This window comes from Hordeum vulgare, chromosome 6H (genome assembly GCF_904849725.1).
Source record: "Hordeum vulgare subsp. vulgare chromosome 6H, MorexV3_pseudomolecules_assembly, whole genome shotgun sequence".
Classification (NCBI taxonomy): Eukaryota; Viridiplantae; Streptophyta; class Magnoliopsida; order Poales; family Poaceae; genus Hordeum; species Hordeum vulgare.
The window spans coordinates 558625812-558696896 of NC_058523.1; the positions used below are offsets into that span (position 1 = coordinate 558625812).

At 46.7% G+C, this 71085-nt stretch overlaps 5 protein-coding genes across 5 annotated transcripts; 2 read left to right on the forward strand and 3 right to left on the reverse strand.

Annotated features, from left to right (window-relative positions):
- Positions 1-2844: 2844 nt before the first annotated feature.
- On the forward strand, positions 2845-14870 carry LOC123406246 (disease resistance protein Pik-2-like). The gene is made up of 3 exons (XM_045099733.1): positions 2845-3992; positions 11115-11861; positions 12853-14870. Exons 1-3 carry the CDS (start codon positions 2958-2960, stop codon positions 14710-14712), a joined length of 3642 nt encoding a protein of 1213 aa, XP_044955668.1. The 5' UTR covers positions 2845-2957; the 3' UTR covers positions 14713-14870.
- Positions 14871-15993: 1123 nt separating this feature from the next.
- Positions 15994-16683, reverse strand: LOC123406248 (GATA transcription factor 17-like). Its single transcript, XM_045099734.1, has one exon. The coding sequence runs from the start codon at positions 16629-16631 to the stop codon at positions 16227-16229; it is 405 nt and encodes a 134-aa protein (XP_044955669.1). The 5' UTR covers positions 16632-16683; the 3' UTR covers positions 15994-16226.
- An 859-nt stretch (positions 16684-17542) lies between these two features.
- On the forward strand, positions 17543-32390 carry LOC123406249 (disease resistance protein Pik-2-like). The gene is made up of 3 exons (XM_045099735.1): positions 17543-18141; positions 22595-23278; positions 29855-32390. The coding sequence occupies exons 1-3, from the start codon at positions 17659-17661 to the stop codon at positions 31691-31693; spliced, it is 3006 nt and encodes a 1001-aa protein (XP_044955670.1). The 5' UTR covers positions 17543-17658; the 3' UTR covers positions 31694-32390.
- Positions 32214-37897, reverse strand: LOC123406250 (testis-expressed protein 2-like). The gene is made up of 7 exons (XM_045099736.1): positions 37611-37897; positions 36174-36418; positions 34975-35653; positions 34540-34894; positions 33817-33908; positions 33231-33425; positions 32214-33147 (listed from the first exon to the last, which is right to left on the reverse strand). The coding sequence occupies exons 1-7, from the start codon at positions 37785-37787 to the stop codon at positions 32449-32451; spliced, it is 2442 nt and encodes an 813-aa protein (XP_044955671.1). The 5' UTR covers positions 37788-37897; the 3' UTR covers positions 32214-32448.
- A 20355-nt stretch (positions 37898-58252) lies between these two features.
- LOC123404737 lies at positions 58253-60663 on the reverse strand. Its single transcript, XM_045098683.1, has 6 exons — positions 60015-60663; positions 59640-59893; positions 59343-59568; positions 59176-59261; positions 58921-59012; positions 58253-58793 (listed from the first exon to the last, which is right to left on the reverse strand). The coding sequence occupies exons 1-6, from the start codon at positions 60087-60089 to the stop codon at positions 58573-58575; spliced, it is 954 nt and encodes a 317-aa protein (XP_044954618.1). The 5' UTR covers positions 60090-60663; the 3' UTR covers positions 58253-58572.
- Between the last annotated feature and the right edge of the window lie 10422 nt (positions 60664-71085).

A 71085-nucleotide genomic window follows, 5' to 3' on the forward strand; every position in this document is an offset into this window, starting at 1 on the left:
GTAACATATTCACGGTTGAATTTCCAACTCATGATGATGCAGGGGAGGATGTCCAGGTGGTTGGTAAGACGCCCAACCAAGGTGACCACAATGGTAGTGATCATCATGGTGCCGACACCGACGACGACGTGCATAGGTCGCAAGGAGATAGCGACAACGAAGCGCACGATACGGGTGGAGACCTCGATGACAACATCAACAATGAGGCGCATAGTGACGACGACAATCAAGATGATGGTCATGATCACGACGACTACGCCGATGATGCGGATGTCGATGACACGCTCGGGTGTCAGCCATCTTCCTCAAGTGCATCAACACTGACACAATTTGTGTCGCCTCCTTCGCAAGCCACAATGGACTCCTCAGGGCCTCGTCGCTACAAGACCCTCAAGAAAGTCTACAAATATACAAAGCCAGTTACACTCGAATACTCCGGACTATGTCTTTTCGGTGTTGAGAAGCCGACGAACTTCATAGAGGCGAGCAAAAGTCCTAGCTGGACGCACGCCATGGATGAGGAGATGAGTTTGGTAACCCGACCTCCAAACCAAAAGGTGATAGGTTTGAAGTGGGTTTACAAGCTCAAGAAGGACACGGAGGGTGCCATTGTGAAGTACAAGGCAAGACTCGTTGCAAAGGGCTACATACAACGACAAGGAGTTGACTATGATGAGGTGTTTGCACCGGTTGCTTGAATCGAGACGGTGAGAGTGCTCCTAGCTTTGGAAGGTTCATCATATGGATGTTAAATCCACTTTCCTCAACGGCGATCTCACAGAAGAAGTGTACGTGGAACAACCCCTCGGCTATGAGAAGAAAGGTGAAGAAGGGAAAGTTTACAAGCTCAAGAAGGCACTTTACGGGTTGAAGCAAGCGCCAAGAGCTTGGAACTCAAAGTTAGACCGAAGTTTGGTCTCGCTCGGGTTCATGAGATGTCCCCTCGAGCACGCGGTCTATACAAAGAACTCCAAAGGCTCAAACCTGCTAGTTGGAGTTTATGTCGACGATCTGATTATCACCGGAGATAGCGTACAAGAAATTGTACGTTTCAAGGCGCAAATGAAAAACAAGTTTAGCATGAGCGATCTGGGATTACTCAGCTATTACTTGGGCATCGAAGTGAAGCAAAGCTCGGAGAGATTTCCCTATGTCAATCGGCTTATGCGGTCAAGTTATTGGAAAAGTGTGGCATGTTAGATTGCTACGAGACACAAGTTCCAATGGACCAACGTCACAAGTTGAGCAAGCGTAGCTCAAATCCGCTGGTGGACACCATAATGTATCGAAGTGTTGTGGGCAGACTAAGATATTTGGTGCATACCCGACCTGACTTGGCTTATTCAGTCGGGATCGTGAGTTGTTTCATGGAGAATCCAACAACCGAGCACATGAGCGCGGTCAATCAAATCTTGCGCTATGTGAAAGGCACCATTAATCTTGGTTGCACGTACAGAAAGGGAAAAGGAAGGATTGATCCTTTGTGGATATTCAGATAGTGACATGGCAGGTGATGTTGATGACCGAAAGAGCACAACGGGCATGGTTTTCTACCTTGGCCCGAATCCGATTAGCTGGAATTCTCAGAAGCAAAAGGTGGTGGCACTGTCTTCATGCGAGGCAGAATACATAGCGGCAAGCACGACGGCTTGTCAAGCAGTGTGGCTGAGAAGACTCCTAGCTATTCTTGCAAAGCGGGAGGTGCAGAAGGTGTCACTGAAGATCGATAACCAAGCTGCAATTTCGTTATGCAAAAATTCGGTTCATCACGAAAGGAGCAAGCACATAGATACCCGGTTCCATCATATCCGGGAGTGCACTGAAGAAGGGTTGATCGAGGTTCAACATGTGAACACGAAAGACCAACTTGCCGATATTTTCACCAAGTCCCTCGGTCGACAGAAGTTCATCGAGATGAGGAGGAAAGTCAGAGTGCAAGAAGTAAAGTCAAGCAACAAGATTAAGGAGGTGAATATAGAAGTTAATCATGTTGTTTTTGTAGGATTAGGAAAGAAAGCCAAACCGAGTCCTAATAGTATTAGGATTCCTAGTCCTAGTCTATTTCCATAGTCCCTCGTGGACGTGTATAAAAGACACCCTAGGGGTGTTGATTGTAACACCAAGAAAAACGAAAAGCAATACAAAGCAAAGGCTCGACACGGGCCTTTAGCCATCAAATCCATCGATCAGTTTTATTCGTATCGCTAGTTACGCAAGTTCCGTCAAGTAGACGGCCGAAGCAAGCATCGCGTAGGCACGCCTATACGACTGCATACGCACGTTCAAAAGCCAACATGCCTAACTAATGACAAAGTTTCTTGATTAGAAAGCGTCAATGATGAGTGTCACACTGTTAAACTAATATGCAATTCCATGGAGACGGGGCAAGTCTCGATTGGAAAAGAGTATGTAACTTTGCATCTCAAATCTATCTCAACTTATCCTTATAAATGATTAACTTTGTGCATGTTAGCATGTAGGAGTATACTTTGTTCAGTATTGCAAACGGCTTCGACAACCATTAACATCAAAGCCGTAAGCATTTTCATTAAATTTTAAGCCGTGATGTGGGTTGTTAATGTTGGAGGGAGGACAAGTCACATGCATGCAGGCTTGGTTCAGTAGGCGGCTTGATTAGGCGAGTGAGTGCATCTAACTTCTGTAGAAATAGAAATTAACAATATGAGAGTGTGTTGAGGCATCGCTGTCTATCCTTGTAATGAGAGCCGGCCGGTGCAAAGTTAACTAATGAGTCTGCTGTCATAAACTAATGTGCAAGGAATTAAGGGCAGAAAGGTCCTGATTAAAAGATAGTTGTGAGTGAGTGGGCTGCTAATTGCCATCAATCAGCCAGGTGATTACCTAACCATGACCTGAGAGCCTGAAGCCTGCATTCAGATCTATCCACACGCAAACACTCACGGGAGAGCGAGAGAGGGAAGCTTTGATCGGTACCGATGGAGGCGACCGCGTTGAGCATCGGCAAGTCTGCGCTGAGCGGGGCGCTTGGCTACGCTAAATCTGCCGTCGCTGAGGAAGTGGCCCTGCAGCTGGGAGTCCAGCGCGACAAGGCCTTCGTCACCGACGAGCTGGAGATGATGCAGTCTTTCCTGATGGTAGCGCACAATGAGCAGGACGACCACAGCAAGGTGATCAAGACCTGGGTGAAGCAAGTTCACGACGTCGCCTACGACGTCGAGGATGGCCTCCAGGACTTCTTTGTCCGCGTTCATCAGAAATCCTGGTGGCGCATCCCTCGCACTTTGCTTGACCGTCACCATGTCGCCAAGCAGATGAAGGAGCTGCGTGCCAAGGTGGAGGACGTGAGCCAGAGGAACGTGCGCTACCGCCTCATCGAACGCGGCTCTAAACCCGCAAATGCATCTGACCTCACAACCACCGCTACTGCCATGTTCGGCGTTGATGAAGCAAGAAGGCATGCTACAAATCAGCACCAATCAGGATCAAGGTTGGATCTTGCCCAGCTGATCCTCAGCGACAAGAAAGGCTTGGGCTCAGACCAAATTGGAGTTATCGGAGTGTGGGGAACAAGTGGCACCGTTGGGCATACTTCCATCATCTTGGATGCATACGAGGATCCAAATATTCAACTCAGCTTTCCATGCAGAGCGTGGGTCAGGGTGACGCGCCCTTTCCACCGAAAAGAATTTGTCCATGGTATATTGGAACAGTTTCGAGAAACCGTCGATTTTCTGCTGGAGCCGGAGGGGGAGAAGGCGGGGCATGAGTTGGCACAAGAGTACAATGGATACGTCAACGAGAAGAGGTACCTAATAGTCCTTACCGAATTATCGACCATTGAAGAATGGCGCCAGATCAAAACTTGCTTCCCAAAGAACAAACTGGGGAGCCAGATCGTAGTATCCACGGAGCATCTTGAAGTTGCAAGCCTATGCCCAGGACAGAAAAGTACTGTATTGGAGCTCATGCAATTGTCTGCTGAACAGACCATATATGCTTTCTACCAGCAGGTATTACTTCAATTTCATACACAAGTTTTTTGTTTCATATAAGTTGGAAATCTCGAGTTTCTTACTTATTTATTTATTCTAATAAAGAAGATCATCCGAGATGTGGACCATTAAATCAGCTACAGAGCATGTCCAGAGCGGGATCAATGAATTTATGCGTTTGAACCAGTTTTGAACAAAGTTAGGAACTAGGAATTTCCTGATCCAGTTCCTTGCATGCCGACGTGAAGAGAATGGTCCCTGGGCATCGAACGATCCACCTCTCTCAATTAACCAGAGCTTGCGGATTTCTGTCCCCTCTCATATGCAAAACCTCAAATTCATACAAAGCCATGCACATAGATCATTCGATCAATATAGCACACCACCAATTCAACATAATAGATCAATTCATACATAGGCGATACACAAATGAATATGATCAATGTTGTTGCGCTCGTTGATCTCCTTCTTTTTGTTGATTAACCACTTCTTGCTTTCGTCATCCATGAGGCTAGTGTCGGTCAACATGATCCCCGACTTCTAAGTTATCATCGCTAGCCTCACCTTCTGTTTCTCAAGCTCAAGTTTCATATGTCTTCGCCTTCACAAACTATGTTTTGTGCCATTTCTCCATCTTTTCCCTTTCAATGGTCATTATGTCCTATTCGAGTCCATCCTCTCCCTTTGCATAGTCAAGAAGATCATGTACTTCTCCTCCTTCTCCCTTTTCTTCAACCCCCCCCCCCTATTGCAGAAGATGCTTGTCCATGTTTCAGCCATTTTTGCTAGCGCACCCCCACACGTGATCCTATCCTTCTCCCACGTCTTCCTCTTGAAGTGTTTAGTAATCTATGCCTATGTCCCATATCCATTCGTCCTCCCACCTTGCTCCCATAGGCATGTCAGAGCTTCCCAATTTTGTTTGCGTCTGCTGGAGTTTGTGGCGATTTGTACAACGTGTCTGCGAAGGCGTCCGGCAACTTTGAGAAAGAATTTGGTAGGTCGGCCCATTGTAAAAGAGGAACGCCATAGGATGACGGTGTGGCCAAGGTCGCTGTTAGGAAAGCAACTTGTATTCCCATGAGGCCATAGACCGATATATATACATGTACAAGTGATGAACTATATGCAGGAAACCCCTTATATATTGAGATAAACACAAAAGGGTACATAGCTATATTATATATACTCTAACACCCCCCTCAAACTCATGATGGATGAACAACATTGAGCTTGGAGAGATAGAAGCCATGCTGCGCTCTAGTATGGGCTTTCGTCAGAAAATCCGCCAACTGTAACTCAGAAGGCACATACTAAAGAGCAATAATCTGATCCTGCACACCAGCGCGCACATAGAAAGCATCAACACCAATATGTTTGGTGAGCTCATACTTCACAGGATCGCGCGCAATGCTAATAGCACATGTACTGTCAGATAAGAGCAGAGTTGGTGTAGTGACAGAAACACCAAAATCCTAAAGTAACCACCGTAACCAAGTCACCTCTACCGTCAAAAGAGCATCGCTCACAACTCAGCCTCTGCACTCGAACGGGAAACTGCAATCCGTTTCTTCGTCTTCCAAGCAATGAGAGAACCACCAAGAAAAACACAGTAAGCAGAAAGTGAACGGCGATCTGAAGGATCACTAGCCCACGTAGCATCCGAATAGGCCTGAAGATGTAAAGAACTGGAGCGAGGAAAGAATAGATGGTGAGAGATTGTGCCCCAAAGATATCGGAGAACACGAAGGAGATGACTATAGTGAATCGAGGTGGGAGCAGAGACGAACTGACTCAGAATATGAACCGGATAAGATATATTAGGACGAGTGACAGCTAGATAGACAAGACTGCAAACAAGATAATGATAACGCGTCGGGTCAGGCAGGGGATCACTATCAGTAGCACGAAGGTGAACATTGAGCTCCATGGGAGTCTCAACAATGAGCTCGTTAGTAAGAGCAGCACGAGCAAGAAGATCCTGAATATACTTTTCCTGGGATATAAAAAAGGCATCAAAGGTAGAAGAGACTTCAATCCCAAGAAAGTAGCGAAGAGGTCCAAGACTAGACATAAGAAACTGCTCACTAAGACGGGCCTTTACAAAGGCAATATACTCAGGGTCATCCCTAGTGATGATCATGTCATCAACACAGAGAAGAAGAAGAGTCCGACCACGATGAGAAAGATGAACAAACAATGTTGGATCATGAGTACTTGCTAAAAAACCAGCAGCAATCACCACAGAGGCAAAACGCTCAAACCAGGCGCAGGGGGCTTTCTTAAGGCCATAGAGAGAGCGACGAAGATGACATACCATGCCATCTGGAACAGAATACCCAGGTAGTGGCTGCATGTACACCTCCTCACGCAGCTCACCATTAAGAAAGGCATTCTTAACATCAAGCTGAGATATAGACCAGTGTTGTGCAGAGGCCACGACAAGAAGTGTACGAACAGTGGTCATATGGGCCACAGGAGCAAAAGTCTCATCGTAATCACGACCATGCTCCTGCTGAAAACCACGAGCCACAAGACGAGCTTTGTAACGCTCAAGAGAACCATCGGAGCGAGTCTTAACCTTGTAGACCCACTTACAAGTGATGGGGCGGACACCGGGAGGAAGGGAAACAAGATCCCATGTACGAGTGTGTTCAAGAACAGCAATCTCCTTTGCCATCGCAAACTGCAATTCAGGATGAACAACAGCCTGACGAGAAGAAGTTGGCTCAAGAACGGCAGCACCAGCGGTGGGAAATCCAAGGTGATCAACAGGCGGACGAGGACGAGAACGCAAGCCATAGGTAGGCTAAGACGAGGATGACGACACATCCGCAGAGACATCCACAGGACGTGAACGATGAGTGTAACACTGAGGAAAAGATGGAACAATGCAAGGAGGAATCACCAATGTAGAATCGGGGGGTGGCGACAAAGAAGTCACCGGAGATGAAGGTGCAGAATCCGGTGGCATGCTAGGCGAGGCGACCGTGGAAGATGGTGGCGGCAAATCGACAAGAGGTGGAGAAGCAAAGGGAGCAGAACAAATAGGCAAAGGCTCGATGGGGGTGACAGGTGAGTCAGGAAAAGTGAGAAAAGATATATTCTCCACTGAAAAGGTCGAGGAAGATGGGCGTGTGTAGAAGGGACGAGACTCATCAAAAGTCACATTTCGAGAGATACGCATCCGACGACCAATAGGATCCCAACAACGATAGCCCTTATGTTCATCACTGTAGCCTAAGAAGACACACTCAACACACTGAGCGGTCAGTTTGGTTCATTCGTGAGGGGCAAGAAGAACATAGCAAACACAACCAAACAAACGAAGCATCGAATAATCAGAAGAACGTTCAAAAAGATGCTCGAAAGGAACACCACCCTGTAGAGCAACGGAAGGTTGTAGATTGATGAGATAGATGGAGGTGGAGATGGCCTCAACCCAAAAATGAGGCGGGAGAGAGGCAGCAATCATCAATGCACGAGCCGTCTCAAGAAGATGACGATGCTTGCGCTCAGGCACATCATTCTGAGTGTGAGCACCAGGACAAGAGAACTGAGAAAGAGTCCCTTGCTCAGCAAGAACACCCCGCAACATCTTAGAAATATACTCGCTAGCGGAGTCACCACGAAACACATGAATGGGCGAAGAGAACTGAGTGTGAACCATGGCAGCAAAACGCTTATAAATAGACAACACCTCACCATACGAGAAGTCATGAAATAAAGTGGTGTGTATCGAGAGAAATCATCTATGAAAATAATATAGTATTTACGACCCCCTTTCGAAGCGAAGGGAGTCGGACCCCATACATCAGAATGGACTAAATCAAAAGTACGCGTGACGCTGACTCACTATGCGAATATGGTAACTAAATCTGCTTGCCAAGACGACAACCCTGACATTCTAAAGAGACATCTCCTGAGACAGATCCTAGAAGACCTCGACGAACTAAAGACGACAAACGAGAACCACAAAGATGACCTAGTCGATGATGCCACTGCTGGAAGGAACCGGTAGCAGAGGCGACCGAAGCGGAGGAACTAACGATAATAGTGGTGGCAGCGGAAGGAACATGAAGCCAGTCTAACTCCCAAAGACCCTGAGAATCACGGCGGCGAGGGCCAGCCCCAACCAAAGTGTGCGTGCGACGGTCCTGGACAGAACAAGAGTCAACGTCAAGGATGACGCGACAACCAGAATCAGTAAGTTGGCCAGCAGAAAACAGATTCATGGTAAGTCGAGGAACATGAGCAACATCAGGGACAGAATAAGAAGGAGTGGTAAGATGGCCTCTACTAACAACAAAAAGAGGAGTACCATCAGCAGTGAGGACATGAACAGGAGAATCAAGCGATCGAAGAGAGGACAGAGTGGAAGAATGAGAAGACAAATGAAAATAAGCTCAAGAGTCCAGAACCCATGGGGATGTACCTGATTGTGTAGAAGGTGGTTTCTCAGTGTAAGAAGCATCAGTCACAGAACCAGCAGTACCCGTCGAGGAAGAACCTGAAGCAGCGAGCAGACGCTTAAGTCTCAGAATATTCTGCTCAGTCAAAGTGGTGGCTGAAGATGTCGAGGTAGTAGACAAAGTCCCTGGAGATGATGGTCGCGCCTGATGCAGGTGTTTCATTTTCCGGTAGCATCGATACTCAACATGACCATCCAGGTTGCAGTAGCCGCAATGTGGAGGGGGCGGCCTGAGCCGCAAGGAGGAGTGGACAAGAGCGGCGGAACACTCGAGCGAGACGAAGTCGGTGCAGCATGTGGCGTAGCAGGTGCTCGAGCAGCGAGCACAGAGGGACTCTCTACTAAACCAGCACCACGCAAGCGAGTCTCCTCATCACGAATCTCAGAAAGTGCCTCTATGAGAGAAATACGGCCACGAGCAAACAACTGAGCACGCTGGGGCTCAAACTCCTTACGGAGCCGAGACAAAAACTCGTAGACATGATGAAACTCCAAATTGGCCTGTACAGCCTAGAAACATGGGCAAGTACGACAACCAGCACTGCGGAGAGAATCAAGCTGGCGCCAGATAGCAGAACTTTGTGTATAGAAATCATCAACAGTGGAGTCACCCTGCTGAAGAGCATGCTCCTAACGAACCAGAGAGAGGTATAAGGCATCACCAGAGAGCTCATAACGCTGACGAAGACGGGTCCACATCTCAAATACAGTAGGAAGGCCCAGAAACTCAGATGCAAACTGAGGCAGAACACTAGCAGTGAGAACAGCTGCAGCACGAGCATCATCATCAAGCCACTGAGTGTAAATAGACAAAGCACCATGATACGTCTTCATAAGCCAAAAACTGCTCATCATAAGCACGATCAGCAGCCTCATCAGCAAGCTTAGCCGCATCCTTGGCGGTCTAATTAGCATCCGCAGGAAGAACCGATGGAGTCGGCGAAGTAGGGGCCACTGGAGGAACCGAACGTGGCAGACAGCAGACCACGCCGGAAATAACACCCCATAGGCGGATGCCACGCATATGAATGCGCATGAAGCCAACGAACTCGGTGTAGTTAGAGCCATCAAAAATCACCGGGCAACGAGGAACAACAACATAGCCCGATGCAGTAGACATTTTTTTAGGTCAAAGGTCAACGACCATGGAACACCTGATCCGATCGGGAGTGCAAAAGGCGGCACAGTACGGGAGGCGTCGATCTAGAGAGCAACCAGGGGAACCCCTGATCCGATCTGGAGGACCAGAACTTTGATCTGACGGCGATCAGATCTGGAGGAGCAGAACGTCGATCCGGCGGCCGAAGTGGAGGGCGAGAGCAGCGCAGCGGCGACGATGGCGGCAGCAGAGGACCTGCGAGAGCGGCACGACGACGGTGGTAGAGGACCTGCGAGGGCGGTGCGTCGGCGGCTGGCGAAGGACTGGAGCGACGGTAGCTGGCGAAGGACTAGAGCGATGGCCGGGGAGGAGAGTAATTGATCCTGCCTCGAGGACGTGACCTGCGGGATGCTGCGACGGGGCAGAAGAGGAACCGATCCTGCAAGAGGAGGGAGCAGGCGGCAACCGAGCGACGGCCAGGGAGGAGCGTGGCAGCGCGGAGCGGGTCAATGGCACGAGTTGCGACGCGCAAAAATTAACCTAGGTCTAATACCATGTTAGGAAAGCAACTTGTATTCCCATGAGGCCATAGGCCGATATATATACATGTACAGGTGGCGGACTATATGCAGGAAACCCCTTATATATTAGGATAAATACAAAAGGATACATGGCTATATTATATATACTGTAACAGTCGCGAACCCGGACGCGGGCATGGCAGAAGACGTAGGAGCGCACGCCGCGAGCTGCATGTTGAGGACGTCCTTTGCTGCATCTTTCTTCTCAGGCTGCTCATGGGCACGCTGCCAGGCACGCAACCCCTTGCGGGCGATGATGATCTTCGCTTTGTTTCCAACAGGGGACCACCATGGATCTCGTTGAGCCATTGTCCATGACGACAGAGCATGCTTCGATGACTAGCAAGGAGGAAGATGTTTGTCGGGCAGAAGCATAACAATGGTGGAGGAGGGAAACGACGTAGAAGCAGGAAAGGGAGGATAACCACGGAGGATCGGAGAGGACGGTTGATTTGGACAATTTAAGGGGATTAAAGGTGGGTCCAATCTATTGGATCCATTGTGGATGACATGTCCAAGCGGTCCCAAATCCGCCCTAGATATGGGCTAGGTTTGAGGGGTGCCGCATAGCCCTGACATTTGGCTAGGTATGGGGGTCCGGTTGGGTGCCTTTTTTGGTCCGGGTAGTCCTCCCGAGCATATGAGGGGAAATGGTGGTCGAGCTGGAGATTTTCTTAGTAACTCCATGTTCTCTTGGCATACTATTAAACAATGTGTATTATTCATGAACAATTTGTGTCCGTGTACTTTTCTTCTTTTTAATAAATTGGACTGCTTTTAGCATTTATGAATGACTCAAGCCTAAACAAGCCCCCTCATTAAAATTGACTGGTATACATGCTATTCAAGCTTGATTTACTATTTTTTGGCTCATCAGGACAATAAAATTGTTGTGTAGCAATATGACATGCACTGAGCTGATTCTTTAGTAAGTTTTTGGAGTGATTCATCATTACAAAATGATGTAATTTTCATTTGCTTGTGTTCAGGAGTCTCAAGACAGGACACATTCATCGAAGCCAACATCTAGCTCAATTCTGCCTCGCATTTTTGAGAATGAGATACAAGAATACCAGTCTAATGATGTTGTTGACGGAAAGATGATTGTGCAAGAAAATCTCATAAGCACCAACACGATGACGCATGCTTTTGAAGAATTTCGTCTTATTGGGCGAGATAAAGAAAAATATGATATTATTGAACTGATTCGACAGCACGCTTCCACCCCACAATTCCAGGTGATTGCAGTGTGGGGAATGGGTGGTGTTGGAAAAACCACTTTGATCAAAGATGTTTACCAAAGCCAAGAGGTCTATGAGAAGTTTGGTAAACATGCTTTTGTCACAGTCTTGCGGCCTTTCAAGCTTGAGGAGTTCCTGAGGAGCTTAACATATCAGTTAGAAGAAAAGAAGAGTGCCATGGACCTTGTGGGTGATACCAAAGAAGATATTGCTTTGATGGGGGTTAAAGAGTTGACTGAAGTGTTAGATAGACGTTCGCAAGGAAAAAAATGTTTGATTGTTCTCGACGACCTATCATCTACCATTGAATGGGATAAAATATTGCCGAGTTTACTTGCAATTAAAAATCCAAGTTTGGTCATTGTGATCACAACAAGGCAAGAGGATATTGCTAAACATTGTTGCAAGAAACCAAAGTACATGGAACAAAAAGAGTGCATACACCGGCTCGGTGTTCTAGAAGACAGTGATGCATGGGACCTCTTCACAATAAAGGTATTAGAAAAGTATTGGTAGTATTTATCAAGAAAACAACTTGAGTTGTATACTCATATTCACTTTATCTCATTTAAGTTTTTTTTGTTCGAAGGGTCTTGTCATATTAGTATAGTTTAATTAAGCACAATTCTTCTCGCTCTTAATTTCAAGAAGTTACTGTAAAGTTGGTTGCAAAAACATAAGGTACAGTCACCACCATGCCCGATGTCATATGTCATCACCAGTTGCGGATCTAAACGTAAACCTTTGGGGGTGAAACCTAAATGAAAAAGATATGGTGGGGCAAAAGGCTAAAAAAATCACATCTAGGCCCTTCAAATATTTTTTTTATTTAGACTCTTATCTAAAGCTGGGGGGGGGGGGGGGGGGGCAGCGGCCCCCTGACCTCAACATAGCTCCGCCGCTGGTCATCATGTAGGAATGATGTAGTTTAGACCATTTCATAACTAAACCAAAACATTAATTATGTCACCCATTGTCTGGTTAGGCCAGGTTACGTTACCAGCAAGCCAAAAATAATACATGGCCTCACCACAACTCTTGTATCAAATTATACTTGAGAAAATGGTTAAAACAATATCAATGTATGTGCTTTTTCAAACAGATTTATATGAACATGTGACCAGAATAGTATATTCTTCATTTCCCATATTTAAACTTAACAATATGTTCTTTGGATAAATATGTTTCCATGTGAATTTCATACATGCGGAGAATGGATAAATATGTTTCCATGTGAATTTTATAACAAAAATATGGTTAAGACATGTGCACAGTACTAGTTAACTTATATTTTAGTCCATTTTACGGTAACCAATAGAGTGTGATTTCATTTTCCTTACTCTATTGTATGAGTTTCGGTGCGTACATACCGAACTTAACTGATACAATGTAGTTAATGAATAAACCAGAATGATTGGTTTACATGCACCTGATTTATTCAATTTTAGAGTAGTAAAAATGCTTATTATTTTTTCCACCACTGCAGGTATTTAAGAATAAATTCAAAGATTTGACTAAGCACTATCCTGAATTGGTTGAACCAGCACAACTAATCCTAAAGAAGTGTAATGGACTTCCTCTTGCGATAGTCACCATAGGTGGTTTCTTGGCAGACCAACCAACAAAAACTGCGGCAGAGTGGAGGAAATTGAATGAGCATATCAATATTGAGCTAGAGATGAATCCAAAGTTTGAGGTCATAAAAGCAGTCCTCATGAAAAGTTATGATGGCTTACCCTATTACCTCAAGTCTTGTTTTCTGTACCTGTCCATCTTCCCTGAAGACCTCAATGTTAGTCGGAGACGTTTGGTTTGCCGATGGATAGCAGAAGGTTACTCATGGGACAAATCAATAGCGGATAAATACTTCATAGAACTCATAGAGAGAAGTATGATTTTACCAACTCAACAATCAATTCTCAGCAGGCAAGTATTTGATTCGTGCCAGCTACATGATCTAATCCGTGATATCAGCATTGCAAAGTCAATGGAGGAAAATCTTGTCTTTAGGTTGGAGGAAGGATGTAACTCAAACACTCGAGGCACAGTGCGTCACCTTTCCATAAGCAGCAATTGGGAGGGAGATGAGCGTGAGCTGGAGAATACAGTGGAGTTGTCCCGTATACGTTCATTGACGGTATTCGGCAATTGGAGGCCATTTTACATATCTGAAAAGATGAGGTTTCTTCGGGTGTTGGATCTAGAATCAACAGAAGGTCTAGCTGATCATCACCTTGAGCACATTGGAAAGCATATTCATCTGAGATACCTTTCTCTAAGACGGTGTGAAGGTGTCTTTTACCTCCCGAATTCAGTGGGTGACCTGAGACAACTCGAGACACTAGATATCAAATTTACAAGGATATTTATGCTTCCCGAAACTATCACCAAGCTTAGTAAGCTATGTTTTCTGCACGCTGGTAACGTATTCTGTGATCAAGAAGAATGGCCTGCACCACCATGTTGCATATCTGCCCCCATTCGCTTCAGTTGGTCTCGTGGTGGATGTTCTCCTTACATGTGGTACAAGAAGCATGGTGCACGACCTTTTTCTCTAAAGGTGCCAAGAGGGATCGGGAAACTGAAAAACCTGCAGGCGCTGGGGTGTTTGGACCTTGAAAGGGGAAATGCCGTCATAGAGGAGATAAAAGCCCTCACAAGCCTACGCAAGTTACGAGTTTCGTTTGGCATCAGGACAGAAAATGTGCCGGAATTCTGTTCGGCCATTTCCTGTCTCAGACGCCTCGAGTCATTGACATTGGAGTCATGGGGAGAAAATTTATATGACTACTTAAATGGCATGTCCTCACCGCCGGAAAACCTCCAGAGCCTCAAGCTAAGCGGTTACGTGGAAAAATTGCCAGAATGGATCAAAGGGCACCAGAATCTCATGAAGCTCAAACTACAACGCACCAATTTGTCAAGCAACTGTGAAATCATGCAGGTGCTTGGGAACCTACCAAACCTATCCATTCTGCTTTTGGAGGATGAAGCAATCCAGATTGAAGGGACTATCACGTTCCAGAGTGACCTTTTCCGAAACCTCCGTGTACTCGAGCTTTATTACTTATCAATGGAAATCGTGTCACTCAAGTTTGAGGAAACATCAATGCCGAAACTTGAGTTGCTGAGGCTGGAACTTATAAATTGTACCGCTGGCTTGGCTGGGCTACAATTGCTCCCAAGCATCAAGGAAATGCGGCTCTCTATCGGTGTTTACCCAGATGGTAGTATAACAGAAGAATTGGCACAAAAGGTAACAAATTGCAGGACGAAGAAAACGAAGGAGGACATTAGGGAGCAGTTCGCCAACAATAAAAATAAACCCATTTTGAAGGTGGAATAAACGAACTAGATGGAGGCATTTGTGTCATCATCTCATAGGGGTGGAGGCGATTGCAGCAGGCTGTGTATTTCTTTTTTCAGTTCATACTATGTACTCCCTCTGTACCTAAATACTTGTAGCTGGAAAGAACCAAACTAGTTCTAGTTCTCCCCAACAACAATTATTTCCGCTCTATCTAAATAATTGTAGTTGGGGAAAACTAGACTAGTTCTCTCCAACAACAATTATTTAGGTACAGAAGGAGTAGCTGTTACTACTTTCTTGTCGTGCTGGCCTCAGGGCAGTAACTTTGTAATAATACACTACTTCTGTTCTGTTCATGCTGATCTATCTAGCTTGTCATTAGGAAAAGTCTCGGTGTCATGTACTCCCTCGGTTCCAAAATATAAGACCTTTTAGAGATTTCACTTGAAGACTACATACGGAGCAAAATGAATAAATCTATATTTTAAAATATGTCTATGTACATTCAAATGTTGTTCATAGTGCAATCTCTAAAAAGTCTTCTATTTAGGAACGGAGGGAGTATCAGCAAACTGCAAAAGCACGTAATCATCTGTGAGAAACATTACCCACCAAGACTAGCCTCTGCAGAAGGGCCGGAGAGCCTACTCTGCTCTCTGAAGAAGTGTCTTTCTGAAGCATATCTGTAATCAGCAGTTGTTTTCTCAGCTCATCGGTTCTGTCGGGGCATAGAACACCTGGTGTGTTCGGTTCGGTCATTGGAAGCGACAGAGGCAAGAGCCTGAAAGGCAAAGCTATACCAGGTGAGGACTCCCCTTTGACTTTGTGGCATTCAGGCCAGGTGTTGTCATGGAGCTCTAACTTGTCTTAATGCAGTAAATAATCAACAATTTATCCTTTTACATCTGAAGGCTCTTGAGCAGAGAGGAAAGAGTTGCATACGGGAGTACCATCTATGGGTCAAGCCATACGTATGTAACCCTGACAAAAAATCTAGTCATCTGTACAGCATTTTTCTAATGGTTTCATGTTTCGACCCAACCATATGGAGAACTCATTTTGTATGTTGCTGCTTTTACAGGTATATATGGTTGGGCCACAGGAACAGGATAAAGCTGCGGTTAAAAGGGTGGTCTTTTGAATTCCTGTACAGCCTCGGTGATTCAATAAGGATTTTCTCGTGGTTCTGTATTTGCAGTTTGATATTCTTGTGACAGTCAGTTATTCTCGGGGTGTACAGCAACAGAAAATGCATGTTTTTAACAGTTCATTATTCATCAATCTATGAGTAAAAGGCGCTGGCGGTCTGAGAATTTGTCCTGCGGGTGCACTTAAGTCGCACTACTTGCAAATCGGAAAAACTCGTCACAGAACTTGCGTGGCGGTGCATTTAAGTCACAAGTACGCGGCGGCGATCTTCTCCATGTCGGCGTTCTCTGGCAGCACGCCAGCGCCTTTTACTCTCACATCAAGAACAACAAGGCAGTAGATCAGCTGGGATTTCAGGTGAAAAAAGACGCACAGATCTGGAGCCATAAATCCGAAGTGAATCAGCCGTAGATGACGCCGGAGGAGAGCGCCATGAGGAGGATGGCCGCCTTCTCCTCCTCGCCGAGGCGCCGCCTGCGCCGCATCCGCCGCCGCTGCTTCAGCACCACCTCCTTGCCAAACCCGACCACGCGGAGCTCCACCTCGCGACCCCTCTTGGTCGTCGTCGTCTTCTTCTTGGGCTGCTGCTGCTGCTGATCCGGCTCCGCGCTCTCGCCGCCGGCCTTCGAGCACGCCGCCGCTGCTGCAGCGGATGCTGCCGCAGCAGGCTGCCTCTTCTTGGGCGGCTCGTCGAGGCCCAGCGCCTCCCTCCGCTTCTTCCTGTACCGGATCCCACACGCGTTGCACAGCGACTGGATCGAGGGGAACGAGAAAAAACAGATCAGCCGCCGACGAGCTCGACGCATCAGCAGCGCCGCCTGTCTCCCCTCCCATCGGCAAAGAAAATGGACAGACAGAGGAGAGGGGGCTATGCAACATTAGCTGAGGATCCAGGGGGCTTTGTGCAAGAAAATGATGCAGTCCAGAGACGCGCATGACCACAAAACAGAGAAAACCGGGCATCCGACCGGTTCAATTCGTCTTTGTGACTTAAATGCACTGCAACGCAAGTTCTGTGACGGGTTTTTCCGGTTTGCAAGTAGTGCGACTTAAGTACACCCGCAGGACAAGTTCTCAGACCGCCAGCGCCTTCTACTCTCAATCTATACATGCTTAATTTTTGACAAGTTAACATTTTTTGACCATTTTGAAATTTTGGAGCACACAATCCAATAGAATTTACTTTATAAGGTCTTTGTAAATAATTAATAAAATGATTGCACGCATCTATCAGATGAGGCCAAGGCCGAGGGGTCATCTCCTTTTCTTCTAGATAAAAAACAGTCCAGTAGAATGCATGGTGTGTAGTGTACTAGAGCAACACATGGACGTTTCGAGCTGCGTTTGTGCGGCAATTTTAGCAGTCAACTCAATAAAATATGCTTGATTTTCAGGCCAACAACCCACATCGATCGTGCATACACGTTCGCCATATATCTTGATAAATATAGTCAAACTTTCTGCTGGCATATATAATATATACTCCATGATGGACAGCTATTAGCAACATAGCCGTATGGATTGATTTTTTCTTCTAAACTTTACTCCATGGCGCGGGTTGCTGGAGAAAGGGCCTCACATGCATGCTTGGTCCAAGCAGCTTAATTAGGGGACATAATAGAATTAACTACTCCGCAAATCTGGATCAGAGCCCTGGCAAATCTTCATTAAGAATTGGTTGAAGTTGTGAACGATCGAGGCCGTGCATGAACTTCCATTATCTACCAAAACATGGCATGAGAGCCCGAGAGCTGCATTCTCAGATCCCACCCACACACACACACAAACGCTCACAGGGAGAGAAAGAGGGAGGGAGAAGCTCGATCGACACCGATGGAGTCCACGGCAGTGAGCATAGGCAAGTCCGTGCTGAAAGGAGCACTTGGGTGCGCCAAATCCGCCATCGTGGAGGAGGCGGCCATGGAGCTCGGAGTGCAGCACGACAAGGCCTTCATCACGGACGAGCTGGAGATGATGCAGTCTTTCCTGATGGAGGCGCATGACGATGAGAGGGACGAGCTCAGTAAGGTGGCCACGAACTGGATAAACCAGGTCCGCGACGTCGCCTACGATGTGGAGGATGGCCTTGAGGACGTCGTCCTCCGCGTCCATGGGCAAACCTGGTGGGGCATCCCTCGCACGCTCCTTGACCGACGACATGTCGCCGAGCAGATGAAGGAGCTGCGTGCCAAGGTAGAGTACGTCGGCCAGAGGAACCCGCGCTACCGCATCATCGACGGTGCCTCCAAAGCTCAAGACCTCTCCATCAACACTGGCCCTGCTACTGACCAGACCATCTTTGCTTTCCACCAGCAGGTACTAGACTACTAGTTCAATTTCACAAATACACGCTCTTCATAAATATAACATGTTTTGGATATTTCAATTAAATATGGACTAAAATGAGTGTACAAACACACTAAAATGCGTCTTTATACATCCAAAACAGAAAAAAAAAATTAGAACATCTTATATTTGTGAACGGAGGCAGTAGCTTTTTGTTACTCTCATCTTGCTCAAAATCCATCAATACGTCAATTTTAGTACCCATATTTGTTTGTTTAGTGGTCACGCTAGTATTAGTGCCAAAGATTTTTATTTTTATTTACACATAGCAAAAGAGCCCGTGAGTTGCAACGGAAGAAAAAAAATTCATAATCTCCAATGATGATGATCACATTATGTTCACACATCATCGCTTGATTTTGAAATTTTGTACACAAATGTAAGAAAATGTTTCTTCTTTTAAATTTATTCATAAGTTGAAGCAATCTTCACATTTTCAAAAAAATATCATGGTTGTCAACATTCTTGATAATTCAAAGAATTATTCTAAATCTTAAGAATGTTTTTAGAGAACATACAATAATAATCCGATCAACCGACTGTTAATTGTTCAAAATTCACACGGGTATATTGTCACAAAGACTTAGAAGCATTACTGTTTGACTACATACCTTAGATCTTTCATGAACATTTTTACAAATATGAGAACAATTTTAATATCGAGAACATTTTTTACAATTTACAAACATTTACTAAAAATCGAGAACATTTTTTATATTTCAAACGGGTTTTAAGTATTTTCTTCTGAATTGGCGAACAATTCTAGAATAGACGAACATATTTTTTGAAGTTTGATGATTTTGACCGAGGCAGTCTACATCTTGTGAAACTGACAGTACAACAACATCAAAAGAAATCACATTATACCATCATAAAGTGGGCTTCTAGATATCCTTGATGGTAGGTTAGGTGACATCCTCTTGTTACCCTTTCTGCCAGTGAACCAAGACGATGGTAGTGGTGATCCCAGTTTCCCTTTCTTGAAATGACCGGACTTCTCTAACCCTAACGGGCTCTGGCCAATATCAACCCACAAAGAGATCTCTGATGAACAGCCCTCGCTGAATGCTGGGCTTCTCATCACCTCACCAACATATATGCTATCAGTTTCTTCAAAAATGGTGCTCGGCCGTCCCTATCTGAGCTGCTGTCACGGCCAGGGTCGCTCTCAAACGCCTCTCTGACCTGAGCAGACGTGTACACACGTGAAAATGCTGGCAGCTGCGAGCCATTTCGGACATCAGGCACTGGATTTTCATCTATCGGAGTGCAAGAGTCGTCTTCAAGTCCCTCTGTTTCCACTGCATCAAATTCATCGATGGAGTCAGTCAGGTACTGTGGAGGGACTGGAATAATCCTGACCATTCCGGAGGCATTGCAGCCATTCCTCCCCTGCAAGCTCCCAGTAACTGACTTCTTGATCAGAAGGCAACCAAATCCAGTTGGATCAGAACCAAACACCCGGTAGAATGAGGTTATAATGAAGTCCGGCCGGAACAGCGAGAGCCCCGGCGAGTCCATGTCCTTGGGACCAAGTGCACCAGCATCAAGCATAACATGCTGGCCATTCTGCTGTGCCAGCACCATCCACTGGTAGGAGTACTTGGCGCCGTCACCCGAGACCGCGCAGGGAAAACGAACAATCCGACCACAACATCCTGTCGCCTGGCCTCACATTCTCGCCTCCCGGAAGCGCGCCCGCGAGTGCCGCCAGCTTCTTCGGTGACATGTCCGCCGCGCTCCCCCGGTCGATGATCTGTCCGCCACGCTCTACCCGGCCTCTCCCCGGTCGTTGACCCCGCTCGAAGCCGAGCCGCCAGCGCGCCAGAGACCCCGACGCCGACGGATCCGCGCGGCAAGGGGAGGAGGACAAGGGGGAGGGGGAGGAGGAGGATTCGTGGGCGCCTCGGGCACGATTTCAAGTGGACCTCCGCTACCGCACTTCGCTGCCCCGTGCGCCTGTGCTGCTGCGCGCCGCCGCCTCTAGCCTCGCCGCCCCGCCGCATGGTGCGCTGCGCCCGCCGCCAAATCCGGCCCGGCTCGCCATGGATCCGGCCGCCCCACGCTCCCCTCGGCCTCGCCTCCACCTCTGACCACTGCCGTGATGCTCGCTGGCGCCGGAGCCGTCGTCGACGGACCGGCCTCCTCCACAGCCAGATCGGGACCGGACCGTCCCGATCCACCCGATCCCTGGACCGGTGGAGGACAGGGGCTTTTATGAAAAAATGAAACGTTTTTTTTTTCATTTAATGGAGGACCGTGTGTTGATTTTGAAAAACCAGGGGGGCATTGTTGCAAAACGGCCACGACGGACGACAGAAGCAATAGCTACTTTATTATTAGGGAGAGATATCACCGCTAATATGGTCCATTAAACATCTATGAAAGGTTGAACGGGGTCTGCATCCGGTAACCCCCTCCCGTCGCCCCCGTGGGCGACGTTGGGGTAACCCTAGCCGCCCCAGCCGGTCCTCCCTCGCCCCTCCTTCCTCCTCGCCGCCGCCAGCAACGCCACCGGGCGAAGTCTGGCTGGCAGGGGCGGCGGTGGGGATCCTCTCCCCTTCACGCGACATGGCTGGCACGGGACGGTCGTTCGTGAGGAGGCGCCGGACTAGCGCGCGGTGTGGCGGTGCTGCGTGTGGATCCTGGCAGCAGCGTGTGGAGTGCGTCGACGGCTGGGGATTGTTCTTGCGGCGCGGTGTGTCGGCTGCGGGAGGGGCAAGACACGGTGGTCGCGTGCGTCGCCGAGTTCGGGTCAGATCCTTCTGGATCCACCACCCGGACGCCGTCGGCCAACGCAGGGTGGTGGTACTCGTTACTGTCCAGATCGGATCTTCATTGATCCAGATACCCACGGTGTGCTTCTCTCTCGCGGGTTCCTGGTGGTGTCGGTGTGGCCTCGGATGAAGCTGGTGGAGGAGATTCAGATAAGGGGAAACCCCTTGGCCGGCTCTGGCCGGCCACGCCGACGACGACGCTCAAGGGCGCCATTGTTCTTCTTGGAGACGTCGTTCTACGTATGCTCCTACACTTCCTACCTCACTGCCTCTCGCGTGAATACCCTAACTCCGGTGGGCACTGTGTGGATCCTCGACGGTTGCTGGTGGTGGGCGCTGCTTCGGGGGAAACCCTAAGATCCGACCTTCCAGATCGGACGATGGTGGTACTGCAGAGCCATTTCTCTCTTGGGGGCATCGTTTGTGGAGCAGTGGTGGATGACAAAGGCAGGAGATGGAACGGCTTCATCTGGCCCGGAGATTTGGTGGAGTTGTCAAGTCATGCCTGGCCAACAGGTGCTACGCTCAGTCATGCCTGGTTGGTAGGTGCTACGCACGACAGTTCTTCCAGAATCTTCGCGTCTGGATGAATGAGCGCAGGGCGGTGGCGCTGTTTGGCGCCGTGGTGGCGTCGACGGATGTTTGGACTGGCAAAGATGATACAGATCTCTCTCCTGAAGATGGGTCAATTGACCGATGATGATGGTTGCTTCTAATGTGTGCATGTGATGTGTGCTTTAGGTATGCTGCACCGGCTGTTGGTACAGATACGTTATGTGGATGGATTGACGACAACACCGATTTTAGATAGCACTCTACATTATCGAATCTGCAGGTGAGAATGATGGCTTCGGGTGGTTTGATGTATATTTTTGTCAGAGCTTTATGAAATAATTAATAAAAATGGTTGTATGCATCGATTGATGCAGAGGCCGGGGATTGAACCTCCTTTTCTAAAAAATGGAAGGTTGAACTATCTTGATGCGTCATGGGACGTCCCACTCATATTAATTTGTGTGTTGGACAAGGTAGGAAATGGGAAATTCTCAAGCCATTCCACCTCTCTTGTTCAGCCGATTTACAACCTTCACAAGAGACATCCTCGGCCGGTCTCCAATATGGTCACCAACCATGTATTCCTTGTTGATGCCATTGCAGCGTTCCTAGGAGAGTTTACTATGTTGAATTGGGGATGCTACCATCTAGTGTATATGGATTCTGTTACAGTGGTTTGATAAATTTTAAATTGCAAGCATTTTGGGCATAACTATTCCTAATATGTAAAGGCATTACACGTTCTTTGGTCATTGAGTGCTAAGGTTTTGACTAACTTTATATTTTGTTTTGGTAATGCTCAACTTTTGGCATGATTCAAGATTAGTTTGTGATCATGGTCATGTATGGTTTTTTCTTTACTAATTCCTTATTTGCTTTAAGAAGTTCTCGGCAAAATCAAACATGATGTGAGCAATACTGATTTACATACATTCCATTTGAGCTTGATTTACGGTTCATTGTGACATTAATATTGTTGTCTAGCTCAATTAGGACTTATATATGTGATGACATGACGCATATTATTATGATGAGTGATTTATCATTGGAAGTGTGTCTCAGTATTGTTTGTTTGTGTTCGGAGTTTTCAGGACACAACATATTCATCAAAGACATCGTCCAATTTTGTGTTACCCCACACCGTTGAGAATGAGATACAAGACGGCCACTCTTATTCAGAAGATGATGAAATGACAATGATCCAAGAGAGCCTCACTCACACCAGTAATGTGCAAGGTCCTCTGGAGGAATTTCAGCTTACTGGGCGGGAGAAAGAAAAATCTGATATTATTGAACAGATTCTAGAACACTCTGGCACCCAACAAATTCAGGTCATTGCAGTGTGGGGAAAGGGCGGTGTTGGAAAAAGCACTCTAATAAGAGATGTTTACGAAAGCCAAGAGGTCAATCAAATGTTTGAACAACATGCATATGTCACGGTCTTGCAACCTTTCAAGCTTGAGCAGATCCTTAGCAGCTTAGCATTTCAACTAGATGGAAGAAACGTTGCTTCAACTGGAGTTATAGACTTTGATGGTCTATTGGACTGGTGTTTACAAGAAAAGAGTTGCTTGATTGTTCTTGATGACCTCTCGTCTACCACGGAATGGGATATAATATTGCCATCTTTGCTAGCAATGAATAGACAAAGGTTGGTCCTTTTGATCATCACAAGGCAGGAGGATATTGCTAAGCATTGTTGCCAAAAAACAAAGTGCATACACTTGCTCAACGGTCTGGAAGAAAAGGATGCTTGTGATCTCTTCACAGAAAAGGTACTGAAATAGCATTACCTGTATTATTCACTTTATCAATTGCAAAAATATTAGTTCCTTTTATCTAGATCTTTGAAGGGTCATATTTCAGATTAGCATATTGTAAGCACAACATAACCAACCCTCTTTGCAAGAGATAATTTAGAGTGGGTTGCAAGAACGTAAATTCGTCTACCATGTTGTAGAGTAATATTTAAGAATCATATGCATTCGACATGCTAGCTAGTTATGGAACCAAAATACTGAGTACATCAACCCATAGCCCGAGTTAGGCCAGGTTAGCATTAGCATCAAGCTGGCAAAGTTCCATCACTTCAGTACTTCTCTTACAAAATTATATATGGAGATGTTTTGAAAGAATCATGTATCTGTAATGAATTAAATTTAATCATTTTTCCATGTTGTTGAAACTATGTGCCCTCCAAACGGGTTGGTGGAGAATAGTATTTATTTTTTCTCCCTTTATACTGTTAGGAAATATGCAAGTTGTATTCCCATGAGACCATAGGCCGATATATATACATGTATGTGTGGACTATATGCAGGAAACCCCTTATACAATGAGATAAGTACGAAAGGGTGCATGGCTATATACTCTAACACCCCCCCCCCCTCAAACTCATGATGGATGAACAACACTGAGTTTGGAGAGATAAAAGCCATGTCGTGCTCTAGTCTCGGCCTTCGTCAGGAAACCCGCCAACTGTAACTCGAAAGGCACATACTGAAGAGCAATAACCTGATCATGCACACCAGCACGCAGATAGAAAGCATCAACACCAATGTGCTTGGTGAGCTCATGCTTCACACGATTGCACACAATGCTGGTAGCACCTGTACTGTCAGATAAGAGCAGAGTAGGTGTAGTGACAGAAACACCAAAATCCTGAAGTAACCACTATAACCAAGTTACCTCTGCCGTGAAAAGAGCCATCGCTCGCAACTCAGCCTGTGCACTCGAATGGGAAACTGCGGTCTGTTTCTTTGTCTTCTAGGCAATGAAAGAACCACCAAGAAAAACATAGTAAACAGAAAGTGAACGGCGATCTGAAGGATCACTAGCCCACGTAGCAGCAGAATAGGCCTGAAGTTGTAAAGAACTAGAGCGAGGAAAGAATAGATGGTGAGAAATCGTGCCCCGGAGATATCGGAGAACACGAAGGAGGTGACGATAGTGAATCGAGGTGGGAGCGGAGACAAACTGACTCAGAATATGAACCGGATAAGAGATATCCGGACGAGTGACAGCTAGATAGACAAGACATAAGAAACTGCTCACTAAGACGGACCTTTACAAAGGCAATATACTTGGAGTCATCACCGGTGATGATCATGTCATCAACATAGAGAAAAAGACGAGTCTGACCACGAAGAGAAAGGTGGAAAAACAATGCTGGATCATGATCACTCGCTGAAAAACCAGCGGCAGTTACCACAGAGGCAAAATGCTCAAACCAGGTGTGGGGGCTTGCTTAAGGCCATAGAGAGAGCAACGAAGACGACATATACCATGCCATCAGGAACAGAATACCCAGGTGGTGGCTGCATGTACACCTCCTCACGCAGCTCACCATTAAAAAAGGCATTCTTAACATCAAGCTGAGACACAAACTAGTGGCGTGCAGAGGCCACGGCAAGAAGTGTACGAATAGTGGTCATATGGGCCACAGGAGCAAAAGTCTCGTCGTAATCACGACCATGCTCCTCCTGAAAGTCACGAGCCCAAAGACGAGCTTTGTAATGCTCAAGAGAACCATCAGAGCGAGTCTTAACCTTATAGACCCACTTACAAGTGATGGGACGGACACCGGGAGGAAGAGAAACAAGATCCCATGTACTAGTGCGTTCAAGAGAAGCAATCTCCTCTGCCATCGCAAACTATCATTCAGGATGAACAACAGCCTGACGATAAGTAGTCGGCTCAAGAACTGCAGCACTAGCGGTGGGAAATCCAAGGCGATCAACAGGCGGACGAGGACGAGGACGCAAGCCATAGGTACGCTGAGATGAGGAGGCCGACACATCCGCACATGCATCCACATTACGTGAACGACAAGTGAATACTGAGAAAAATATGGAAGAATACAAGGAGGAATCTCCGAGGTAGAATCGGGTGGTGGAGACGAATAAGTCACCGAAGATGAAGATGCAGAATTCGGTGACATGCTAGGTGAGGAAACCGTGGGAGATGGTGGCGGCAAATCGGCAAGAGGTGAAGAGGCAGAGGTAGGAGAACGAAGAGACAAAGGCTGGATGGGGGTGATAGGTGCGTCAGGAAAAGTGAGGAAAGAGATATCCTCCACTGAAAAGGTTGAGGAAGATGGGCGCGAATAGAAGGGACAAGACTCATCAAAAGTCACATCTCGAGAAATACGCATCCGACGACCGATAGGATCCCAACAACGATAGCTCTTATGCTCATCACTATACCCTAAGAAGACACACTCAACAGACTGAGCGGATACTTTGGTGCGTTCGCGAGGGGCAAGAAGAACATAGGAAACACAACCAAACAAACGAAGCATCGAATAATTGGGAGAACGATCAAAAAGACGCTTGAAAGGAACGCCACCTTGCAAAGGAGTGGACGGCTGAAGATTGATGAGATAGGTGGAAGTGGAAGTGGAGACAGCCTCAGCCCAAAAGTGAGGCGGGAGAGAGGCAGCGATCATCATCGCACGAGCCCGTCTCAAGAAGGTGACGATACTTGCGCTCAGCCACGCCATTCTGAGCATGAGCACCAGGACAAGAAAACTGAGCAAGGGTACCCTGCTCAGCAAGAAATCCAAGCAACATCTTGGAGATATACTCTCCAGCAGAGTCAGCACCAAACACTCGAATAGGCGAAGAGAACTGAGTGTGAACCATGGCAGCAAAACGCTTATAGATAGATAAGACCTCACTACGAGAAGACATGAAATATATCCATGTATGTCGAGAGAAATCATCTATAAAGATAATATAGTAGCGATGGCATCCCTTGGAAGCGAAGGGAGCTGGACCCTAGACATCAGAGTGAACAAGGTCAAAAGGACGCTGAGACACAGTCTTGCTATGAGGATAAGGTAACTGAACCTTTTTACCAAGCCGACAACCCTAACAGTCTAAAGACACACCGCCAGAGACGGATCCAAGAAGACCGCGCCGAACTAAGGATGAGAGACGAGAGCCACATAAGTGACCAAGTCGATGATGCCATTGCTGAAAAGAGCTGGTAGACAAGGCAACAGAGGTGAAGAGACTGGCTGCGATGGCAGCGGATGGAAGGTGAAGCCAGTCAAGCTCTCGAAGACCCTGAGAGTCACGGTGCCGGGGGCCAACACCAAGAAGAGCACTAGTGTGACGGTCCAGAACTGAATATGAGTCAAAATCAAGAATGACCCTGCAACCATTGTCAACAATCTGACCACCAGAAATGAGCTCCATGGTAAGCCGAGGAACATGAGCAACATCGGGGACATGAAAAGATGCAGTGCTAAGAGTGCATCAGCCAGTTTCCGGGAGAGAAGTACCATCAGCAGTAAGAACATGAACATGAGAATCGAGAGGTCGGGTAGATGATAGGGTGGATGGATCATGAGTCATATGAAAAGATGCTCCAATATCAAGAATCCATGGGGATGTACCTGCTTGTGTAGAAGGTGGTCTCACAATGCCAGAAGAGTTTGTAGCAGAACCAACAGACCCTGTCGAAGATGGAGCTATCAGGCAGCGAAATCGCCCAATCTCCCGCTCAGTCAGGGGGACAATTGAAGGTGTCGATGTAGATGCACCCGACAATAGAGTCAGAGGCAATCAGCAGGGCGCGAAGTCACGCAATCTCGTCCTCGGTGAAGTACACAGCTGAAGTAGGCGGCGTAGTGGCACGAGGAGAGAAACGACCACCACCACCTGTGGAAGCCACTAAAGATGGCGGTGTAGCATGACCAGTATCGTCGGCAATGGCCGATGGAGAAGACGAGGCCGTGTGCAGAAAAGCACCAAGCGCCAAGGAAAGACGCGTGGACGAAGCACAGTCCATGGAGTCATAGGCACCAGGACAATCGCTGAAAGTCGCGAGAGGTGTCAAGGAAGAGCAACATTCATCGATGTAAGTCGCGATAGGAGTCGGTGTAGAGCGACAATCACCATATGTGGAGCTCGCGGGAGGAGGAGCATAAGAGCTACTAGCACAGCCATCGAGAGTCACCGGAAAGCAAGGGACTGCAAAGCTACACGCTCGTGTAGACTTTTTTTTTCTTTTTTTTATCAAAGAAACTCAATCGAAAGCAGACGAGGACCAAGCCTTCGATCTGGCAGAAGCACCAGCTGGGTCGGGTCGAGCAGCACCAGGCTCGAGCTGGGCCGGGTCGAGCAGCACTAGGCTGGACTGGGTCGGGTCGGAACGATCCGATTGGAAGGTGCACAAGCAGAGGACGGTGGCGGGCAGAGACAACACCTTCAATCTGGAGTCAGCAGCTTCGATCTGGAGGAGAGAGCGCCAGCCAGCTGCGAGCGGAACCTCTCGAGCGGGGCCTCCAGAGCGGGGTTGGCGGCGTCGGTCTGAAGACGGGAGCAACGTCGAGCGGGACCGGCGGCTTCGATCTGGAGGGCGGGGCGGCTCGGGGAGGAAGACCGGCGTGGCGGAGGACCGTGGCGAGGGCACGGGGGGCGGCGGAAGACCGGCGAGGGCGCGGGGCGGCGGAGATCAGGCGACGGGGCAGAGCACGAGTCCGATGTATACAGGAACACGGGCAGAAGCTGCAGGCGCGAGCGTCGACAAGAGAGAAGAAGCACGACGCGGCCGGCGCAAGAACTGAATCGGAAAATCACGAGTTGCGCGTGAGAAAAAAAACCTAAGGCTCTAATATCATGTTAGAAAATATGCAACTTGTATTCCCATGAGGCCATAGGCCGATATATATACATATACGGGTGTAGACTATATGTAGGAAACCCCTTATACAATGGGATAAGTACGAATGGGTACATGTATACTCTAACATGTACAAACTAAGACAAATAACATAATCATGTTTTAAAAAATTACTAAAAATTTCATACATAGAGAGAATGGATGGAAACATGTGTTGATGTTAAATTTGGTACAAAATATGTTTGGGGACTCACATGATAAGTTTTTACTCAACTTGTAGTATGATAACAAATAGTATTTCATATATCATATATAGAATTCATACATCCTCTATTACAATATGCTCTCTAATTTTAAAGAACTCACACTCAATTGAGCTTTCTAATTGAAACTGTGTCACCCGATTTTGACCAGGTCAACAATTTCAAGCTCTCTTATCGAATTTTTTATACTATACAATATGCTTCCTATTTTTTAAAGCCTCATGATTAATTGATGTCCTCAATTTAGAATTGGCTCATCCGATTTTGACCCGGTCAACAATTTCTTGAAAAGCTCTCCCATTCAATTGTTTTAATTGACTATGTTCCCTAATTTCGAAACTCTTTCATTCAATGAGGTATTAAGCTTTAAATTTAGTTTACAATTTTGACTGGGCCAATGGCTTTTCAAATCAATCAACAACAACACGCCTATCAAAACATATCAATCTCGCGCACACTCAAACCACCTAGGAGAAAAGGCGCCACCATGTGATACTATATCACCAATGAAGTATATGCAGCCACCAACGTAAAACATTTCTTACATAAATAAAAGTTTGTTTAACGGATCACACATAATCACATCGCATTATAAATAAAAAACACTTCATCATCTCCCTCAGCTGTCAAACTAAACATTCCATAAGTTCTAAAATATAAGGGGTAACAAATTTTTTTAGGAAGTCAAATTTCTCTAACTTTGACCAAATTCAGAGCAAAAATATCGACATCCATAATATTGTACTCAACCTTTCTAATACAGATCCATAATTTAACACCAACGCATGTTTCCAAAAATCATGGATCTATATTAGGAAGGTTGTAGTACTGATGAAAAATTATGGATGTGTATCACTTCAATCCAAAAATTATGGATCTGCATTAGAAAGGTTGTAGTACTGATGGAATATTTAGTTTGACAGCTGGGGTAAATAATATTGTACTTAATCTTTGGGCACTCAACCTTTCTAATACAGATCTATGTCTCACTTCAGCATCTCCCTTGGAATTATTGGATTTCTGGAAAAAAAATATTCACTTCATTTCAAATTATAACCTTTTATGTTTGATCAAATTTATAGAAAAATATATAAAAATCCATAATATCGAAACAATATGATTAGATTCGTCATGAAATGTATCAGCAAAGCGCACTCCCCCAGCTGTCAAACTAATATTCCATCGGGTATACAACCTTCAATCCAAAAATTAAAAAATATGAGCAAAGCGCACTCAACCTTTCTAATACAGATATATGTCTCACTTCAATTAAAAAATTAAATAATGGAAGCAATATTTCTAATCTCATTCCTGATGTTTATTGCCAATTCACTAGAACACATAGCTTATTGTGTATTAGCCACCCAAACATGCATAGTCAAACAATAAACTTGCATGCACCTGACTCATCTTAATTACATAGTGGTCAAAAACTAATTATATGTTAACCAATTGCAGGTATTTAAGAGTGAAACCACAGATTTGACTAAGCATTATCCTGAATTGGTTGAACCCGCAAATATGATCCTTAAGAGGTGCAATGGGATTCCCCTTGCAATAGTCACCATAGGTGGCTTCTTGGCAGAACAACCAACAAAAACTGTTGGGGAGTGGAGGAAACTAGATCAATGCATCAGTGTTGAGATGGAGATGAATCCAAAGATTGAGGATGTAAAAACAGTAATTATGAAAAGTTATGATGGCCTACCCTATTACCTCAAGTCATCCATCTTGTACTTATCCATCTTCCTTGAAGATCGCACAGTTAGCAGGAGAAGTTTGGTGTGCCGATGGGTTGCGGAAGGTTACGTAGAGGATACATCCCTAGCCGAAAGATACTTCATGGAACTTCTAGAGAGAAGCATGATATTACCAACTCAGATTTCACTCTGTAGCATACAAGGAACCGACTCATGTCAGGTACATGATCTGATCCGTGATATCATCATAGAAAAGTCAATGGAGGAAAATCTTGTTTTCAGGCTAGAGGAAGGGTGCAACTTGAACAGCCAAGGTGCAGTGCGTCACCTTGTCATAAGCAGTAATTGGGACGGAGATGAGAGCCAGTTGGAGGACATCATGAAGTTGTCCCGTATACGGTCACTCACTGTGTTTGGAAAGTGGAGGCCATTTTATATTTCTGACAAGATGAGGTTTCTTCGTGTGCTGGACCTCGAAGGAACTAAAGATCTAGCCGATCATCACCTTGAGCACATAGGGAAGCATCTTCATCTGAGATACCTTTCTCTAAGAGGGTGTGAAGGAATATATTACCTCCCAGATTCAGTGGGTAACCTGCAACGACTTGAGACACTAGACATCAAATATACAAGAATAATGAGGCTGCCAAAAACCATCACCAAGCTTAGCAAGCTATGTCAACTGAAAGCTGGCAATGAATTCTATGTAGGAGAAGAACGGTCATCACTAGCATGTTGTGTACCTTTCGCTTGTTGTTGCGCGATGGTCATACGAGCTTATGCTGTTAAGGTGCCAACAGGGATAGGGGAACTGAAATCCCTGAACACGCTGCGATGTGTGCACCTTGAATGGGAAAATGCCATCATACAAGAGATAGAAGGTCTCACCAACCTCCGCAAGTTAGGAGTGTATGGCATTGATAGGGGTAATGGCCCGGAGTTTTGTTCAGCCATTTCAGGTCTCCGTCACCTTGAATCTTTGTCTGTGCAGTCATCAGAATGGGATTTATGTGATATCTTGAATGGCATGTCCTCGCCTCCAGAAAATCTCCGGAGCCTTAAGCTTCACGGTTGGATGAATGAACTGCCGCAATGGACCAAGGTGCTCCAGAATCTGGTGAAGATTAAGCTAGAATACACCGAGGTGTCCATAAACGATGAAGAGATGCGAATCCTTGGGAACCTACCGAACCTGTCCATCCTGTCTTTCAAGGAGAAATCGTTCCAGAGTGCGCTACCTATCACTTTCCATAGTGGCCTCTTCAGAAGCCTCGTGGTGCTCGAGCTTGTTTACATGGAAGTGGAGGTCGGGGCATTGGAGTTCGAGGCAACATCGATGCCCAATCTCGAGATGCTGAACCTGCGACTTATCGATTGTAAAATTGGCATTTCTGGGCTAGAGTTTCTCCCAAGCATCAAAGAAGTGCGGCTCTTGGTCCTCATTTTCCCAAAATCCATCACACTGAAGGAAAATATGACTGAAGAAGCAGCAGAAGAGGAGGCAAGGCACAGGGAAGACAAAGTCAAGGCAGACATGAGGAAGCAGCTAGCCAACAATAAAAATCACCCCATTTTGAAGATGCAAGGAATGAGCTAGGTCGACAACCTGTTTTCTGGACCAAGGAGGATCGATCCGGAGCATATGCCAGTGTGTTTGTTTCCGTTCCGGTTTGGGCGAAGTCTTTGTCGTATAATGTGTAAATTCTAAGTTTGCAGTTCATGTGTAGGCGTTCACTTCTTTTTCCTTGTTTTGGCCTTGGGCAAATAACTCTGTAACTGACCATCACTTCTGTTCATGGTGATCTGGCTTGCCATTACCTCCATGTCTTCCTGAAGCTTATCTGTCAACCAGCCAGGAGGGAGATGTTCCATGTTGTTCTTCGATCATTTTTTTTTTTTTTTGATAAATTTGGATCCTGAACCTCATCAACTTGTTATATGTTCTTGCTGTGTTGTCATTTGCCATCTGAGATACCTTAAAGCATATACATGTTGCAGGGTTACCATCTTTTTATGTCATGTTGAAGTTTACTGTAAATATGCTAGCATTTAGTTTACTGTTGTCAATACTATTAATGTGTTACTACTGAAACACCATCAATTTGACATTACAGAAGTTCAGTATGGTAATTGCCACTCATGTACTTACTACTGAAAGTGAAACACCATTAAAGGTACACATTGCCCTAGCTGGTTCTGCCTAGATGTTCATTGTCAATCAACATTTGTACATGTGAGACATGCATCTGGAATGATTCAGCTTAGCTACCGTACACAGATTTCCCGATCGAAAAGAGAGACGAAAAATCGATAGAGCACGACTGACCGAACTTGCTGCTCCCGGCTAATCAACTAACTTCCGGTGGTTCTCTCCATGCTGTTGGTCCTGGCGTTCTCGCGCATCTTCTCGATGATGTGTCTGCCCTTCTCCTCCGCCTGCCGCCGCTTCTCCTCCAGCTTGTCCCCCATCTTCTTCCCCAGGTCCATCATCCGGCTCCGCCTCCCGCTCTTCCGCTTTGCGTCATCTCCAACAGAGGCCGCTGCTGCCGCCACCGCCTGCTGCTGCTGCTGCTGCTCCCCCGCGGGTATGATGGCCCTCAGGGAGGTGTACAGCGGGGAGCCCGCACTGCTCTCCGAAGTGGCGCCCTCCTGGAGCCTCTCCGTGGCCAGCAGCGGTTTCCTCAGCTCCTCAGTAGCGTCCGGGTGAGGAGGAGAGGTAGTATCAGCTACCTGAGACCGCGCCTGAGATGCTTCTGCGGGAGGAGGGTCTTCGGTTGACTCATCAATGGATTTCAGTGACTCCTCGCTCCCAGCAGAGGAAGCAGGAAGACTTGGTGTTGTGCTTTTGCTGATGGCATCGTCCTTGGGACCAGCTTCCTCAGGATGGGTTGGTGTGGCGGCTGCGACATGGCTTTTGGCCTCAATGGGTTCGTGGTTGAGCCAGATATAAGGTCCCTCCTTGCGGGGGACCCAGTCATCCTTTTCTGCCAGCATCCCTGGCAAGGAAATGCATTCACAGTTTGGAAGCACCAAGCTATCACGGAGCGAAACCTGACACAGCATGGTGTGTTTCGCTGTTAGACATGTATGTCAGCAAAGGAACAACATGTTCAGAGGAAGGTTATGTTCTTTACCTTGATTCGGTTACCGATAAGTGACGCGATGCGACTGTTGGTAATTTTCCTGTCCCCGACGGAAGATTCCAAGTCCCACTCCAGGTCAGGCATAGATGTGAATCCATACCAGAGTTGATCCGACGGAGGGGGCTTCAGATGTATGCGCAAGGTACCTCTCACAGATGTGATTTTTATCGCCAGAGAAAGTGGAACCTGCAAGAAGAATGTAACGCACATTTGATCTTAAGCTTTTGACATTTCTGTATGCTTAACTTAACACATCCATAAGAAATATATAGGTAAAACACATGAATGACAGGATCTTCACGCACAAGGCCTGCCCAGTCTCCACTCATTTTTCCAAGATAACTGACGTGCCTCTGGAACAACGCCGGCCTGCGGAGGGCCATGTGGCTGCCTCAAGATTAACTACGAAACCTGCTTAGTCCTCTAACGTATATTTCCACGATCCATTAATTGTTTGTACATTATATTCTGCCATCTTGGCTCTTGTTTTAATTAATACTAGAAATCAGCGCTCTCTGTTTTTCATCAAAAAGAAAACATGAATGCAGAGTCGGAGGCAACAAGGAGAAGAGCAAACCTGTGAGACATGATCGGCTATTGAATGCAACATATTTTTCAACCTTGATATATAAGTTGATGTCCATCCAGTGCTCTTGGATTGACTAGCATCTGAAACAAAAGACCATAATTGATTGCTGTCTAATATATGCATGGTTTACAAGGCGGTAAAGCGACCTAAAGCGAGCACCACCCGCTCTAATGCTCAAGCGACGCCTAAGCAGCTAAAGCGGGCGCTTAAACGCCTAAAGCGGGCAAATATCTAAAGCGCTGCTAGGGCGCCTTGTCACTTAAGCGACGGTTAAGCGTCTGAAGCAGGACGCTTTATAAACAGAGAATATATGTATAAATAATCAACGCCTATGCATCATAACTTTGAGCCCTTTTTTCAGTTCAGTGTCATAGATCACATCAAGAAATAAAAAGAAACAAATATTCCATATTGCACAGGAAGACTGCTCAAAGTATAAGACACCTATATTGTGATGCAAACTCAGATTACAAATCCTAATAATGCCTATCTGAAGTCAGCTACAGGTATACACAACCAACATAGGGGACTAACATGTCAAAGACGCTGAAGATACAAGTTGATCAGGACATTTTTGCAGAAAAATAATGGTACTTTTTATTTCCTCTTGTCCTTTTTACAAACATTTGGTCATTCGGTAGAAGAAGCATAGATAAAGACTCTCAAGGAAGAACTTGAAATGTGTGAGTAAGAGTTCAAAGTTTAACAAACCTGCTTCGTCTTTTTCTTCCACAGAAGAAACTGAGTTCTGTGAACCTCTAAACTGGTTACCATACTGCTCAATACTCTCGAGAAGCTCTGAGTCGACCTCCCCATTAGAGTCTGTTCCGAAATTGGTTTTCATGAGGTCCTTCTGTAACTCTGGTTCCTCGACCTCAAGCCTCGTTTCAATGTCCAACAATATTCCACCTGAATATTCAAAATCAACTTCAAAGGCCCACAGCTCATTTAAATCCAGTGGAAGAACTCTCATCGCATGCACATAAGGTGGAAGTTTTCCAAGGCTGAACTCCGTAAGTGTAATTTCACCCACATAAGCTGGGGTCCTCATGCTTGATAATGTTCGCTGTACAAATGGGAATCATGAATAAACAAAAGGAAAGAACATAACGACAGATTTCTTGAACATGAGCAGTATAATCTAACCTGAATACGTCCTTTTATGGCCTTGTTTATCTCAACACTCATTTGAGCGTCAAAAAAGAGCCGTGAGGATAGAAGGTTCCAACAAAGTGTACCTTCATCTACAACTTTATCATCTGCATTTACATCAGAAAATGCTGGAAGCTGTCCAGCGTGACTTGATGCAGCAGTTGGGACACTGGGTTTTGCTGCATCTTGTGATGAGCTGCTACTGAACTTGTCCTCTTGCGGACCTAGTAAGGATTCAATAAATGGTGAACCCTGATAGCTGCGTATTTTATCTAACATCTTCCTTTCACCTTGTGTGGATGACGCAGCACTTGTTTTACCCTCGGGAACCTTTGTAGATGCCTTCTTTGCTAGCTTTTTGAGGAAAAGACGGACTTTGGAAGACCCGTCCGTCTTTATTTCACTGTCCATAACCTCATGATCCTCAGCTGAAATTGCTGTAGGCTTCAGGAAACACGGGTATTCCGAATTTAATGATGATATGTAATTACCGAACTCTTTGCTCAACTTAGCATGCCAATTCAATTTCTTCTTATCAGTGGTAGCTGCAAGACGGAGTGCTTTACACCATGATTCCTTCTCCCATGAAGTCTCAGCATAAAGAAAGCACACCTTGCTTCCATTATAGATTTCAGATTCCTGGCTTTCCAATTTTATCGGATACCTCTTAGTCCTGAAAGTAAGCAATAGTAGTACAATTACATATAGGTTAAGCATAGATTACCAGTACCCAAACAGCTTGATGAAAGGCACACAGAGTTGTTTGTGAAATACTTCTACTTGCCCTCTAAAATAGATTTGTTCTTACAGGAGTTCCTTCAAAAAACTTATGCACTTAAATCGTTAGCTGATTGTAACATATATACATGATTTACCTTCAAACCAGAACATTCAAATGCAAATCATCAAATATAATCCTCAGATTTGTTTGGTACTCCCTCCGTCCCAAAATTCTTGTCTTAAGTTTGTCTAGAAATGAATGTATGTAAATACTAAAACGTGACTAGATACATTCATATATAGACAAATTTAAGACAAGAATTTTGGGACAGAGGGAGTACTTAAAAAGGCAATGCCACATTTAAATAGCTTTTGTCTCGAAAATATTAGCTAGTTGTACATTTACACCTAGAAAAAGATGAATGATAATTTATTGATCACAGATAGCATTTTCATTTGTCTGGAGCACTCACCATTTGCGTGAGGACATACTTGATGCAGAAACAGCAACGACCGTGCAATTCAAAAGCTTAATCGTAGTGTCAGGGCCATCAGGACCAGACAAACAAAGTGAGTGCCCCTTGATTTGAGCCGATTTCTTTGCAGGAAAAACCTCCACAATACTCTTTTTTTCCTTCGTCTCTTTGGGACCTCCACTTGATAAGCGCTCATTACTAACTTTCGGTAGCTTTTCTGGCTCTAGTATCCAAAGACAGCCCTGCCAATATATATGGCAGTAATGTAAATAGGTTTGATCATTATTAGCAATGAAATACAAAAGCTAAGCGGTTGCATATTCATCATGCCAACGCAATTTGATGAGAACTGAATGCAAAGTTAAGTAAGCCCTTCAATAGCCAAATTCAGTTTGCATATTTTTCCTTCAACCATCCTATTCAGTCTTAATCGTCAACCATCCTATTTTGCATATTTTCCCTTCAACTATCCTGTCCAGTCTTAAGTTGGGCTGGGGAATCAGTCATAAATACAGTCCTTGCCTGGACAAAAGAATTTAACTAACAATGTGCTTATAAAGACAAAAGTAATATCATGATGTAAAGATAGTGACAGGCAAGATGTAATGTTCAGAACTAACAGCTAGGCATGCTAAAGGATGTCATCACAGATCAAAGGTGCATGTCACCGTCAGAAGCGATTATAAACTCTGGGAACCTGACCAGTATGCATATATGATATGTACAAACACACAGTAGCCATTCCCACTCATGGATTACATGATTTATTTAGCTACAACTGGGACTACATATGCCGGTGCCAAAAAGGAGCAACAATTTAACTTGAGAAGGTGACACTCAATTTCAATGTGCTAAATATAAATACATCACAAGGATCGTGATCACCATCAGAAGTAGGTCACTGCCCACTATCCAGGAAACACCCAGGCACTCGAAAATAAACAGATGGAATTCATAAGTAGCAAGCTGCAAACACCGCATCTAGCAAAAACTACATTGGCACACTGGATCCAAAAGCAGAATCCTGAACACAAAACCCTGACTGATTCCCCAGCCCAGACACCAAAATTGTTGAGGTGTTGGGATGGTTAACAGCAACCCAGAGTGCAGTTCGTTCTCCCAGTCAACATCGAGCAGCAACCCAGAGTCTCCCCAAATTACAACCACCGCAATTGTGGATGAATGCACTGTTGCTGCCCCCAATCAGCAGCAATCCAACCACCCCAACTCCCCAAGCAAAGCTACTGACACCAACTAGGCGCGGTTCCGAGCTCGCAAACCGAACGGACCTGTAGGAGAGCGCGGCGGAAACCGGCAGGTGATCCCTAGCCACCGCATCTGCCGAAGCTCCGGACGCCGCACGAGACAGACTAGCGAGGCCGAATCGAGGAAACAACTAAGCTAGGGCGGGGACGGGGTGCGTGTCCTCCTCACCTTCTTCTCGTAGGGGAACGGCTGCTCGCCGGGGAGCTCCTGCGCGTCGGGTGCCGCGGCGGCCCCCTCCCCCCGGCGGCGGAGGCGGCGCGCGACCCAGAGCAGCGCGGCCGCCTCGGCCGCGGCCAGCGCGAGCAGGCCGAGGAGGAAGCCCGCGAGGAACCCCGCGGAGGCCATCCCGGCGTCGTCGCCGGAGGACGGCGGGCGGCGCGGAGGGACTGGAGTGCGAAAAGGGGAAAGCAGCGGGTGCTCGCCGCGTGAGGCCCAAACGGACGCAACGAACGCGTGGCGTGGGGAGGAGAGAGAGGCCCCCTTTTTCTTTTCTATTCTTTTCTTTCCTTTCCTGCCGCGTAACGCGTGCGGCGTGGCGGTGGCGGTGGTTGGACGGAGACCATGATGCGTGGGCCCGGATGACGACGGAGCCCACCTGTCGGTGGTTGGGTTGGGGGCTCGGTTGCTTCGCACGTCGGCATTGGAATTCCACGGTGGCGGGCTACGCGCTTTGGACTACTCCTACAACATGGGCATGTATGTATGTACGGATTATGTACGTGTGTACGAGATGGGCTCTCTGAGATACGCGTTTCGTACATGAATCAAAGAAAAGGTACCTGGCGACCCGGCGGATTTTTCGCAAACCCTAAAACCCTAAGGCGACTAGGGCTTGGCGACTCGGCGGCGTCCGCAGATCTTCTTCGGCGGGGCGATCTCGGAATCCCGGCAACCATGGCGAGTACCAGGATCGGCACGCAGGGCCGCGGCACTCTCTCCCCTCATGCGGCTCAGGTGCAGATGGAAGAAGCTCTGGGGAAGCGGGACATCTCGGAGGAGGAAGCTACTCCTCTGATCATCGACGACACGGATGAAGGGTTGGCTCCGAAGTGGCTGTTGACGGGCAAGGTTCTATACCGAAATCTATTGCATATACAGACGATCACTAATGCACTTCGGCCAGCATGGGTAATCTTAAGGGATTGACCTTCCGTTCTTTGGGCGAGAACATGTTCGCTGCAGAATTTGATACTAAGCGCGATCGTGATCGCGTGTGGGATGGATCTCCTTGGCACATCAGCAAGCATGTTGTGATCTTGGAGGACTTTGAACCGCACATACAGCCTTCTGAACTCAAGTTTGATCAGCTACAGGTGTGGGCTAGGGTTATGAATCTACCCTACAATCTGAAAACAAATGGTAGAGGCCTTGCAATTGCTAAACAAATTGATGCAAACGCATCTGTGGTAGAGGTCGATCCGGTCGGAGGGTTTCTCCGAGCCAGGGTGATGATCACGGTAGAGAAACCAATCCGCCGGTGGATATTGATTCCATCGGCAAAGAGAAAGAAGACAGATTGCTATGACATACAATATGAGAATATTCCGCACTTCTGCTTCTCGTGCGGACGTCTTGGCATTCAGATATCTTCTGTCCTACACCAGGAACACGTGATGAGAACGGAGCTTTGCCGTTCAAGCCAAATCTTAGGGCACCGGAGGACAGGAAGAGGGCGACTTCGGGTGAACATACTGCGAAGGAGAAGCAGGAACAGCCGCAGAGCACTCGTGAGTCACGATCTGCTAGCACAAAGAACCCGAAGGGAACGGAGGTTACTTCGCCGGTTAAGCATGCACACCTGAATAAATGTAAGGGGGTGCCCCAAAATGCACAAATCTTTCGTCAGGTAACTATGCCAGCCCTAGCCATTACTGAGAAGGGGGAGGCGCCGATGGAACAAGATGATGGACTGGAAGTAGAACCAGTGTCAGACCAGGGAACGGGGAATGTGGAGGAAGTGTATCCGGAGAGGATTCCAAAGAAAAAGAAACCAACACCACCTCCATCTGAATCATCGGCAGCGGCTGCTAGTCAGCCCTGCCAGAGCCAATGAGTGCACTATGCTGGAACTGCCGGGGGCTTGGGAACCCTCGGACAATTCGTGAACTTCACAAGATTGTGAAGCAAGAAGGGCCCGCCCTGCTCTTTGTTATGGAGACAAAGATTAGGGGGAGGAGAGTGGAGGACCTAAAATCTACTTTGGGTTTCTCAGGTTGTTTTGCCGTCGATAGCGACGGGCTGAGTGGTGGCCTGGGGCTCTTTTGGTCAAGAGATGTCACAGTTTCGCTGCAGAACTATAGCTCATCACATATTGATGTCAGTATTCAACAAGGAAGCAAAATTTGGCGATTCACTGGTTTTTATGGCGAACCAAGGACAGAAAATAGACACCACAGCTCGCGCTTTTTGCGCACGTTGTTTGTTGTACCCCATCAAGCATGGATTTGTTATGGAGACTTCAATGAAATCTTGCAGGGGGACGAGCAATTTGGAGTTAATCCCCGTTCGGAGGCGCAAATGCGATCCTTCAGGGATGTAATTGCCGACTGTGCACTCTAGGAGGTGGGGTGGCATGGTATTCCCTTCACATGGGATAATAAATAACAAGGAACAAGGAATGTAAAAGCACGGTTAGATCGGGCCTTTGTCAACCAACAATTTCTGCAGGTGTTTCAGTTTCCAAAAGTCAAGCACATCGTCAGTGTCGAATCAGATCATTGCTTTGTGTTGGCAGAACTAATAGAGGTGGAGTTGCGTAGCTGTCGGGCACCAAGGCAGTTCTGATATGAAAATGTCTAGCAGTCCCACCCTGACTATGATGATATGATTGGCCGGATTTGGCGCACGGGTTCGGGCCAACAGGGTCTGGGGGGCTGATCGAAGCATTGACAACAGTTCAGACTCATCTGGGCTCGTGGGGGCAGCGAGAATTTGGGAACATGGCGAAGAAAGTTCGCAAGCTCCAGCAACGTCTCGAACGGATCCAACATGCCTCACTGGGACGTGGTCCGACAGTGGAGGAGAAAGCAGTGGCGGATCAATTGCGAGAGGCTCTTCGACAGGAAGCAGTCTGGATCAAGCAGCGATCTCGCGTTACTTGGCTCAAGGAGGGTGACAGGAATACGAGCTACTTTCAAGCTCAAGCGGCTCATCGGAAGCGAATCAACCATATATCCTCCTTGCAGCGCACTGATGGGCAGTTCTGTACTGACCCGACAGAAATAAAGCAGGAGATTTTTGCTTTTTACCAAGGACTGTACTAGTCCCAAGGGTATAACCATATGGATGATTACTGAATTGTGTTCAGCCCCGCGTGTCGGAAGCAATGAACTTTGATGTGGAGAAGGTTTTTGTGGCACAGGAAGTTCGCAATGCTCTCTTCGAGATGGCCCCATCAAAAGCGCCGGGGTGGATGGGTTTACTGCTGGCTTCTTCCAAAGGCACTGGAATGTGCTGGGTGAAGATGTGACAACGGCAGTTCTTGGTTTTCTTAATGGAGGTGAAATACCAGCGGGACTGAATGACACGGCCATTACTTTGATCCCAAAGGTGACACATCCTCAAAAAATCTCCCAGTATAGACCAATCTCTCTTTGCCCCTTGCTTTATAAGATTGCCTCAAAGGCAGTTGCAAACAGAGTATGTGGGATCCTGGGCAAAGTGATCAGTGAAGAGCAAAGCGCTTTTGTCCCAGGTCGTCTAATCACGGACAATATTCTTGTTGCCCACGAAACGATACATGCAATCAAGCGTCGGAAACGTGGCAACAATCCCTGATGTGCAATCAAGCTTGATATGCTCAAAGCGTATGATCGGGTGGAATGGCACTATCTCGAGGCAAGGTTAACTAAACTAGGCTTCGGCGATCAGTTTGTTACACTCATCATGAAATGTGTCACCTCGATAAAGTTTACTATAAAGGTAAATGGTGAGCTCCTGCCCTACTTCAGTCCAACTAGAGGTTTACGACAAGGATGCCCTCTCTCTCCGTACCTTTTCCTCATTTGTGCCCAGGGGCTCTCCGAGCTGCTGAACCACTATACTGGAGCTGCTCTGAACAGAGGCATCAGGGTTAGCATTCATGCACCTTGGGTTAACCATTTGCTTTTTGCTGACGATAGTTTGATTTTTCTGAAAGCAAACGTCCAAAGTGCTGCAAGACTTAATGAGATTCTTCTTATCTATGTTGAATGCTCGGTTCAAGCTGTCAATAAGGAGAAGAGTTCTATCTACTTTAGTGCTAATTCAGCACATATGCTTCGTGAGGATCTCAAGCTTGAACTAGGGATCAATGTGGAAGCTTTTACAGAAAGATACCTTGGACTGCCCACTGCGGTCGGCAAGATCACAAGCGGTACCTTCATGCATATCAACGAACTTATTCGTGGCAAGATGCGGGGATGGTCAAAGCGCAATCTGGCTTGTGCGGGACGAGAGGTATTGTTAAAATCCACCGCCCAAGCAATCCCGACCTTTAGTATGAGTTGTTTTCAACTCACTAAACAGGTGTGCACGGGCATCACTTCGTGTATGGCCAAATATTGGTGGGCAAGCTGTGTTGATAAGATATCGCTGCACTGGCTTTCGTGGGATAAACTGGCGACACCAAAGATCAAAGGAGGCATGGGTTTCAAAGACTTGCAACTTTTCAATCTTGCTATGTTGGGCAAGCAGGGCTGGAGACTCTTGACGCATCCGATGTCGCTTTGCTCCCGAGTTCTCAAGGGGAAATACTTCCCAACTTCGGAATTTCTCCAAGCTACGATTCCGGCAAAGGCGTTAGCGACTGTTGGAATTATGCCCTAGAGGCAATAATAAATGTATAGTTATTATTATAATTCCTGTATCAAGATAATAGTTTATTATCCATGCTATAATTGTATTGAATGAAGACTCATTTACATGTGCGGATACATAGACAAAACACCGTCCCTAGCATGTCTCTAGTTGGCTAGCCAGTTGATCAATGATAGTCAGTGTCTTCTGATTATGAACAAGGTGTTGTTGTTTGATAACTGGATCACGTCATTGGGAGAATCACGTGATGGACTGGACCCAAACTAATAGACGTAGCATGTTGATCGTGTCATTTTGTTGCTACTGTTTTCTGCGTGTCAAGTATTTATTCCTATGACCATGAGATCATATAACTCACTGACACCGGAGGAATGCTTTATGTGTATCAAACGTCGTAACGTAACTGGGTGACTATAAAGATGCTCTACAGGTATCTCCGAAGGTGTTATTTGAGTTAGTATGGATCAAGACTGGGATTTGTCACTCCGTGTGACGGAGAGGTATCTCGGGGCCCACTCGGTAATACAACATCACACACAAGCCTTGCAAGCAATGTAACTTAGTGTAAGTTGCGGGATCTTGTATTACAGAACGAGTAAAGAGACTTGCCGGTAAACGAGATTGAAATAGGTATGCGGATACCGACGATCGAATCTCGGGCAAGTAACATACCGAAGGACAAAGGGAATGACATACGGGATTATACGAATCCTTGGCACTGAGGTTCAAACGATAAGATCTTCGTAGAATATGTAGGATCCAATATGGGCATCCAGGTCCCGCTATTGGATATTGACCGAGGAGTCTCTCGAGTCATGTCTACATAGTTCTCGAACCCGCAGGGTCTGCACACTTAAGGTTCGACGTTGTTTTATGCGTATTTGAGTTATATGGTTGGTTACCGAATGTTGTTCGGAGTCCCGGATGAGATCACGGACGTCACGAGGGTTTCCGGAATGGTCCGGAAACGAAGATTGATATATAGGATGACCTCATTTGATTACCGGAAGGTTTTCGGAGTTACCGGGAATGTACCGGGAATGACGAATGGGTTCCGGGAGTTCACCGGGGGGGGCAACCCACCCCGGGGAAGCCCATAGGCTTTGGGGAGACACACCAGCCCTTAGTGGGCTGGTGGGACAGCCCCAAGGGGGCCTATGCGCCAAGGAAAAGAAATCATAACCCCACCGTGTCATAACCCCACCGTGTCCTCGGTCGGAGAAAGAACTCACGAAAGAGATAGTCACGGTTACGCACACAGTTGGCATGTTTTAATTAAGTTAACTTCAAGTTATCTAGAACCAGTGTTAAACAAAATCTTCCACGTTGCCACATAACCACGGGCACGGCTTTCCGAAAGATTTAACCCTGCAGGGGTGCTCCAACTAGTCCATCACAAATTACCACAAGCCGCATAGAAATCCTCAATCACGAAGCTCGCGATCTCGTCGGATTCCCTAGTGGAAAACCTCAACTCTGAGATTACCCAAAGCATCACCGCAATCCCGATGCACAAGATATCTCGTCAAAGGTAAAACTAATCCAGCAAGGCCGCCCGACGTGTCGACGATCCCGATAGGAGTCGCGTACCTCGTTCTCAGGACACGACGGATGAGCGATGGTTACCACGCCAAACGCCGAGTTGCCCCGGGTAGCGTTAATAAGCTGCTCTGTTTTGGACCAACACTCATGAGGAGCACTGGCCCGGGGGTTGATTAAAATAGTCCGCGGGTGCCGGCGGGTCCCTATGCAATTTTATTAGGTGATTAGGCAAATGTAGTACCAATGTTGGGCCTTGCCAGACCAGCTTTAATCTAAAACGAATTATCAAGGGGGTCCCCATAACAACCCCGATCGTGTTAGGAGCGCTCGATTATGGAACGTAACACCGGTAGCCGGAAACTAAGAGGGGCAAAGGTGGAACAAAACACCAGGCTAGAAAGGCCGAGCCTTCCACCTTTTACCAAGTATATAGGTGCATTAAATTAAATAGCGTTAATATGGTGATATGACAAGGAACCCATGTTATCACATGGAAGCAACTGCACCTGCAACTAGCAACGCTATCAACAGGATTAAGCAAGCAGTAACATAGCCAATCAGTGGTTTGCTAGGTCGAACAGGTTGAAGGTTAACATGGCATTGTTGAGAGGTTGATATTTAACAAGTGGTAGGCAACGAGACATAATCGATAGCATCGAAATAACTAGCATGGCAATGATAGTAATGGTATCTGGGGAAATGATCATCTTGCCTGAGATCCCGCTTGGAAGAAGAATGACTCCGTGAAGCAGACGAACCGACGTAGTCGAACGGGTCCTCACATCCGACACGCTTGCGGAACTCTATCGAGACAAAGCAGACCGGAAACACAAATCAACACACGATATTCACCACACGATGCACAAAACAAATGATGCATGAGCAGCTGAAAACAGGCAAGTCATGGCAAGACAATCCACACAATCAAACACTACACATTAAGTGAAGTTCAATATGCAACGAGTTGCATATTGACGAAAGTCCACGTTAATTATTTAGTTCACTCCTGGTTATCTACACGGCAATATTAATGTTGTCAAACATGCAAGAGGTGAAGCGTAATTAATCTACCTATCTAGGCCTTTTAAATGAGGTCGGAAATGACATATAGCACCTCCGAGATGACCTCACATGTTAACTTACAATTCTGTCCAGATCTGAACTAATGCATTTAATTAGTTGTTAAACAGCAAAACAAATAGGTTCACGTGATTCTACGCGTCAAGGCAAGCAATCTACACGTAGAGAACATCTCCAACGAAGCTACGGATCAAAAGATACAAGCACCGCAAGATATGATGGCATGAATGCAAAATGTGTGCAACGACGGTCACGAGCACTTCAAAACATCCAAACAGCAAGAGAACATGAAACTACACGAGATTCTAAGCAAGTTTAATGTAGGACACGATCAAATCGGAGCTACGGTTCACAAACTACGATCAAAACAAGAAATCTCTACAATCTGTCAAAATCAGCCACATAGCATTTTCTACGCCCCACAACTACAGCTACACAACTCCGATATGCCCAAGCAAAGCATGGCACGGAAGAGGGCAAGAAGCACTACTACGAACAGTTAACAACAACTAGCATAGCAGCAAGGAACACTAGGGAAAGAAGTCACAAAATGGCTTCCCACACACTATTTCAGACTTAGTGAAAATTACACCTCATGAAAGTGCAGTTTTCGATCTGAAGCAATATTGACAGCAGCAAAACCTATAGCTACAGGACTCCAAATGGCATGAAAATTTACAGCATGCTATAGAAACACAAGGGGTACAACTAACTCCATTGGACCAACCTCAAAAGAGCTATAGATCACAAGATGCAAGCAAGACAAGACAACAACAAAATATAACAGATTCCAGACTTTGAAATATTTCAGCTCCTCCAAATCAGCACTATTTCTAGCAACTTGAGAGCAAGCAAACCACACCTAAACATGCATTTCTATTGCAACCAAACATACCATGGGCTAGTCTAAACATCCAAGAACAACTTCCTAGTTGACAACTAATTCAAACGAGGCACGGAATAAATCCTACGAATTAAACAAAAGGGCAACTTAGCAAAATATCTCACGAACTAACTTGCTTAAAAGATAAAACTAATTGCACAGAAAAATCCCATATCCATGGGATTTTTCTACCCCGGAAACATATGAAATATGTGGGGTTTGCAACACAAAATAAAGCCTCACATAAATGCGGGAAAATAACCTATACGCGGGAAAATAAATTAACGGCAAATCCCTACACATAAAAATACAATCGACCGCTCTAAAATACATGCAATAATGAGTCCTAAAACACGGGAATTTAATCTAAGGCTTATGGGCAACCCGGTCTTGCACGAAAAATAAATACGTGTCGAAACCTATTAGGACAACACGCTTATCTAGGCAAACAGCACGTTAAACGACGTCAAACATATGTGCAAGTTGGATAATCGTATTCTACGCGAAAATCTATGCCAAAACCATATAAAGATCATCTCGATTCGACTTACAAAATATAAGTTACGGGGGTTCTAATATATGTCTAAAACCTGAAATTATCTAAACCGAAAAAATAATTCCTATAAAAGTTACTGGGCCGAAACTGAGGCGTAAAGAATAACTAAGATGCGCCTATGCGTAAATAAAAAAAAGGGGGCTGGGGATCTCACCTAGCGGGCCTCCACTTGGGCCGGCCTGGTGCTGCTGGTCAACGGGGCCTGGAGGGAGAGGCGAGGCGGTGGGAGGCGACTAGGTTTCGGGGGTAGGCGCGCGGATCCCGAGGCAGAGGGGTTGGCTGCCTAAATTTTAGGAGGGGGTCTATATATAGAGAAAAAGGGGGCTAGATTAGCCGGAATTTCGTTCCGGATCCAACCGCGGGGTCAGTTTCGAACGTTTTCGAACGAGGGAATGGGTACGCGGCCATGTAGAGGGGATATACGGAGACGAGAGGGAAAACGGGCGGCACGGCACGAATTTTAAAACACCGACAGACGTTCGACGGTAGCCCGAATACGGTGCCGCTACGGTCGTCCGTTCGGGTACCAGACGGTCTCCGATCGCGACGAAATCCGACACGCGGCCTAGGTATAAATAAATAATACCACACGACAAATTTCAGCTCAATCGGAGAAAGTATTATCCACGCTTTAAAAACAGGGTTACGACGGTGTCGCGGGCGCGTGCGAGTGCGGTCAGGCTCGGAACGAACAACGACGATAATCGGCAACTAACAACGGATGCAAGTTTTGAAAACTGGCGGCAACGGAGATGCCGATGCAATGCAGATGATGTGCATAATGCGATGATGACACGACAAATAAAAATAGACACACGGCGGAAACGGAAAAAAAGGTAATCTTCTGGAACGTCGGCGTCGGGCTGTCACAGGTACCTGTGCATCGCCCGGGCGCACAAACAAGATTGTACTACTACATCACCATCAGTCAGCCGCCATACCACCCCAAGTCTCCATATTTCTCCTTCTCCCATTGCATGGCAAATGGCAGAGGTAGAGACATGGGAGCTCAAGAAGCAGGCACGCATGATCCGCTGAAGGTTTCCAAGGTGTCAATGCGCCACTCAGCCAATAAGGACATGATGTAATCGTTCTAAACTAGGATCCCCTTTAGCCTCCTAGGCTCGATTGCTTTTCTCAACCCCGCTACGGTGTGCATCCCGTCCTGTGTGTGGGTAATTCATATTTGACCACCCCCCACCCCACTCAAAAAAAATGTACGCATTGGGTGGGCCTATGTATGATAGCATAATTTTTGTACGATCAAGACTAATTAGCTTCCCCTATCCAACTGTGATCTCTAACCCAATGCCAATGTATTAAGCCTAGTAGCCAAACATGAAAAACAAAAGAGCCAGGGTGTGTTCTGCGAGAGCTCCTACATGCCGCTCGTTGCGGCGTGGAAGAGTAGCAACGCAGAGGGGCTCGTCCCAACTGGGCTGGCTCAGTTTTTTTTTTCAAAAAATCTAATAATTTTTTTGCTGTTTTTTTTCCTTTTCTCCTTATATCCTTTCTTTTTTTGGTCCATTTTCTTTATTTTTTTCTTTTCTTTTCGTATTTGAAGCAAAAAAAAATTGAATTGGAATAACATTTTTTGAAAACCAGAACATTTTTTGAATTTAAGAAAAAAGGAAAAAAACAGAATAGAAAAAATGTTTCCTTTTTTCTATTACTTTTTTGTTTTCTATTAATTTCCTTTTTCCGTTCGTTTTTTCTTTCCTTTTTCCTTTTATTTTTCTATATCAAGCAAAAAAAATAGAATATTTAGAATGAAATATATCTTGTAGACTTGTAGTGGAATTCGCATGTGGAATCTGAAGATTCATTTGGAATATTTAGAATGAATCAAAAACTATGATCCTCTTTTTTTTTGTATCCGAGGCACCAAGTAGAGCAGATGAAAGTTTGCATGCATGGTAGTAAAGCCCCATTAAAGAAGTGAAGTTCATGCAAGTCAACACATATATTCCAAGTTCTATTCTAAATCAAAGTTATATAACTTTGATCAAATAAAATTGTTCCACAACATTGTGTCAGTTCAAAGAAACTGTATGACCCAAATCTACATGGCGTGGCCCAGTCCATAGAGATTTGGATTGCTCATGTATGTAGATTATTTCCTCGTGGGACTCCGTAGACTTTGGTTCTGATAAAATACAAATCCAACATTCCAGAAACAATGGCATTCAAATTACGAAATGCCATAGTCCATAGTCTAGTTACACTAATTAACAAACTTTTGGTATGGTTCCCAGTTTTTTTTTAATCTTTTGTACCACAATTATTTCTATTCTTCAGAGGTCTCCTAGTTTTGTCCCAAACCTACTGTGGTGTCACAAGTCTACTCGACATCTTAACTTTTTGCCATTGCTCCAGCAGCATCTTCTCGGAGATTTCTGATAAAACCCTAGCCAGTTGGGCTTCGTCTTCCTGCCAACACTCAATGTCTATGGATTTTAGGTTCTTGCACCATAAAACATCATGTGTAACTGGTGATGAGCCACGGCATTTGTGAGATGCCATCTTCATTCTCCACTCCAGGGTCGGGGGAGCTACAAACTATTGTTGTATATGTGAGATCATTTAGTTAGCAGAGCGGAAATAAACCGAAAATTACGCATACGAGGGAAGCAAGATAATATTTTTTTAGGTATGCATGTTAATTAATTAATTAATTACTACTAGTACAACTTACCGTGCATCTGTGCAACCCAAGCTTCTCCAAGATTGGTGTGTTCCAAAGTATCCCTGTCAAGGCATGGAACTCTTCTCCAACGTCACATTTTTCCAACAGCAAGGTCTTCAAGCTACGCAGCACCGGGAACTGATCTTGAGACTCGTCTAGCAATGACTGAAACATGTTGTAAAGGGCAAATGCTTATGTATGCTTTGCTTACTAGATTCAGGCCGGCCGGTATAGTAGGATCATCATATTTCTACCAGCAAAATATATTTGTGTTTGATTGAGAAGTTGTTAAGTTTCTAAATATGGTTTCCAATATCATGAATTCATGATATAGGATGAGAGCGCTGCTTGTTTTCAGATACTTACTTACCATGGTTCCAAGCTCCTGAAGATGTAGATTTACAACGTTGGAAAGAAGGGCTAGGAAGCTGCCCACAGACTTCAAGAATTCAAGCTGGTGCAGGTTCAGCCAGCGATGGTTCCACTCCGTCAGCCGGACCGATGCCTCGGCGAGAGTCGGCAGCGGCTCTAGTACTGCTGCTCCCATTTTTCTGGCTAGAGGGCCAGAGCCGTCCACTATGCCGTACGGGATGTCGAGACGGAGAGAGGCGAGTCGTGGGGCCTCCAGACGGGGAGCGGCATCGCCGGTAGTGCAGCAAACCGGGCTGATAATGGCGAGGCGCCTGAGCGTGGGCGAGGCGACGACGTGCAATTGCAGCTTGCATCTCTCGGCGTGGAGCTCCTCGAGTACCGGGCAGTGTTGGCCGAGGTCCTCCAAGAAGCAGCACATGGTGGTGACCTCGACGAGCCGCAACGTGGTCAGGCGGCTGGTGAAGCCGGCGGCGCACGCCGACAGCCCCCCCTGCCGCCTGAACATGGGGCCGGCGCCATAGGTGCGTATAATCGGTTGGTGCGGTCTCCAGAAGACTGCGCGGTCATGGGTGGCCTGGATGTCGACAGCGGCCGGGAGGTGCCGGAGGCCGCGGCGGATCCACCTGCTGGAGGTGCCGTAGTCGCAGCCGCCGCTGGTCAGATGCATGCGGAAGGCGTCGAGCCGCGTCCCCGGCGGGATCGACGTCAGCATATGGTCGGCAAAGTCCTCGAGGCGCTCCCAGTCCTCGCCAACGCCGCCGGCGAAGTCCCGTTCGTCGATGTCGATGCAGGGTACGTCGCGCCACAGGCGACTCCACCGCCGCGATAGCAGGCTAGTCTGCACGGCCTGCCGGGAGCCTAGCGAGGAGAGTATGGCCTGCAGGAGGCAGTCCGGCAGGTCGCCCAGCCGGTCGCCGACGCCGCGCCCGCGCTTGCTGCTACTCATGTCCATGAAGATGGGATCGGATCGGATCTCGGCGTGTCGTCGGTTCTAAGGCGGCATGCTTTTTTTTTTTTTTATATATCTTTACCTAATACTCCCTCCGTTTCTAAATATAAGTCTTTTAAGATATTTCACTAGAAGTCTACATACGGAGCAAAATGAGTGAATCTATACTTTAAAGTATGTCTATATACATCCGTATGTAGTCCACTAATGAAACCTCTTTAAAGACTTATATTTAGGTACGGAGGGAGTAATAAAGAGGCTATCCCTTCTGTAGGAAAACCCACCGAGGTGATTTTACAAAAAAACCATTACTATTTATGACATTAAACTCGTAGTATATATTAACGTAACTCCAAATCTAACATATTATACATGAAATTTGATTAGAAAAATATGTAGAATTTAAATATGATATTATTTACAGTATATAATAAGAGCATTTTCAACAGCCACGCTTCGTGCCGCGTCCAAAAAATTTATTTGCCGCGCGCTACAGCTGGTTTGGCGCGTCGTGCAGCTCTAGCTCCAGCAGCAGCGCTAAAATGCAGCGCGCGCAAAAATGCAAACATGTGAATTTAACACAAACATGTTCATACATAAAAGTTCATGCCCACAAGTTCATCCAACCAAGTTCAAAATGCAAACAAGTTCAAGACATAAATAAAAGACACATCAATCATCATCTTCCTCGTCTTCGTCCTCATCTTCCGAAGACGATTCTTCCGCTTCGGTAGACGCCGCGCCGGTCCACCGCCCTGCAAGCTTCTTCTTCGTCTTCGAGCTCCCGGAACCGTCCACCGCCTTCTTCTTCCCGGATGTTTTTCCTTTCTTCGACCCCGCCGCGGCGGCACGGGACGGGACGGCGGCGGCTCGGGACGGCGCCGGCGCGACGCCACCCGTCGGCGTGGTCATCCGCGGCGGCAAGAAGAGGCTGCGCGCGAGGCCGACGGTCGGCGGAGCTCCGGCGGTGGCGGCGGCGAGCGCCGCGCTAGGGTTTTCGGCGGGGGCGGCGGGGAGGGGGGGGGCTCGCGACTGTACAGCGGGGTGAGCGGGGTGCTGGTCTGCGCGTCCATGGTGGCAGGGGTGCTGGGGCCGACGCGCGCGGTGCGAAGGAGGAAGAAAGAGAGAGAGTTCGCGCGCTCGATTCTGCCGCGCGCGGAAGTGTGCGCTCCAAATTACCAGCGCGAGATAAGGCTATGGACAGCGCGCCCAACTTGTTTTAGCGCGCGCGAGGTTTTTATGCACTCGTTAGAGCATCCCGCCGCGTCACGCGCATGCTAAAAACGCATATTTTTAGACGCGACACTTGTTTTGCGCTGCTGTTGGAGATGCTCTAAGGTCCGCTTTTACTTGAAAATCAGATCCCTACGGGAAACGAATTGGCTGGGAACTTCGAATATGTGCATGCAGTCCACCACAATCACGATGTATTTCTGTATAGGGATTACTATTTTCATGCGTCTTCTTGCTTAGTTCTTATAGTCTTGCTCCAATTTTTTGGCAGCCCTCACTTTTCTTTTTCATCGTGCGGTCCTGGCCCCCGCTAGATAAATCGGGCGCCCCGGTCTGCCCAACCAAGCGGACCGAGAAACGCAGTCATCTATCTTTCCTCGTCGTCGCCGCCAACGACAGCCCCTCGGTGAACCACTGTGTCCCCGAGCTTGTCCTCTCCTTCCTTCCTCCCATCTCCGTGCCGGTTCTTTTGCTGGTTTCTAAAATAAGCTGAAATAAACTATCCCTATCCAGTTTATTCTAGAAACTCTATTAATTTTTTTACGCAGGAGAAGCTCTATCTAATTTATTTATTTAAAAGTCTACTAATTAAGACTTGACTAATAGTTTTTAAAAAATATATTTTTTGTTGGGTTTTTAGAATAAGCTAGATAAGGGATAGCTTATTCTAAAAGTTTTAAAAAGCCAATAAAAGAACTGGCCCTTGGCCTCTTTCCGTTGCTGCTGTGGGCGCACTGCCGCCGTTCGCAAGCTCTCGACCATGGCAGCAGTTTCAGGCTTTCAGCACATTAGGCATGAAACACTGGGCCGTGATTTTTGGATCGTGGGAGAAACGCTTGTGATTTTCTTGTCCAACAAATCACGCAAGCGTTGTTTCGGAAGGTGCTAGATACTAGTGTATGATACCACATCCGTAATGTATAATATCATATGTTAGTATCGTAATGTAATTTATTTATTGACATGCAAGACACATAGTAGCACATTATTTAATATGACATGGTATAATGATATGATACTCAACCATCTCTTTTTTCATTTAACTCTATGTCACATCATCGAAAGTGTTTAGTTGGCATGCATGATAATATCTATGATAGTACCACTAGCAAAAGAGCTCGTGCGTTGTAACGGGAGAATGCAAGGCCTGAGAATCGGACTCGAAGGCATAGGTATTCTAATGGTGCAGTATTATCGAACATGTCAAATATGTACCCTTAGGATCCTTGTGCATGTCAGATAGCATTACGGATTTTTGTTCACGTTTAACTCACTTTTCTTCTTCTTACTCCATCCATTATCTTTGTCTCCTTTGCTTGGGTATCTAGGAACATCAAAAATACAGTATAGCTTAGAATTTATCGAGATGCATTGAATCCTTTAACAAAGGACCACATCACTGTAATGAGAAAAACTCATGCAGACAACCTTGTCATCTCATCTGCATTAACTAAAGTGTGAATCAAATCCTCTAGTTCAGTTGTAACCATAAAAGTAAAACAGAACTGTAACGGAGCAAAACTAAGACTCATTAACTGATGGAAGTTTACTCGAATTTCCTTTTTTGTGGAATCGTTGTTGGACTAACAAAATAGGAAACAATAGTAGCTAGCTTTCCCGAGAAAATATCAAAACCGCAATCTGCACCAATTACCGAGGAGAAAATTGGAAATTTGCCACTTTAAATATATGGGTTCTTAAAATTGTCATTTTCAAGATTGGCTTCGCACATTTGCCATTCAGCTCGTTGGCTCCTTGATTATCATGCCACTTTCCTCCTACTTTTGATTTTCATTTTCCTTTAACATTTATAAGCATTGGAAAAGACTAAACCAGCCTGATGCATATACACGATACTATCCAAATTTCAGTTGACACTTTGAAGCGGAGGACAGCGTACCGGCCACCTAGAATACCGGGTGATCTCGTCAATGCAGACTACTTCACCGATCTCCTTGACGCAGAGTGTCGCAGAACGTCTAGAGTCTAGACGTTGCATGCCGCGGATATTCTCAGCGTCCCGAGCAGGACGGCGGGCTGTGCAGCTATGGCGCGCGCGGAGACGGCGCGAGCAGCAAGCAGCCTAGTGGCGCTGGCGGGGGCTGCTTCAGTAGCCACTCTTATCGACATCCTCAAGTAGTTGTGTTATGTTCTCCAATTCAGTGCTAGCTGAACTTCAGAGGAGACCAGAACCTGTAGCCGCGGGCTGGCTCGAGTGCCCGCGGTGGGCCTCATCGGCCGTGTAGTAGGCTCTCCTCACGTGCTCCTCGCGGAAGATGGCGTGCCGCGACTGCGCGCCGGCGAGCACGGCGGCCGCGGCCATGGGAGCGGCGGGGCCGGCTTCCTCACGCCCCGCCACGGCGGCGCGGGCCCGTCTCGCGGACGGCGGGCTTCGGCAGGGGCACAGGAGGGCTCCCCCTTAGTCGAAGGCACGCGCGAAGGAGAGGGAGGGCGGGGTCCGGCACCGGGTCGCCTACAGCTCGTCGGCGAAGGCCGGGGCGCCGCGGGGAAGGAGCTCGAGCGCGGCGGGGAGCTGCGGCGTCGAGAGGCGGTGGTGGGGGCGGCACTTGACGGAGCAGGTGACCGCCGCCGGCATGGCTGCTGGTTGGCTTGGCGAGCTGGGGTTCGGCAAGGGGAGTTGGTGGAGATTGAAGAAAGAGGCCCCTGGACTGCGGGTTAGTTTGGATTAAATATAGAGTGATCTGTGTAAAATGTAAAAACGATTCATTCTTTGACTTAAATCCGGACTGCGGGTTGATTTTAGGAAACGTCGGGGGCTTTTTTGTAAATGCCGTGATGGGCTTTCCGACGGAAGCAATAGCCGCTTTATTATTAGGTAGGTATAGGTATAGATATAGATATAGATATAGATAGCAAAAGGGCCCATGTGTTGCAACGGGAGAAAGAAATACCACACGACACACGCTCTTAATTTATAAAAAATGTCTATAATTTGAGAATTTGTAGTTACGATACAAATAAAGATGGTCTTATCCTACAAAAATGCAGTTCAAAAGTTCACGGGTCTTCTATTTTAACACGGCTTGCATGTAGATTTAATGCGTACAAAGAATCAGTCAAGTGACTTTCAGTTTCATCTTTAATCCTGATTTTGTTGACGTGTTCATCCCCAACCCGGATGAGTACCGGTATGAAAGAAAGACGAAACTTATTTATTAAGATTGCACCCTAGATAGTATTTTTATTAAACGTTTAACAGATAAAATAATATCATATTTAAATTCTACATATTTTTCTAATCAAATTTCATGTATAATATGTTAAATTTGGAGTTACGGTTTAAAAGATATGAGTATTTAAAAATATATTTAATATATACTACGAGTTTAATGTCATAAACAGTAAGATTTTTTTTGTAAAATCACCTCGGTGGGTTTTCCGACGGAAGCGATAGCCTCTTTATCATTAGGTAAAGATTTAAAAATATATTTAATATATACTACGAGTTTAATGTCATAAACAGTAAGGTTCTTTTTGTAAAATCACCTCGGTGGGTTTTCCGACGAAAGCGATAGCCTCTTTATTATGGGGGCTGCTACCAATCCACCGGTGGATATTTACTAAAAATCCATCACCTCCACAGCCGTTCGATCTCGCCCATAGCCGTCCGATCTCGCCCATAGCCGTCCGATCCGCTCCTGATTTAATTCCTGAAACGACGTTCGAGTTGCAGAAACAATCGCTTTGTTGCAAAAAATAAACTTTGGATCCATTAAATCCTGAAACAACGGTCGAGTTTCAGAAACAATTGCTTGTTTCAGGAAAAAAATTGTTCGTCTTTCTGCAAACATAGGTGCTGTTGCGGAAGAATTTTTTGCAACAAAGGTCATGTTTCAGGAATTTTTTGCAGCGGCTGGGATGGGGCCGCGCTACGGCGGTGCGGGGCGACGGGCGGCGAGGCGTCTAGCCCCCTGGTTGCGGGAGCTCGCCGGCGTGGCCGAGGGGCTACGGCGCAGCCGAGAGCGGGCTGGGACGCCGCAGCACTCCGGCGGTGTGGGCGACGGGCCCTGGCCGCGTGAGGCGAGGCGGCTGCCCCGTGGTCGCGGGAGCTCGCCGACGGGGCCGGGAGCAGGGCGGGGAAGGCCATGGCAACGGCGGCAGCTCCGGCGAGGTCGTCGGGGCCGCAGCAGGCCAACGGCGGAGGGGCGACGGGACCGCAGCAGGCCGGCGGCGAGGTCGTCGGGGCCGCAGCAGGCCAACGGCGGAGGGGCGACGGGGCCGCAGCAGGCCGGCGGCGGCAAGGTCGTCGGGGCCGAGGCGGAGGCGAAGGCACGTACCAGGCAGCTTTGTGAAACACCTGCCCAGTTTCTGAAACACCGATCCAGTTTCGAGATTTAACGAACGAGCAGGGCGACGGATGGATTGGACGGATCGGCCGGTGGAAGATAATATTTTTCCCCTTTATTATTAGGTAAAGATTATAGGCAGCCTCACAACAGAAAATTGAAAGTACGAGAGAAACATGGTTTGGTTAAAAATCACGTCAACATCTGACCAATAACTGTGCGTCTGATTTGATCCACCAATCACGCAATGCCCGCACACGAAAAATCGCGGCCTCATGCACACGATAGATTACTTGCATGCAACAGAAAAACTGCTAATGAACAAACATGTGCACGTTCATGGCAAAGAGCCGGGGCTCCCACGCACTTCCCACGGCACGTCCATCGCGCACCTCAACACCGGCGCTCGCGTATGTCACCCACCTCGCTACAGCACCTGCGCACGTCACACATCGTCGTTGCACCCGTGCAAGTCGCCGCCGGTGGTCGTTGGCTGGTCCGTTCGGTTCAGCCCGGGCTTCGTCGTCGCCGGTCCGGTCCCTAATCAGGACCGTCATGTTCCTCGGTCCTGTCCGGTCCGGTCCAGTCCAGACCGTCGGCGGCTGGTCCAAACGACGGCTCGGACCGGGACCGGACTGGACAGGACCAAGGAACAGGCCTTTAACCGGATCCGGGGAGGGCGCTCAAGGTGTTGATGGTGGTTCATCTTCTTTGCTCTTTAGAACACAGGGAAGGTGACGTGAAGCTTTTTCCTCGTCGGTTGAACCGATGGAGGGAACTTCGGCATGGGGGTACACATCGTTCTTACTTTGGTCGTAGGGCGATGTTTTCATTGCTCCGAGTCAATCACATAGCGAGACCTGCACAGGCCACCAATATTGGTGCTAAAACAGACGGATCTCGGGTAGGCGGGCCCCTGCTGTGGATCTAGGATCAATGGTAACAGGGAGAGGAGGGAGACGATGTCTACCCAAGTTCGGTCCCTTTCAAGGAGGTAAAACCCTATGCCCTTCTTTGATTGTATTGATGATAGGGTATCGAGTACAAGTTGATGATCTACCTCGTGATCGTTGTGTAAGTTCTAAACCCTAAGGCAAATAAGTTGTCCCTCTACGGACTAAACCCCCGGGCTTATATAGGTATTCAAGGAGAGCTAGGTTACATGTTTAAGTCGGTTGCAGGTATGCTGAATATGGAGTTAATATTAAAGTGCACGCAAAGTCTTCAGAGGACTCCTTCCTTAGCACGGGCAAGTCTCGACGCTCCCACCGTCCTTCAGCCCATGGCTTAACATGCCCCGGTCCGGCCGACCAGGATCAAACACCTCAAGTTAGTATCACCTGGTCCAGGACTTCCTGAGAGAGGTTTCCATTTCACGAAGAAGAACCACAGTGCTTGTTAGCATCATCAAAGATTGCTCCCGCAAAAAAACATCATCAATGATTGCAACTTACTTATGTGCAATGCATGGTCATACATAGTACTACTACACTAACATAGTCACAAAACTAGTGGGAGAAAATTGTTGGCAGACAATGTGTGTGACGGTTAAATGACAAATCTATAATACCTTGGAAAAGCGATGAGATGGAATGGTAGGTGACGGAGCAAGCAGAGGACCCCTTCAGGTTGACATGAGCAGGGATGTGATAGATTGGTCTCTAATGATCATGGATTAGTTGATGTTGATTAATATAAGTGCATCATAGCTCACATTAGCAAAGTATGACCAAGTTGGATAATACTAACAAATGAAGTCTCAACCGACCATCAAATAAGTACTCCTTCCGTTCTAAAATTCTTGTCTTAGCTAAGACAAATTTTTTGGGACGGAGGGAGTACTAAAGAACAGTGGAGTGGTGTGACAAATCCAAGTTGGTTAGTTATTAAGTACCATGCCATGGACATCCATGTTGGTTAGTTAGACCCGAAACATGAAACGGATCTGCAGCTTGCACGAATTTGGTGGTTGGTTTCTTCATAATACAGGGGCAAAGCCAAAAGTATCCTACATAAATTTATATAGGACAGCTTGCAGAGACTGGATGTAATTTATATATTCGTGATATTAATATATTTAGTACTTTCTGTATTGACATAGAGCATGGGTATCTTGTCATGACATTGCACATGCAAAATCCAACTGAAAAATACATATACTCCTTCTGTACTTAAATAATTATATCTACTTCTTCCCAACTACAATTAAGAGTATATCTTTTATGAAAACTAAAAGAATACTTTAAGTGAATCCAAAATAATAATTAGCCTGACTGCATCTTCTGTGATGTTTTCTCCTGAATCTTTGTGATCCAGTCAGTAGGCAGACTAAATAAAAATTGTACTCACATCTACAGGACTACAGGTTGCAGTGTCGTTAAGGTAGTCAAGTACAGTCAAGCTCATCAGGTAATACCAGGCGGATTGTTGAACTATATATGATTTTGAGGTCGCATTTCACGAGCTGCAATTCTTTGGAAATGGTGTGTTGCAGCTACATCATGCCCGTCGATGAACGAAAAACAGAGCATGCAATCTGACACCTAATCCGATCGATGCAACAAGTAACTGTATCTTCCTGCAAATTCAGAAAGAAGAAAACTCCGGTGCATGCTGTTCTATCAAATCCTACATGAAGTTCTTGGTGTCATATCTTGACGTGTTCCGGTGCACATGCAAAATCCAACCGAAACACACGCGGAATCAACAGGGTGTCGCTGTCGTGTCATCGACGGTGGGACGTCGTGAAGAAGGTGAAGTCAGGATGGTGCGCGCCGACTTGCTTCAGCCAGGAGGACGCCGCCCAATGGAGCTCAGACAGCCTCCTGGGGTCCGATGACCCTGGCCTCCTCCACAAATCCCCTTGCATCTTGTACGTTGCCAGCCCGAACGGCGACAGCGCCGCGATCTCGCCGTCGTCGTGCTCCGGCCCGCTATGTATGTTGTCTGCAGGTGAAGAAACAACAACGCTTGCTAGCATCAGCGATCGATGACTGTGAATTACACTGATGTGGTGGAAGAAATTTGTGTTCTTCACAACGAATGTATGTGGAAGATGGTAAGTATGTACTACCTTGGAAGACTGATGAGATGGAATGGTAAGTGAGGAAGCAGGCAGAGGTACCCTTGAGGTTGACATGAGCAGGGATGTGATAGATTGGGTACCTAATGACCATACACAAGTCAATGTTGATTCTCTAATTATTAAAGTTCATCATACATCAGCAAGATAATGCTAGCAAAATGATGTCTCGACCGACCAGCAAATAAGTAGAGAACAGCGGAGTGATGTCAGAAATCAATCCAAGTTGGTTAGTTAATTAAGTACCATGCCACGGACATCCAACTGGACGGCGAGAGCTCGGCGCTGCTGAGCGACATGAGGCATGGGTAGTCCCGGGCCAGCTCCTCCACCTGCTCAGCATTGATCAAGAGTCAGAATCACCGACCGGCCAACTCCGGCGGACCGGCGAGCAGAGGTGGCCGTGCATGAACCTTGTGAGCCAGCGGTACCCTCTCGTAGGGCGAGTCCCATTCCCTGTACTGAAAATTCAGGTACCCGTTCTGCTTGGGTGAGACGCCGGTGGAGCCGGTGCCGTCGTAGGTGGAGGAAGCGTCGTCTTCGTCCGACGCCGCGTCCCAGGAGGAGGATCCGGAGCCGGCGAACCTGTCGCCGCCCACGCTGTCGTCGCTCCATGAATCCGTCTCGCTCCCCGTGCTCCTGCTCACCAAGAAATGAATCAGTGGCCGGTCCCCCAAGCAAGAATTATGACGGACGGATCAACGGATTACCTGGAGGTGGCGCCGAGGGTGTGGGAGGTGGGCTTCGTGGCGGTGTAGAGCTGGACGGCGGAGAGGTAGGGGACGAAGTGCTGGGTGGTGACCACGGCGCGGTCACCGGCGTCCCGGACGGGCACGGCGAGGCCGTAGGCGCTGCTCTCGGCGTAGTGCTCCCACAGCTCGGACAGGGCGAAGTACTCCACCGCGTCCTTGTTCTTGCCTTCTGGGTGTTGCCACACGCTGCTGGGCGCTCCCTGGAATCGTTCCTGCCAAGCAGACAAGTTAGTCAAAAGTCAGAACAGAGCAGAAGAGAGCCGTTTTGCTGGTGAAAGCAGAGGATCTGCCATGATCTGGTGGTAAGGATTGGTGGATCGATCATCCACGTACCATGGTGGCGGAGCGCCATGGGAGCCGGGGCGTGGCGGCCTGGAGGAAGGCCTCGAGATTGCTGCTGTTCTTCATCTTTATCTCGAGCAACCAGATCGCTTGCACGCATCAACGTGCAGGACGATGATCTGTGTGTTGTTCGTGTTCCCGCGATCGATCGACCGGGCAAGAATCGGAAGGAATGGATCAAGATTGCGGTAGACGCCGAGCTGAAATAGCAATTCTGATACTAGTTTCTAGTGGTGCTAGCTAGCTTTAGCTGAGGTAGGAGGAGGAGACGGTGGATAGGAGGAAGCTAGGGGAGCGGTGGAGTGATGGGTCGGATAGAGGGAGGGGAAGCTCATCCACAGCATCGAATCCAGCAATCCATTTATGATTTATCCATGCACACACACCCAGAGGTAGGTGGCTAGCAAGCTAGGAGACGGGAAAATCGGGCGCCGGTTGATTTGCGGGGAAGAAGAAGAAGAAGTAGTAGGCACATGTCAATCACTGGTGGGCGATCGATGGAGGGTGGCGCCAAAGGCCATCAACTCATGGCTGTGGATTCGTGGGCAGTGGAGGAGATCCAACACTCACCGTGCTTGTCGCTGCTGTCCACACACGCTTTGTGACAAATGGGGTACTACTGGCGTAGCTTAACTGCTCCATGTGATGTAGAGTAATGGGCGGCCAGGCAGTGGAGATGGAGGAATTTCTGTGTGTGGATGGGGGTGAACTCACGACACCGCACCACATGCCCGGCCGTTTGCTATGGTCTAGTCTACGGATGACGTGTATGACATTAAGCAGGATGGTTCGAAGAGATCGAACGCGCTCGTGGTGTGAGATCTAAGGAGGTAAGAAAGGGAAAGGGTTTTGGATAAGGTGATGACTGACGAGCAACGGAAAAAAAGAATGTAGGGGACGGTGACGGCGGGAACGAAGGTTTTGTTCGGCGAATTTCACTGAGGACAAAGCTCGAATTCACAGTTATTTGAGATCGGAGACAGTGGCGGAGCCAACATTTTAGAGTTGGGTTCAGCTGGAATCAATAGTTCTACAATAATCTAGTGCTTCCTTTGTAAACTAATATCTAAATAGTTCTATTCATTTTAGAGAATGTTGGAGTTTTTATGGAAAACAATCTCTATTTCTAAAGAAGCAGCCTGCGGTCGTGATGATAGGTTTTCGTTCCGGATTTATTTTTGTTGTACCTCCCACCTTCGTTCAGTTGTTTCGTCCGATTTTTTTGTTCCTCCACCCATCAACATATATTTAGTAATGCATTTATGTGAAAGATTTAATTAAATTTATTTTTTAATAAATCTTTAAAGATCAAATCTGAATTAATTAAGCTTACAATAAGTGGCTCAATTCCATTTATTAATATTTTCATATATCACTAAATTACATTAATTTCTAATAAATCTTTAAAGACCAAATCTGAATTAATTGACCTTACAATAAGTGACTCAATCCCATTTATTAATATTTCCATACATCATCAGATTATATTATTTTTTAATAAATCTTTAAAGACCAAATTTGAAATAATTAGCCTTATCATAAGTGGCTCAATTACATTTATTAGTATCTCCATACATCACCAAATTACATTAATTTTTAATAAAATTTTAAAGAACAAATCTGAGTTAATTAACATTACCATAAATGGCTCAATCACATTTATTAATATTTCTATACATCACCAAATTATATTAATCTTTACTCCTAAAATGGAGTGTATATGTCCAAGGGCGGACCCAGGATAAAAACTGATCGGGGGCACTAAACTATAGAAAACACTCAAACATATTTACACATAGGCTTATAAATGCTTCGATTTCTATTCCTAATGGAGCAGTTGGTAGCCTGGTTTATTTTTGTCCCACCTCTCACCACCCCTTCTAATGTGTTTTATTATCCATCATTTTATTTTCTCTCCATTCATTTATTTCAAATCAACACTTTCCTAACATGCAAAGGATCACATATGTAACTTTCATAACTGATCTATCTAATTAATGCAAAAGAAACAAAAGTACCTCTCTCACGATTGCATATATCTCTTTTTATAGAAAAGGAGAGAATCTCTCCACTTCTTTCTTTCAAATCAACACTTTTCTAACATACAAAAGATCACTTATCTAACTTTTCTTATTGATCTCTCTAATTAATAAAAAAGAAAGGAAAGTATCTCTCTTACAATTGCATGTATCTCTTTTTGTAGAAAAGGAAGAGAATATCTATATCGATTGTGTGTATCTCTTCCTCTATTTTCCTAATTGATTTACTTGCCACTAAACAACAAATTACCCAACGATAATTTTGTCCAAATTTCCCATAATGTTATGCCTTAGTCACCATGCCAAAACTAATCTCTACTCCTAAAGTCTCATTACCTAGGTAACCGTTCGCTTCGTTCCTTTCCACTCCCCCACCCATTCCCCCTCCCACCGAGTTTCACACTTGACGAGACGAGAACACATGATATTCCATGAGTCACAGTAGAAGAGAACAATATGCTCACAACACCTTTCTATGAAGAGGAGGTGCGAGATGTGGTGTTCCAAATGGAACATATCAAAGCTCCGGCACCTGATAGCTTCCCCGCAGAATTCTATCAGAATTTTTGTGATGTCATCAAGACTGACCTATTGGAGTTGTTCGTTGTCTTCATGCAGGCCAACTCGACCTATTCCGAGTAAATTTTGGCGAGATCGTTTTGTTGCCCAAAACTAAGGATGGTGAGAGGATCCACCCACTACTAGAAAAATGCCTATAGCTAATATGGCTACTAGTGGCGCACCATGCATGTGGTGCGCCATTAGTAACCATATTACTAATGGCGCACCTACTCTCTCGTGCGCCATTAGTAAGTACCATTAGTAAGTTTGGCCTGGCGCCCCACCCCTTGCCAAAGTAGTGGTGCACCACAGGAAAGTGCGCCATTACTAGTTTTAACTAGTAATGGCGCACCATACCCACGGTGCGCCACTGCTAACAACTTTTTTAATTATTTTTTTTCAAAACTAGTGATGGCGCACCACACCCAGGTGCGCCATTAGTAACCCTCGTTACCATTGGTACATTCCTGGGGAGGTGCGCCATTGGTAACCTGAGAGCGGTACTACCGCCAGGGGAGTGGTAGTACCGCTATGACTCAGCGGTACTACCGGCAACACCAAATAACCCCCCCCTGTGGACCGCCTTTTCAGTAAAAAAAAAGAAAATGATGGAAATGTCAAAAAAATAAAAGAAAATAAGTTTCCCATGTGATATGTGGTCTAATTGTTGGGAAAATTTACAAATATGAATTTCGACTTTATTTGCAGAATCTCTGTGGAATTTGTAAAATGGGCATAACTTTTGCATACCAACTCGGATTAAAAAGTTTTTATATAAAAATGACCTACTCGAAAAGCTACATCCGAATTCAACGGGGGGAACCCCGTTGAAGATTTTTAGAATCCCCAAAAACCTAACTGAAAAAAAGATACGGGGCTTTTAAGATCAAGATGGGGGTGGGGATGGAAAAAATTTCAAACTTAGTAATGGCGCACCATTTGCTAGGTCCACCCTCGAGAACACCAAACGACCGAGGGTGGAGAGAAAATCTAACTACCCCGTCTTGTTTAGCCCCATTGGGCTCTGCGTCTCCCCCACCCCGCCCACACTCTTTGTCCTTTTCTTCTCCAAATCAGGCAACAAAATCCCACTCCCACCTCCAACCCTACGCGCCACCACCCTCCTCCTTTCGTACGACGACGATGAAGCCCGGGCGTGAAGACGCAACGGAGGAGCAGAAGGCAACTGAGGAAGCAGAGAGTCTGCTCCGGTCATTGCCGCCGGTGTGGGTGTGGCTGGGTCCACCATTCCGGTGACGGCTAGTGTGCACCTTCGGATGTGCCTGCGCCGGCCGCCATCGCAGCGGTCGACCCTATGGTCGGTGAGCAGGTGGAGGATGAAGTCGCTGGAGATCTGGAGCAGAAGGCCAATCGCAAGCGCGGGCTCTACGAAGAGGTGGAGTTTTAGAATGGAACCCCGTTGAAGATTTTCAGAATCCCCCAAAACCTAACAGAATAAAAGATATGACACTAGTGGAAAAATGCATACAGCTAATATGGCGCACCACACCGAGGTGCGCCATTAGTAACCCTGGTTACCAATGGCGCATTCGTGGGAGGTGCGCCATTCGTAACCTGAGAGCGGTACTACCGCCACGGGGAGCGGTAGTACCGCTATGACCCAGCGGTACTACCGCCATCACCAAATGCACCCCGCTGTGGACCGCCTTTTCAGTTTAAAAATAAATAAAAGAAAATGATGGAAATGTCAAAAAAATAAAAGAAAGTAAGTTTCCCATGTGATATGTGGTCTAGTTTTTGAGAAAATTTACAAATATGAATTTCGACTTTATTTGCAAAATCTCTCTGGAATTTGTAAAATGGGCATAACTTTTGCATACGAACTCAGATTAAAAAGTTTTTTATATGAAAAATGATCTACTCGAAAAGTTACATCCGAATTCAACGGGGAGAACCCCGTTGAAGATTTTTAGAATTCCCAATAACCTAACAGAAAAAAGATACGGGGCTTTTAAGATCTAGAGGGGGGTGGAAAAAATTTCAAACTAAGTAATGGCGCACCATTTGCTAGGTCCACCCTCGATAACACCAAACGACCCGGGGAGGAAAGAAAATCTAACTACCCCGTCTTGTTTAGCCCCATCGGGCTCTGCGTCTCCCCCACCTCGCCCACACTCTTCGTCCTTTTCTTCTCCAAATCAGGCAACAAAATCCCACTCCCACCCTCCAACCCTATGGCCGGAATAGGCCAAAACTGCAAGTTTTGTCGAGTTCCCCGTAACAGTACCCCGGGGTTCCAAAAATGTTCGGATCGCACTAGGAACCAAAATCAGTGACTAATAGCATAGAAAACTGGTCGTAATAGGCCAAAACTGCGAGCCTTGAGGAGTTCTCCGTAACCGGACCCCGGGGTTCCCGAAACATTCGGATCGCAACGGGACCCAAAGTCAGGAATTGGCCAAACCTACGAGTTTTCACGATTTCCACTTAACCGGACCTCGGGCTTCCCGAAATGTTCTGATCGCAACGCGACCCAAAATCAGTGACTATACAAAACTGGCCGGAATAGGCCAAAACTGCGAGTTTTGACGAGTTCCCCGTAACCGGACCCCGGGGTTTCCGAAACGTTCAGATCACACTTGGAACCAAAATCAGTGAGTAATAGCGTACAATACTGGCCGGAATAGGCCAAAACTGCTAGTTTTGATGAGTTCCGCATAACCGGACCCCGGGGTTCCCGAAACATTCGGATCGCACGGGCAACCAAAATCAGTGAGTAATAGCGTACAATACTGGCCGGAATAGGCCAAAATCAGTGAATTTATCGAGTTACCCGTAAACTGACCCCGGGTTCCCGAAAAGTTCAGATCGCACTAGGAACCAAAATCAGTGACTAAGAGCATAGAAAACTGGTCGTAATAGGCCAAAACTACGAGATTTGAAGAGTTCTCCTGTAACCGCCCCCCAGGGTTCCCGAAACATTCGTATCGCAAGAGGACCCAAAATGGGTGACTAATAGCATACAAAACTGGCTAGAATAGGCCAAAACTGCATGTTCTGACGAGTTCCATGTAAGCGGACCCCGGGGTTCCTAAAACATTCGGATCGCAGCGGGGCCCAAAATCAGTGAGTAATAACATACAAAACTGGCCACAATAGGCCAAAACTGTGATTTTTTACGAGTTCCCCGTAACCTGACCCCGTGGTTCCCGAAACGTTCGGATCGTAGCGGGACCCAAAATCAGTGAGTAATAGCATATAAAACTGGCCACAATAGGTCAAAACTATGATTTTTGACGAGCTCCCCTTAACCAGACCACGGGGTTCCCGAAATGTTTGGATTGCAGCGGGACCCAATGTCAGGAATAGGCCAAAACTGCGAGTTTTGTCGAGTTCCCCGTAACCGGACCCCGGGGTTCCCGAACCGTGCGGATAGCACAGGGAACCAAAATCAGTGACTAATAGCATAGAAAATCTGTCGTAATAGGCCAAAACTATGAGTTTTGACGAGTTCTCCGTAACCAGACCCTGGGGTTCCCGAAAAATTTGGATCGTAAGAGGACCCAAAATGAGTGACTAATAGCATACAAAACTGGCTAGAATAGGACAAAACTGCATGTTTTGACAAGTTCCACGTAACCGGACCCCGCGGTTCCTGAAACATTCAGATTGCAGCGGGACCCAAATCCAGTGAGTAATAGCATAAAAAACTGGCCATAATAGACAAAAACTTCGATTTTTGACGAGTTCCCCGTAACCGGACCCCGGGGTTCCCAAAATATTCGGATCGCAGCGGGACCCAAAATCAGTGACTAATGGCATACAAAACTGGCCGGAATAGGCCAAAACTGCAAGTTTTCACGAGTTCCGCGTAACCGTACCCCAGGGTTCTAGAAACGTTCGGATCGCAGCGGGACCCAAAATCCATGAGTAATAGAATATAAAACTGACCACAATAGGCCAAAATTGTGATTTTTGACGAGTCTCGTAACCAGACCACGGGGTTCTCGAAACGTTCGGATCGCAGCAGGACCCAAGGTCAGGAATAGGCCAAAACTACGAGTTTTCACGATTTCCCCTTAACCGGACCCCGGTCTTCTCGAAACGTTCGGATCGCAGCGAGAAACTAAATCAGTGACTAATAGCGTACAAAACTGGCCGAAATAGGCCAAAACTGCGAGTTTTGACAAGTTCCCCGTAACCGGACCTCGGGGTTCCCGAAACGTTCAGATCACACTGGGAACCAAAATCAATGAGTAATAGCGTACAAAATTGGCCGGAACAGGCCAAAACTGCGAGTTTTGTCGAGTTCCCCGTAACCAGACCACATGGTTCCCGAAACGTTCGAATTGCACTGTGAACCAAAATCAGTGACTAATAGCATAGTAAATTGGTCGTAATAGGCCAAAACTGCGAGTTTTGACGAGTTCTCCGTAACCGGACCCCGGGGTTCCCGAAAAATTCGGATCGTAGGAGGACCCAAAATGAGTGACTAATAGCATACAAAACCGGCTAGAATAGGCCAAAACTTCATGTTTTGAAGAGTTCCACTTAACCGGATCCCGGGGTTCGTGAAACATTCGGATCGCAGCGGGTCCCAAAATCTGTGAGTAATAACATACAAAACTGGCCACAATAGGCCAAAACTGCGAGTTTTCACGAGTTACACGTATCCGGACCCCGAGGTTACTGAAACCTTTGGATCGCAGCAGGACCCAAAACCAGTGAGTAATAGCATAGAAAAGTGGCCACAATAGGCCCAAACTGCGAGTTTTGACGAGTTCCTCGTAACCGGACCCCGGGGTTCCCGAAACGTTCGGACCGCACTAGGAACCAAAATCAGTGAGTAATAGCATGCAAAACTCGCCAGAATAGGCCAAAACTGCAGGTTTTGATGAGTTCACCGTAAATAGACCACGGGGTTCCCAAAACATTCGGAACACAGCGGGACCCAAAATGAGTGACTAATAGCATAGAAAACTGGTCGTAATAGGCCAAAACTGAAAGTTTTGACGAGTTCTCCGTAACCGTACCCCGGGGTTCCCGAAACATTCGGATCACAGGAGGACCCAATATGAGTTGCACGTAACCGGACCCGGGGGTTCCTGAAACATTTGGATTGCAGCGCGACCCAAAATCAGTGAGTAATAGCATACAAAACTGGCCACGATAGACCAAAACTGCGATTTTTGACGAGTTCCCCGTAACCGGACCCGGGTGTTCCCGAAATGTTTGGATCGCAGCGGGACCCAAAATAAGTGACTAATAGCATACAAAACTAGCCGGAATAGGCCAAAACTGCGAGTTTTCATGAGTTCCACGTAACCGTACCCCGGTGTTCCCGAAACATTTGGATCGCAGCGGGACCCAAAATCAGTGAGTGATAGCATATAAAACTGGCCACAATAAGCCAAAATTGCGATTTTTGACGAGTTCCCCGTAACTAGACCACGGGGTTCTCGAAACGTTCGGATCGCAGCGGGACCGAAAGTCAGGAATTGGTCAAAACAACGAGTTTTGACGATTTCCCCTTAACCGGACCCGAGGCTTCCCGAAACGTTCGGATCGTAGCGGGAGCCAAAATCAGTGACTAATAGCGTGCAAAACTCGCCAGAATAGGCCAAAACTGCGAGTTTTCATGAGTTCCCCGTAACTAGACCACAGGGTTCCAAAAACATTCGGATCATAGCGGGACCCAAAATCAGTGACTAATAGCATAGAAAACTGGTCGTAATAGGCCAAAACTGCGAGTTTTGACGAGTTCTCCGTAACCGGACCCCGGGGTTCCCGAAACATTCGGATTGCAGGAGGACCCAAAATGAGTGACTAATAGCATACAAAACTGGCTAGAACTGGCCAAAACTGCATGATTTGACGAGTTAAACGCAACCGGACCCGGGGGTTCCTGAAACATTCAGATTGCAGCTCGACCCAAAATCAAAGAGTAATAGCATACAAAACTAGCCACAATAGACCAAAACTACGATTTTTGACGAGTTCCCCGTAACCGGACCCAGGGGTTCCCGAAACGTTCGGATCGCACTGGGACCCAAAAACAATGACTAATAGCATAGAAAATTGGTAGTAATAGGCCAAAACTGCGAGTTTTGACGAGTTCTCCGTAACCGGACCCCGGGGTTCCCGAAATATTCGGATCACAGCGGGACCCAAAATCAATGACTAATAGCGTACAAAACTGGCCGGAATAGGCCAAAACTGCCAGTTTTGACAAGTTCCCCGTAACCGAACCTCGGGGTTCCAGAAACGTTCAGATCACACTAGGAACCAAAATCAGTGAGCAATAGCGTACAAAACTAGCCGGAATAGGCCAAAATTGCGAGTTTTGTCGATTTCCCCGTAACCGGACCCCGGGTTTCCCGAAACGTTCGGATCGCACTAGGCACCAAAATCAGTGACTAATAGCATAGTAAATTGGTCATAATAGGCCAAAACTGCGAGTTTTGACGAGTTCGCCGGAACCGGACCCCGGGGTTCCCGAAAAATTCGGATCGTAGGAGGACCCAAAATGAGTGACTAATAGCATACAAAACTGGCTAGAATAGGCCAAAACTGCGAGTTTTGATGAGTTCCACATAACCGGACCGTCGGGTTCCTGAAACATTCGGATCGCAGCGGGTCCCAAAATAAGTGAGTAATAACATACAAAACTGGCCAAAATAGGCCAAAACTGCGATTTTTCACGAGTTCCACGTAACCGTACCCCGGGGTTCCCGAAACGTTCACATCACAGCGGGACCCAAAATTATTGAGTAATAGCATATAAAACTGGCCACAATATGCGAAAACTGCGATTCTTGACGAGTTCCCCGTAACCACACCACGACGCCCCGAAAACGTTCGGATCGCAGCGGGACCCAAAGTGAGGAATAGGCCAAAACTGCGAGTTTTCACGATTTCCCCACAACCGGACCCCGGGGTTCCCGAAACGTTCGAATCGCATCGGGTCCCAAAATCAGTGACTAATAGCTTACAAAACTGGCCGGAATAGGCCAAAACTGCGAGTTTTGACGAGTTCCCCGTAACCGGACCCCGGGGTTCCTGAAACATTCAGATCGCACTAGGAACCAAAATCAGTTAGTAATAACATGCAAAACTCACCAGAATATGCCAAAACTGCGAGTTTTGATGAGTTTCCCGTAACTAGACCACGGGGTTCCCGAAACATTCGGATCACAGCGGGACCCAAAATCAGTGACTAGTAGCATAGAAACTGGTCATAATAGGCCAAAACTACGAGTTTTGACGAGTTCTCCGTAACCGGACCCCCTCGTTCCCGAAACATTTGAATCATAGGAGGACCCAAAATGAGTGACCAATAGCATACAAAACCGGCTAGAATAGGCGGAAACTGCATGTTTTGACGAGTTCCACGTATCCTGACCCCGAGGTTCCTCAAACCTTTGGATCGCAACGGGACCCAAAATCAGAGAGTACTAGCATACAAAACTGGCAACAATAGGCCAAAACAGCGAGTTTTGTCGAGTTTCCCGTAACCAGACCCCGGGGTTCCCGAAACGTTCGGATCGCACTAGGAACCAAAATCAGTGAGTAATAGCATGCAAAACTCGCCAGAATAGGCCAAAACTGCGAGTTTTGATGAGTTCCCCGTAACTAGACGACGGGGTTCCCGAAACATTCGGATCACAGCGGGACCCAAAATCAGTGACCCAAAATTGTTTAGAAAACTGGTCGTAATAGGCCAAAACTGTGAGTTTTGACGAGTTCTCCGTAACCGGACCCCAGGGTTCCCAAAACATTCAGATCGCAGGAGGACCCAAAATGAGTGACTAATAGCATACAAAACTGGCTAGAACTGGCCAAAACTGCATGATTTGACGATTTCCACGCAACCGGACCCGGGGGTTCCTGAAACATTCATATTGCAGCTCGACCCAAAATCAAAGAGTAATAGCATACAAAACTGGCCACAATAGACCAAAACTATGATTTTTGACAAGTTCCCCGTAACCGGACCCCGGGGTTCCCGAAATGTTTGGATCGCTGCGGGACCCAAAATCAGTGACTAATAGCGTACAAAACTTGCCGGAATAGGCCAAAAATGCGAATTTTCACGAGTTCCACGAAACCGTACCTCGGGGTTCCCGAAACGTTTGGATCGCAGCGGGACCCAAAATCAGTGAGTAATAGCATATAAAACTGGCCACAATAGGCCAGAACTGCAATTTTTTACGTGTTCCCCGTAACCAGACCACGGGTTCCCGAAACATTCGGATCACAGCGGGACCCAAAATCAGTGACTAATAGCATAGAAAACTGGTCGTAATAGGCCAAAACTGCGAGTTTTGACGAGTTCTCCGTAACCGGACCCCCGGGTTCCCGAAACATTTGGATCATAGGAGGACCCAAAATGAGTGACTAATAGCATACAAAACTGGCCAAAATAGGCAAAACCTGCATGTTTTGATGGGTTCCACGTATCCGGACCCCGAGGTTTCTGAAACCTTCAGATCGCAGCGGGA

Excerpts from the sequence above, each read along its gene's own strand:
- LOC123406246 (XM_045099733.1), top strand. The coding sequence starts at position 2,958 with ATGGAGGCGACCGCGTTGAGCATCGGCAAGTCTGCGCTGAGCGGGGCG. Across the intron at positions 3,993-11,114 it reads TATATGCTTTCTACCAGCAG|GAGTCTCAAGACAGGACACA; the intron begins GTATTACTTCAA and ends GCTTGTGTTCAG. Across the intron at positions 11,862-12,852 it reads GGGACCTCTTCACAATAAAG|GTATTTAAGAATAAATTCAA; the intron begins GTATTAGAAAAG and ends CCACCACTGCAG.
- LOC123406248 (XM_045099734.1), bottom strand. The coding sequence starts at position 16,631 with ATGCGTCGAGCTCGTCGGCGGCTGATCTGTTTTTTCTCGTTCCCCTCG.
- LOC123406249 (XM_045099735.1), top strand. The coding sequence starts at position 17,659 with ATGGAGTCCACGGCAGTGAGCATAGGCAAGTCCGTGCTGAAAGGAGCA. Across the intron at positions 18,142-22,594 it reads TCTTTGCTTTCCACCAGCAG|GACACAACATATTCATCAAA; the intron begins GTACTAGACTAC and ends CGGAGTTTTCAG. Across the intron at positions 23,279-29,854 it reads GTGATCTCTTCACAGAAAAG|GTATTTAAGAGTGAAACCAC; the intron begins GTACTGAAATAG and ends AACCAATTGCAG.
- LOC123406250 (XM_045099736.1), bottom strand. The coding sequence starts at position 37,787 with ATGGCCTCCGCGGGGTTCCTCGCGGGCTTCCTCCTCGGCCTGCTCGCG. Across the intron at positions 34,895-34,974 it reads CCATAAAAGGACGTATTCAG|CGAACATTATCAAGCATGAG; the intron begins GTTAGATTATAC and ends CCATTTGTACAG. Across the intron at positions 33,426-33,816 it reads TAGCCGATCATGTCTCACAG|GTTCCACTTTCTCTGGCGAT; the intron begins GTTTGCTCTTCT and ends TTCTTCTTGCAG.
- LOC123404737 (XM_045098683.1), bottom strand. The coding sequence starts at position 60,089 with ATGAAGAACAGCAGCAATCTCGAGGCCTTCCTCCAGGCCGCCACGCCC. Across the intron at positions 59,262-59,342 it reads GGGTACCGCTGGCTCACAAG|GTGGAGGAGCTGGCCCGGGA; the intron begins GTTCATGCACGG and ends AATGCTGAGCAG. Across the intron at positions 59,013-59,175 it reads AGTTGGATGTCCGTGGCATG|GTACCCAATCTATCACATCC; the intron begins GTACTTAATTAA and ends TATGGTCATTAG.